The sequence below is a fragment of the Scardinius erythrophthalmus genome, assembly GCF_964197995.2.
Source record: "Scardinius erythrophthalmus genome assembly, chromosome: 2".
In the NCBI taxonomy this organism is placed as follows: Eukaryota; Metazoa; Chordata; class Actinopteri; order Cypriniformes; family Leuciscidae; genus Scardinius; species Scardinius erythrophthalmus.
Window position 1 is genome coordinate 67,410,146 of NC_138222.1, and position 72,089 is coordinate 67,482,234.

General features: G+C 39.2%; 2 protein-coding genes across 2 annotated transcripts; both read left to right on the forward strand.

Moving 5' to 3' along the window:
* Positions 1-9,098: 9,098 nt before the first annotated feature.
* LOC308705867 (macrophage mannose receptor 1-like) lies at positions 9,099-36,096 on the forward strand (the record flags this gene model as incomplete). The annotated part of the gene is made up of 13 exons (XM_081391148.1): positions 9,099-9,135; positions 9,216-9,578; positions 13,214-13,569; positions 25,555-25,640; positions 26,168-26,390; positions 27,058-27,101; positions 27,242-27,339; positions 29,383-29,600; positions 29,709-29,727; positions 30,271-30,309; positions 30,402-30,767; positions 35,045-35,392; positions 35,557-36,096. 13 exons carry the CDS (start codon positions 9,099-9,101, stop codon positions 35,904-35,906), a joined length of 2,547 nt encoding a protein of 848 aa, XP_081247274.1. The 3' UTR covers positions 35,907-36,096.
* Positions 36,097-48,786: 12,690 nt separating this feature from the next.
* On the forward strand, positions 48,787-58,346 carry LOC308705873 (C-type mannose receptor 2-like; the record flags this gene model as incomplete). The annotated part of the gene is made up of 4 exons (XM_081391157.1): positions 48,787-48,823; positions 48,916-49,272; positions 57,491-57,832; positions 57,997-58,346. 4 exons carry the CDS (start codon positions 48,787-48,789, stop codon positions 58,344-58,346), a joined length of 1,086 nt encoding a protein of 361 aa, XP_081247283.1.
* Between the last annotated feature and the right edge of the window lie 13,743 nt (positions 58,347-72,089).

A 72,089-nucleotide genomic window follows, 5' to 3' on the forward strand; every position in this document is an offset into this window, starting at 1 on the left:
TCACTGTCCTCTCAGCTGCTGCAACTCACACTCGCTTATCAATGCATATCTAAATTCGCGCTTACGGTATCTTTGTAGAACTTCAAAAAAGAGACAAAAAAGATGCTGCAGCCAATGAGCAGCCGGCGGGGGGTGCAGGACGACTCGACCTCCACGGACAGTTTTTAATGTTTTATCAGACAATAACTACTCAAGATTTTGCTTTAGTATAATTTTCGAGACAATTAGGGCCGGATTCAGGATTTGGGACAACAGCTTAGATTTCGGGACTGTCCTGAATTTTTCAGGATGTCTGGTCACCCTATTTAAAGGTTACGTCTTATTTGTGGTGTATGCTGTGGGTTTTCTTCTGTTTTCCTGACCCTCCTGCAGTCTTGAGGAGAGCTATTTCCTACTTATGTGGATTTTATTATGGACACAGTTTAACATTTGATGGTCTGTGTTGTAGCAATAAAATTTAGATTATTATTTTTTTTTTACAAAACTACATTTGTTGCCTAGAATCAAGTATTGTGATCTGTGGAGGGCTCCTCCTGCCTTAAATAAGGAGATGGCATAGTCAGCTTATATTTCCTACACTACACAAGCTTAATTGTTAGGCTATTTGCTAGTTTGACATGACAGAAGAAAACAGAAAGGTTTTGTGTAGGCTGTCAATGTTTTTATCTTTCATCAGCTTGAAAAAAAAAAAAATCGTTCTGAAAGTGATTCCAACGATATTATTCCTCTGTGCTACTATCGCTATAGTTGTGATGTAAGGTGTGTTGGACAGTGACTGCGGATGGATGTAACCGATCGGTGAGAGTTGCCGCGTGCATAGTGCAATTCACAATGCATCTCTATCAACAGACCATACGTTTCGCTTGCCCATACAGACTACTACGTAGCCAGCCATCACATTTAAACAGTCTTCAGAGTCCAGTAAAGAAATGTGAGCTTACCGGTAGCCCTTTTGATCTTTTCCTTTCCCCATGAGTTTTAATTCTGTGATTCTTTAGCGATTTCTTCTTTCTTCTGCTGTTCTTAGCAGCGTTGCAAACCTGAACAAACTCGTGCCGCTTCTATTGTCTGAAGGTTTCTGGCGTGTACTGCTAATTAGTCTAATTTCGCTCACCTGCTGAGGCGCGCTGCGGAGCTGCACGCTCCCTGTTACGCGCATGTAGAAGCAAGGCCGCTGTCACATGCACCCGCACGCAGACACACCTCCCGGCAGATCGCCGCAACAGTGACCAAGAAGCTGGTGAAAAGGTGGGATGATAATGCGGTTGAGTCTCTACATGGCTTGAGGAAGCCACTGAAGTGGTTACCCACTATATCACTGTAGCGTCTGGACCAATCGGACACACACAAATTATTCATTTATTTAATGAATAATCCAGCAAACTCGCTGTGAAACCTTCACCAAAAACTAACATCCCAAATGAGGCTAACACACTGGCAGGGCGGTGTCTTGTTACAGGGAACACAGAGAGTTTTTACGATCAGATAAGGTTTTAAGGGTGTTAAAGAATGTGGCCAAATGCAAGAGAAAGACCATGGAAAGACAAACAATCTGCTAAACAGACTCTCCTGCATTCATTTATTGATGAATTGACTAACATGAAATTAACATGCATTCCAGAACATTTTGAGAATGATTTACTGTTATGTGTTTTGTCTTTTAATAATTCTGTTGATACTATGATCTCTTTGACACTATGTAGTTATTACAGGACTGACGGTCAATGTAACCCACTTATACCATGTTTGGTCTCGATAAATTGGTACTCTGAAGATCGAAATGATTGTGTACATGATATGCCAATAGCTGTGCAACTTATTAGTATTACAAGAATCTTTCATAGTTGTGTCATCAAACACCAATTCAGCATGCCAGCCCGAGTGAGCACGCTTAAGACAAAGGCTTGTAAATCCTGGTGACAGAGGAAACTCCCGCCAGAAATTCTACCCTTCTCATTGGGTGAACCAGCCTGCATAGGGCTGTCCTGTGTCAAGCTTTAAAAAGGCCTTTCCACTAGATCAGCCCTCTTCTTGTGTTTGTGCTGCTGGCCTCCACTGTTCTCCTCGCGTTGGGGGCCCCTCCCCCACCACTGGGGCCCATGGCCCTGGATCCAGCAGGCCAGAGCACTGCCAGCCATGCTTTCACGCTCCCCAGAGGGAGATAGACTGCCTTTTCTTCAATCCAGAAAAACTGCAACTTTACCATCATTGAATTGGCAACGATCAACTCCTTGCCTTCCTGGCACTTCAGGAGGCCGCACCAGCCAGTGTGCACTCAGCAGGCCAGGACAGCAGGCTTCGACTCACCACAGCCATGTGCTCGAAGCCACCATGCAAGCTCCGACCCACAACAGCGTCAGAACCACAAGATGGCAACTTGCACCATGACTTTTGACCCTCACGGACCCACCAACGGACTCAGTTTTCAACCACTTCAAGAATTGTCCACGATTTGCAACTGACCATGCAAGTATTTAATGAGGTGCTATGAAATAAGCTGATGGTTCTTTTCATACTGAAATAGATCTTATTCCATAGTTCTATTTCCTGTTTCCGGTTCCACATCACTCACCCCTTTACCTATGCATGTATGTATGGATGTATGAATGTATTTATGTTTGTTTAGTGTTAGTTCTGTTTGTGATTTAGTTAATAAAACTTGTGCACAATTATGATTTTGATTTCTGATCCTCTGTTTGCATACAAAGTCCCTTTTTTGATCCTGTTACATACTCTAATTGCCGTACACGATAAGAAATAATAATTTTTCAGTGACCCTGAAAGATACATTTTTCCTGGAATAAATGAATAATCAAAGAGTTCATTGGAACTGATTAATTGATTGTAATATTAATTTGGCTTACCTCAAAGTTAATCTAATTAACTGACCTTGGATTATTATTAATATTTCCCCTTTGAGCTAATATTGTTACATCACCTTCTGTGAGGATATGATTGTCCCGCAAAAGGTATTCTCTAACAATAAACCCTGGATTACAAAAGCACTGAAAACCACTCTTAATGAAAAAAGAAAATAGCATTCAACTTAGGAAACAGAATTGAGTCCAAACTCATCTAAAATAGACTGAAAAAAAGAAAAAAATCAAATCTGGAGTTGCGGCAGGAGGAAGTGGAACTCATGCTGAAGAGGATGAAACCTAACAAAGCACCAGGACCTGATCAGATCTGTGGTTGGTTACTAAAGGCCTGTTGCAGCCAGCTGGCAGGTGTCTTCTGTTATCTGTTCAGTCGCTCTCTCTCAGAACATTCAATTCCATCAACCTGGAAATCCTCAGTCATCTGCCCAATAGCCAAAAAGAGCAATCCCACTTGCAACAATGATTACCGGCCTGTGGCATTAACATCTCTGGTAATGAAAGGCTTTGAAAGGCTTATTCCTTCCCAGCTTCAGGAGGAGGTCAGTTTGTACGTTGACCCCCTTCAGTTTGCATACAAACGGCACAGAGGTGTGGATGATGCCATATTAACACTGCTACATGGCACTTATTCCTATCTTGAAAAGCCCAGGTCATTCATTAGACTGGTATTTGTGGATTTCTCGAGTGCTTTTAATACAGTGCAACCTCACCTGATGGGACAAAAATTGCTCCAAATGGGCGTGAACCCGCACCTTATTCTATGGATCTTGTCTTTTCTGACAGATAGACACCAGAGGGTCCGAGTCAACGGTCACCTCAGTTCGTCTAGGATAGTATCCACCGGAGCTCCGCAAGGCTCTGTAATCTCACCGGTTCTGTATACACTATACACTAATGACTGTAGGAGCAATAACCCAGGTATAATATACATTAAATATTCTGACAACACTGTGATCATGGACACCACTAATTCACTACAAGAGTTACAGATTGAGATGGACATTTTTGCAGAGTGGTGCAAGCAGAGCTGTCTTGGCCTGGTTGTTGACTTCCGTAAGGATGTTTCCTTCATTCCCACTTTGTTAGTCAACAACCAGCCAATAGAAAGGGTTGAATCATATAGATACCTTGGGACAATACTTGATCACAAACTTACCTTCCAACTAAACAGTGAAAACATTTTCTCTAAGTGTCAGCAGCACCTCTTTTTTTTTTTTTGTGGTAAAAAAAAAAGAAGTCTACACAGACGCGCTACGCTAAAACACTACGTGAACCAACTCAAGGCCCAGAGAGAAGGAAATGAATAGTGGAATAAAGTCGTTATTTTTGTTGTTTTTTTGCGCACAAAAAGTATTCTCGTCGCTTTATAAACTTAAGATTGAGCCACTGTAGTCACTTGGACTATATTAACAATGTCTTTAATGCATTTTCTGGGCCAGCAAGTTATAATGTCTTAGAAGCCTATGGAGGAGTGATCCAGCTCTCAGATTTAATCAAAAATATCTTAATTTGAAGATGAACGAAGGTCTTACAGGGTTGGAACAACATGAGGGTGAGTAATTACTGACAGAATTTACATTTTTGGGTGAACTAACCCTTTAATGACATCTGGAGGTTAAAGCATCTTAATGAGACTCTGTTTTCCTGGGTCAAACCTAATAGATCCTCTAAGTCACGGATAGACTTTTGGCTTATTACTGAGGAGGAACATTCTGAGTTTGCCACTAATGTTTCCATTTCTGCCACACCATTGACAGATCATTTCTTATTGCCTTATTTCTTTAATTTTGACACCAACAATAAAACATACCTTTAGAAAAGATTACTGGAAGTTTAATGAGGAACGTTCAAAGGATAAAGATTATTGTAGTCAAATAAGAAATTTGATTATTGAGATTAAAGATGACCTCACCTTAACTTCTAATCGGAATAAATGGAAATATATATTTGTTCATGTCTGATATGGCCGATTTAACTAAATCCCATGGGGAGTCGAAAGTTAGATTTGTTAGCTGGAATGTCAAAGGCCTAAATAGCCCAATCAAAAGAGGCAGAATTTTTGCATACTTAAAAAAATTAAAATCTGAAATAATATATTTACAGGAAACCCACTTACGCATTGTCGATCATCTCAGAATTAGGAAACCATGGGTGGGGCAAGTTTTCCACTCTAACTTTAACTCTAAGGCAAGGGGAACTGCCATTTTGATACACAAAAGCATCCAATTTACTGCCTCTGCTTCTATTGTAGATCCTCAGGGAAGATATGTTATAGTCTCTGGGATATTATATAATGTTCCTGTCGTATTAGTTAATGTATATGCACCTAACTGGGATGATGTGAGTTTTATTAATAAATTATTAATAAAGTCTCTTTATTGCCAGACCTAAACTCCCATCTTATGATTTTTGGTGGTGACATAAACTGCGTAATGGATCTGTCCCTTGACCGCTCTAATCCCAAATCTTTATCCCGTTCTAAGATGGCCCAAGCCTTATCTACATTTATAGAGCAAGTAGGGGCGGTTGATCCTTGGCGATTTTAGTTTCCACACAGCAAAGAATATTCCTATTTTTCACATGTTCATCACTCCTATTCAAGAATTGATTACTTCTTTATTGATAAATCTCTCCTTCCTTCTGTTGGACAAATTGAATATCTACCTATTGTGGAATCAGACCATGCTCCTTTGCAATTAGACCTTATTTGCAATTTGAGGTATAACGAACGGCCTTTGTGGAGACTAAACACGGCCTTGTTATCAGATCCTGCGTTTTGTACATTTGTATCAACAGCTATAGACAATTTCCTATTACATAACAGGTCCGAATCTATTACAGCATCTACATTGTGGGAGACACTTAAAGTAGTTATTAGGGGAGAAATAATTTCATATATCTCAACTCTCAATAAAAAACGTAAACAAAAACTGGACGATCTAATTGATTCTATAAGAAGGGTAGATTACCTCAACTCTACATCTCCGTCACCTGAACTTTATAAAGAGAGGTTGAACCTTCAAGTTCAATACAATCTGTTATCAACAAATAAAACTGAATGGTATTTATCACGTTCTAAAGGTTATATTTATGAACATGGAGAAAAGGCAGGTCGACTTCTAGCCCACCAGTTAAAATCTAAAGCTGCCTCTCAACTTATACCTCAAATTTCGAACAGTAATAATGATTTAATAGTTAATCCAATTGAAATTAATAACACTTTTAAAAACTACTTCTCAAATTTGTATACTTCTGAAAGCCCTGAATCTAACTCTGAATTTTTTGAATTTTTAAACAATATAGATATACCCACCCTCAATTCTGTGCAGAAAACGTCTCGGTTACGTATGTAACCCTCGTTCCCTGAGTTCAGGGAAGGAGACGTGTCGTCAGGGGAGTTCCCTGGCGAATAGGGTTGTTCCGATTCCGATACTAGTATCGGAAATGCCGCCGATACCAATACAAATTCTGGCATCGGTATCGGCGAGTACATCTACCCATGTACCGATCCGATACCATTTTATTAAACAATACCTAGTTATGCACGCTAGCTTTGCTTTACGCTGCAAATCGGAGATCAATTCTTCTTCGCTGCTCTAAACAGTGGTTGCTTGTGGCAACACAGGAAGTTGTGCTGTTGCCACCACTGTTTAGAGCAGCGAAGAAGAAATGAAAATGCAAATGTTCAAATGCAGGCACGCGGCAAGCGCATAATGTAAGAGACGCTGGCGCCCAACATCAAATGGCAAACGTAATGAAAACGGAACAAAACTGCGCTACTTGTTATTTTGTGCTTCACGGACCATTAAACAGTTTGGAACAATGCAGCGCGAGCCGATCTTGATCAAGCTAACTGTTACACTGTTGCTACACAGCGCTAAGAGATCCAGTGAAGAAAGCATTTGAATTCGCCACTGAAGTAATAACATCGCTGCGAGATCTACGTTAGTGAGAAGCATTCACATTCTCCGTTATTAACGGATCAAACAGCGCTGACGTGGAAATCAGGAACATTGTGCTTTCAAGTAACGTTACGTTGGTTTTATTTTGACATTATGAATAAAATTGCTGCCCTCAAATGTTAATCTGAAATAAAATAAACCTTTGTTTATAACTTAACTACTACAATATTACATTTCATTTTTTTTATAAGAAACTGTTTTTGTTTTATATGTCAATTATAGCTCCATCATTGCTCAAAGTAAAAAATGATCATACTTTATGATGTTAATAAAAAAATAAAAAATGTAAATCAAGGAAATTTCTCGGGCATTTCTTTCTTTTTGCTGTATTGAAAACGTACCGAACCGTGACACCAGTGTATGGTATCGAACCGAACCGTGAATTTTGTGGACCGTTACACCCCTATTATTCATATATCATTTTTTAGATTCCTAGATTTATTTGTTGCACTTTTTTATACAGTTATATTGTAAAACTAAAATACCTTTTATAAAATAATTCTATCAATTCATACAGGGCTAGTATGAATTGCAGCTGTATACACACCCAGGTATCGGAATCGGTATCGGGGAGGAAAAAAGGGTATCGAAACATACATGAAGTGCAAGTAACAATAAGAGGAGAAGATGACATGACTCACCGTGTCTGTTGACTGATCCTACTCACCTAAGTTGTTTGATGAACTCGTAAAAGGCGCGTGAGAAATTTTTTTTTTTTAAAAAAATAAAGAGCGGACGGATGGCACGCTAACAGGCTAGCGAATTACTAGCATGTTGTGCTAGCAATAACGATTTAGATTGAAGCTAGCGATGTCAGGTTAATGTGTGATGTTGAGTAAGTTATATTTAGCAGTATAAACAACAAGGAATGATAGTAAATAATGATTCAAAACAGAAAGATATAGCTCAAAAATGGTCATGGCAAGTGGATTCACAAAATAAATGTTCACACCTGCTACACTTGCATGACGTTTTTTCTTGTATTTGGCCCAAGTGTTCAAGTGGGCATGAAGACCGCAAGTGTGTGTAGAACTTCTGATTACCTAATTTGACACACTTATGGTGTTGTAAAAATACAAGTGTTTACAGAGCTTTATTTTGATTCTCACATCTTTGCATTTTTAAATAAACCTCTAAGTGTCTGTACAGCAGTGCCTATGTAACACGATTTACTAGTAATGATGGTACTTTTAATTAAGTGATAAAAGCATTTGCAAATGTTGTAAAATTTACACATACTCATGTTTGCACCAGTAAAATGTGCTCACTTATAGCCTGTTGCGTGCACATACTCTCTAGTGGCCAAGTGTGGGTATTTGGACAGACCCCATGTTTGAGTTTCTCTGTTTTGGGCCACTTTTATCTGTTGCTGTTTGAACTGAACAGAGAAGGGTTGAGTTCAGTAGTGAAGACTGGTGATACTGGTTACTGAGAGCCTTTAAAAAACCCATGTTTGAGGCTCCAGTCAAAGAGAAAGAAACGTGTGAGATAAAGGAGTGAGTTTGACCAGTGATGGAGTTTGGGGCTTGAGGGTTTGAAGCATTAAAAAAGACATAATGAAGAGTAAGGGAAGACTAGTTGCTCCTGCTGCTGCTGTTGCGTTGGTTTGCGTCTGTAAGTTTTTTTCATTCTTTCCGTCCGCCAGTGACACACTAGAGTGAATCTGAGTAGACACAACACAGATAACACACCGCTACACACTTAGACAAATGGTGAAGTGCAAAGATCGCAAGAATGGAACGGCCATTTATGTCAAGATGAACAGGGATGAAACACGAGTTATGCAGTCCAGCAATATCATTAAAGCTGCTGTTTAGTTGTGAATGTTCAAATGTAAATTGTAAATGTTCATATCATTTTTGAAGGTCCATATTAATATAGATTAACACTGACACAGACGTCAATATGCAAATATAGAGAAACAGAGGAAGACAAACACAAATAAGGAGGAAGTAAAATATGAAAATTAGTTTACACAAATGATGTGATGAGCTGAATGAGGGATGAGAGCAGATATAATAATAGCGTAGTGTAAATCTGCAGACAGAAACATCAGACTCAGGACAGAAACACACGACCTCTAAAGTAAGAACATGTTCATTCTTCAAACACAATTACACTTTCAGATGTTAATATTGTCTGGATGATTATGTACAGTGAATTCATGCTGCTGTTGAGATACTAAATGAAATTGTCATATTTTACTTCAAAATGAATCTGGGAATGTTTGAGTTTTTCAATGTGTTTTTCCTCAGAAATGGACCAAACTCTATATTTGATTCTTCTTCTCATTGGTGAGTGTGTTTATGGTTTATAGTTTCATCAGGTTTGACCCTGTTATGAAAAGCATTAAATCGAACGCTCTCTTTCACAGCTCTCTGCTCCGTATCTGAATGTGTTCAGCGTCAGTATCACTTTATAAACGTGAACAAGACCTGGACTGAAGCTCAGAGATTCTGCAGAGAGAATTACACAGATCTGGCCACCGTTGACAACATGAACGACATGAACGAGCTGAAGAAGAGTGTGAATGGTGGAGTTGATCAGTATATCTGGATTGGGCTGCAGAGGACGAGTGTTAATAAATGGCAGTGGTCTTCAGGTGAACCTGCGCTCTATCTGAACTGGAGACCTGGACAACCTGATGGCAGAGAAGAGTGTGCTTTCATGAGAAATGGAGAATGGCATGATTGGCCATGTAGTAACAGCCTGACTTTCATCTGCAATTCATCTAACAGTAAGTGCAGCTCCATACAATCACAATAAACATTCATTTATAAAAGATACACCATAAACTGTACTGTCAAATCTAATTAGTTAGACTTACTTAAAAGCATACAAACTAATTGCCTTACAAAAAAAAAAAAAAAAAAAAAAAAGTAAAGTGAAATAGGAAAAGTATGTTGTACTGACAAAAGCTTAGTTAGAATAGTTCAGTTATACAAGAGTTCCAGTAACTAAAAAAGAACTGAGAGTACTTGATAATTTACTGGGCTACTGGACAACCTGAAGGCAGAGATTATTGTGGAATAATGTCAAATGAACAATTTCATGATGTGTCATGTAGTGATAATCATCATTTCGTCTGCAACAACAGTGAGTGCAGCTATTTAAAACTACCGTTCATTTATAGATGCACCATATACCAAATATGACGGCTCCTGAACATTTTCTACTAACACATATAGTCTTAACCTATAAATTAAAGGTAGAGTAGGCAATTTCGGAGAGGCCAGCAATATCAAGTTAGCTTTGAAAGCATGAGATCCCACTCTCCCTTCAGTCTCCAAACCCACGGCTCCTTTAAAACACAAGAACACACACAGCAGAGTCGGCTAAGCGTCACAAGCAAGGTTATAATCGTAAACGAAAACCTCCATCTCTCTGTCACTCAAGCGCACACACACACACACACACACACACACACACACACACACACACACACACACACACACACAGCCCCTCCCCTCCGTGCACACGCGTCTCCATGAAAACGAGTGTTCGTTGAAAGCAAGTTTGCGAAAGGTTGGTATTGTGAACACCTTTACACAATCACACATTAAAAAGTGGTATGAAAAATATTTTAAATTCTGAATACAATTTTGCCAGTGTGTTAATGTCGACCCGAGAAGTGATTGCACCTTCTTTAGAAAGTTAACTAGTCGCGAGTTTGAGGTAAAATGCAGTTAGGTTGTCGATGTCAAAACACTATAAGCTGTGAATCTGTCATTTTTTTACTCTTACAATGTTTGCTGCTTCAATCCAGATGAGTATTGAATTGGGTACATTTAGTTTAGGCAGTAGCGGTTTTTGGCACGGGCGAACCGGGCAATCGCCTGGGGCGGCATTTTTTGGGGGGGCGGCGCCGCCGGCACGAGCAGAAAAAAAATAAAATAAAATAAAATCCGCGCCGCGAAGCGGTTTTCTATTATCTATCATTTCACTGTGTGGGGATCCATATAGTTATCTAAGTCAGTCACACCTCGACTTTCTTCCAAATAACGCACATTTCATTCATAATATTATAAATACAGGCCTCTATATTTCCTGCACATTTTTGTTTTTCTGAATAGTCTGAATGGCTAATAAAAATAGGTAATACAAAACGATTACTTGGTCACCACCACCAAGGTGAATTGGTTTAGTCTTGACTTCTGGTCGTGACTCGTCGTGAGTGACAGTTGGTATGGGGGGGAACAGGGGAAATCTGTTGATTGTCGATGTGGAGTGCCAAATAAGAGATGGACAAGAAAGGTCAAAGCCATCAGGTGCCCAATTTAGAAACGAGCGAAAGATAAAGGTATGCAACTATGTTTTCTCTGTATCCATGTCATGAATGAAGGGGCAATATTAATTGGTGGGTATAACTCTTATTTATTAGTCTTTTTGCTATGATTCTTGCTATGCTTAACAATAATTCGGTTTTAACTCAAACACGAGATCTAATTTCACCATAATATTGTGCTTAACAAAACTGTTACAAGTTCAGTTATTACACTGCAAAAAATGCTTTTCTTACTTAGTATTTTTGTATTGTTTCCAGTCCAAATATCAAACATTTCTTAAATAAAGATGCATAACGTTATTTTACTAAAGTAGTAAAATGACATAAGATATTAAGTCTTGATTTCTGGGGAAATAAATAAAAATTTAGTTTTTGCTTAAAACAAGCAAAACATGATCTGCCAATGAAGGGGGTCTCGCCCAGGGTGTAATTCAATGTAGAACCGCCACGGAGTTTAGGGTGTGAAAATTTTACAGCTGTGGGATTTGTATAGGGTGTGAATTTTGTATAGATGTGTAGATTTTTGGTACGAGGTAAAGAAATTTCAATGTTAATTAATGATGTCAAGTACAACATATGCAGTTTTGTATTGCTATTCAACTGCAATGATTTGCCATAGAGCTGCTGCACATGCATCTAATGCTGCAGTCCAATTCATTGAGTAGCCTAGTTCATTTTGAGATGGTTCATCTTAATGTGTCATTATTTCTCAGATTGAGCTCCCTGACACTCTGACAGCAATGTCTTGTGTGGCTCAAAAATGGGTTGAATACATGCTGTTCATGTACGTCTTCTTTAGTCTGTTGGCTATTTAGGGTTTTTCCTGGCACACGTCACTTACACATTTTGCACTTACTGCAGAGTCTAGTGTAGACTGTTCACATATGTACTGGTGTTATTGTTGAATACATATTTCTAAAATTGTATGATGTTTTTGTTGAGTTATTATTACACAATACTTTGTTCTGACCTTTTTTAATCTTGCCCCTGACAAACAACCTACATTTAAAAAAAAAAAAGACTAAAACTAATAAAAAACTAAACTAAAACTAAGCATTTTGACACGTGACACTAATGTAGTTATTTTCATGTTTTGCCTTTGGATTTATTATAAAATAGCTATAATAACAAATCATTAATGCTAATAAAATAATGCATTAAATACTTTTAAATATTTTTAGATTTAATTAAAAAAAATCTAATTGGCAGATTTTTAAACATTGCTTTAACCCTCTGGAGTCTGAGCTGTTTTCTGGGCCCTGGAGGTGTTCTGACATGCCTTGACATTTGTGCTTTTTTCAGTTATTTATAAACATATTAATGGCAAAGGTGTAAATTCACTCTATATAGCACAAACAGGGCTACCAAAATATCTGATCAACATGCATGTATATGTTTGAATTTTTAAGAGAATAATGTTTATGCGTGGTTATTGGAAAAAATAAAAATGAAAGTTGCAGAAATAAGGCCACAAAACACATACTAAATGTGTGGCAATAAGACTTTTGACTAATGGATGTCGTCGCCTATAGTTTTTTCTTCAAAATTATGTGAAAATAGTCTTGCTTTATCGTTCACATAAAACCATACATTGATTTAAATTGATGTAAAACAGGTTTTGCTTGGAAAGCCAATATGCGAGGGGGGCGTGAACGAGGAGTGGTTTACACCTTAGAATACAATGTCCCACCCACTCTGCATAATAATTAGCCATTCATTCAGGTGTGAAACTGACTGAGCCACAATGCAAGGACAAAAGATATATTTAGAAGAAGTAGAGTAACTACTCATTCAGAGACTGGAATACTGGTGAACCTGATAATGTTGGAGGTGTTGAAAACTGTACAGTGATCAGACCAAATGCTCAGGGTCAATGGTTAGACTTCTCTTGCAACAAACAATTTCCTTTTGTGTGTCATGAAGGTGAGCAGATCCTCACAAACACACACAATCCATCCATCACCTCCAGATCTCTTAAAGTTCACGCTACATGTCTGACATGACAGATTCCTCCACAGTGTTTGTTCTGCATGTTGTTTTTGATCAGTCTCTCTCTAGTTTTTGCTTGTGGTTTGTTTTGTGTCCAGATAAACTGATTCTGATCAAAGAGACTCTGACGTGGCCTGAAGCTCTGAGATACTGCAGACAGAATTATACGGATCTGGTCTCGGTTCATTCAGTCGAGATGCAGCGTCATGTGATGAATGTGGTTAAACGTGCGTCTACTGAGGCGGTGTGGTTGGGTTTACGTCACTCCTGTACTGTGGGCCTCTGGTTCTGGGTGAGCAGAGAGACCGTGTGCTTTCATAACTGGGCTCCAGGAGAGGAGAACTGTGTGTCTGGAGTGAGATCTGGAGCAGTTCAGTCTGGAGGAGATCAGCGCTGGATCAGCCGTCCTGAACACGACAAACTCAACTTCATCTGCAGCAGGAGTGAAGGATATGTTTGTGTTCTTACATAACTGGCAAATGTTTTTTTTTAACTGGCAAAAGCCTTTTTGTATTGTTTTAATCATCAGATAATGTGCTTATTTCAGTACAATGAAATTAATTTCTGTAATTTAAAAGTATCATATGAGTCTTTTCTCTATCAATGTAATGTTCTTTGGGTATTTAAAATACTAATGTGCACTATATGTTTTAAAGACCCCATGACATCAACATGAGTTTTCATCTGTGGCTTTTAGAAACATTTACATATTTATTCTCTTCTGAAAAAACGGCTCATTATTTTTACAGACCGTTCAGTCAAATATACTTGCTGTTAAATAGAAAGTAAGGTCATGATTCGAGGATGTGGCTCAATGCATATTGGCTGTTTAAAATAAAATAAATGCAAAGCACAAGCCACGTCAGTTGATTTCATGGGATCTTGTTATTCTGGTGGTGTGGCTTCTTTCTTCTCCTCACTCCTGTGTTTTGCACTAGTCATATATTTACTAATTACTTATTTAAAATATGATTGTGAGCATCTATATGTGTCTCAAAATTAAATATTGTTTATTCTTAACGCTACAATATGTATTTTTTCGCCACTAGGGGTCGCTAACCTCTAACAGTAACAAAGGCGTAGGTTGATGACGCAGTGATAAGAGGAATCATGGAACTTGCCGTCATGCTGATGGATCTAATAATGTTTGTGGATGTGTGAATACATTCATGTTTTTTATTACATGGCTTGGTTTAATTCTAATGTAGAATGCATAGAATTATTTCTTATAGATATCAGACCGCTGCTAAGTATAACACACCGTTGCCATGAAAAACAGAGCGTTGCTATGGACGCAGGATTCTAACCGTAGAGACGGAACAGACTATTTTCTTTAGTGGAAGCAATACAATCGTTTTTAAATCAATAAACTCCTTTTTAAATCAATATTTTGTGTCAAATTATTGATTTATTTGGTAGGTAGCCATGTAATAAGTGGGATAATGTAGAGCGAGGCGGTTGTTATAGCGAATACAAGCCCTTCAGGATTCAAGCTCCGCGTCAGGATCCTGATCAGCCTGTCGGAGTTGTATTCGCTATAACAACCGCCTCGCTCTACATTATCCCTTACTTAACATGACTGTGGTATGACGTAGGGCGCGATTGCTAATGAGAGACAGACACACAAGTCCCGTGGATATTAAAGGAATGAGGATATTTCATTCAACCGAACTATCCACAAGTGCTGAATCACTACTCACACAGGACAGTTTATTTGACGAATTAAACTTGTGAGGTAACGCAGCGCTGTTTCACTTGGTCTAACGTTACACTATCACACTAAACTGCATTTGAGTGTGTTGAAAGTTATAATGTTATTTATTCTGTTAGTTTGTTGACTATATGAGACTTGCAGTAAGCTAGATCATAGGTCTCGTCAAGTCTTAAAGCTCTGTCAAGTCCAAGTTTGTCGAGAAACTCTCGCCATCTCGAAAACGACATGCCAATATTGATCATCGTTTTAGTTGTCCTTTTGTCCCAAAGTCTGCTTGCAATGGTCAATAGTGATTGAACGAAACAACAACAGCGTGAGCGTGCCGCTAAACATTAGCCATGGTTACTGTGGCAGTACGAGCAGAAACCAGGAATAACGCGGATATTACGTCATTGACAGGCGACAAGAAACGGGCACTGTTTAAAATTTTGAATTTCTTGGAAACATTTAGGATAATTGATACTCAATTGAAAGAAATATATAACACTATGCAAGTGGTTTTTGGATATTTTGATACAAAATTCTTACATATTGTACCTTTAAAGAAAAACTAATAGTTGAGTATAAAGTATCTTGTGTGCCATGTGAATAGTGTCGGGGTGTGGCGGCCTCAGCTCATTAGAGATAATGAAGGGACTGTACATCTCCATGGTTTCAAACGGATTACATAAACTGAGAATATTTATTTTTTATATGAATTACTTCATTTAAAAGAAGACAATTCAAGCTTTATAAAGACATATCTCTCGTGAAAGTGTGGCAAGCATTCACTGAGTTACAGTTCATTTTCTGAAGCGTGTCAGAATGGACTTCACTGACAGAAAGACGGCAGAACTCGCATCATGTTTTTTTTTAATTTTTGCGAAAAGCACAACAGTGTACACACAAAGTAGACACTTAACACAATCAAATGATGTATAACACTTATATCATTACTATGAACAGTCAAATCCTATACTGAATGGCGCTAAAAATAGGTCAGATATATGCGGTGCTTGCCTTGCATTATGATCTCTCTACAACTAACGTCCAGACACACTGAAAAAAAAAAAAGTAAAATGTACTTAATATTTATTTCGCATACTTTTGAAGTAAACTTTTAACTAAATACACTCATAACTAAGTTAACGAAGAAAATAAGTAACTTTACCTTTGCCAGTAAAAGTTGTTGAATAATTTGTACTAAGTGGAAGTTCAGTTTGTAATACTTTTTACTCAAATAATATAACACAGAATTACACCACACTTTTAAACTGTATGCTTTACTTAGTAACATCTATATAAATAATACATTAGATATAGTGCAGACACCATATCTACATAATAGAAGTAACGCTGTACTCACCCAAACACAGAGACCTCAATATTTGGTACACGATACACAATGAGGATAGTCAAGTCACCTTTATTTAAATAGTTGTTTCAAAGCAGCTTTACAGTGATAGCAGAAAGATAATGCAACAAAGTTTGTTTCTGCTGTTCAAGTTCATTGACGGTATCATTCGATGGATCGTTTTTGAGTAGAAAATGAACCCCAGATGTCACAAAAAAGCAAGTCACTAAACCTAAACTGTAGGATAAAACTGTATAAACAAAATCATTTTTTATCATATTATTGCACTTATTATTAACCAGTTAGGCTTTATTTCTGTCATACATCTATAGAAGCTCTTGTTGAGAATTAAATGTTGATGTTTTATTGAAAATGTTTGGTTTCATGTCACCATTATGGTGATCAGTGTTTGTGTAGTTGTGCTCTTGTCCCTTGACCTTTTTAATATTAGTTATTCTTTGACTGCTGCAACAAAATGTGAGCAGGTGATGGTGATGTAATCATCATTTAGTGACCTGATTCCATCATTTTATCTAATTATAATCTTTGATTAAGTAAGTGTGTTATTAATTTTATATTATTGATTGTAGCATCCCTTATATATGGAAGCTTATGTGTAGCAATATTCAATTTGAAATGTAATATGCAAAATGACAATGCAATATGTAAAATGGCAATGCATTTCTGTATTTAAATTTTAATTTTCCCATCATTTGTGCAACGTTTGGTGCAAAATGAAAATGAAAATTCAATTATATAATTTACATTTGCCATTTCATACACTAGTTTTAATATGTAAATTGAATACATTTTAACGCTTTATAAGTTGCAAAATTAAAATTAAAATGTATTACAGAAATGATTAGATATGTTTAACATGGTCAAGCAAAAACTGTGGCAAAATTGTAATTTAAATGTAATTTTTTCTTAATTGCATTTACACTCACAGTTAAGACGGGGCGGGCACGTGATCGGCTCAGAATGCATTTTCAAATTGCACATTCAATTTTGCTACATTCATTGCGGGACACTTAATGGAAATGCAATCGCAAGTGTCTTAACTGTGAGTGTAAATGCAATTAAGAAAAAATTACATTTAAATTACAATTTTGCCACAGTTTTTGCTTGAACATGTTAAACATATCTAATCATTTCTGTAATACATTTTAATTTTAATTTTGCAACTTATAAAGTTAAATTATGTATTCAATTTACATATTAAAACTAGTGTATGAAATGGCAAATGTAAATTTTATAATTGAATTTTCATTTTCATTTTGCACCAAACGTTGCACAAATGATGGGAAAATTAAAATTTAAATACAGAAATGCATTGCCATTTTACATATTGCATTGTCATTTTGCATATTACATTTCAAATTGAATATTGCTACACATAAGCTTCCATAGTTATACAGCAATATGAGCACACAGGCATCAAAAATCAGCATATGAATCTCAACATGTTGATGATCAACAAAAAGTTTCATGCTGCAATGCATGCTGGGTGCCACCATGTGTGACGTGCCTCTGAGCCCGTCCTCCTCTAGCCGGCTGTGTGTTGGGACTCATAATGTGAAACACCTGCAGAGAATTATAAAAGGTTTTGGTTCTCTGACTTCACTCTCTTCGGTTGCCCTTTCGTCTTCTGTTGGCCCTTTGTTATTTGTTTGATATCATTCATTTGCTTCATGTATTAGTTTAGTTTGGGGATTTATGTTTGCAGGCCTGTATGTATGAGGGAACATGTCTTTAATATGTTGTGCTGTAAATTACGTTGATTATTCTTTATTTACGTTGATGTTCCGAGCGGAATGTTTTCCATGGCTGTGTTTTTCTTATTTAGTTATGAGTTTTAAACTTTATTTTTATAAATAAATACTTTTTGATTCGCTTTTGTTCTTGTTGCCTCCTTCATTTGTCGTGGCTCTGAGCCGGTCGTGACTCCATGGTACAAAACTCCCAGCATGCACTGCAGCATTAATAAATGCAGCTGAATAGTCTTACTGTTTTATTTGTTTTTATTTTTGCTGTTGTTATGTGACTTTCTGTAGCCTGCTTTGTGATGTTCAGAGTGTATATTTTTGTGTTAGTTGGTTTGATTGTCACCATTGTTGAGATTCATGTGCTGATTTTTGATGTCTGTGAAGTAATTCTTTGTTTGTTGTAGTTTCACAGTGGTGGTAATGTAGAATTTAAGTGTGTTTGTTAGAGCCATAATATACATTGTGTTGTTAGATTATTACTCATTGTACTTGTATTTTTTACAAAGATTAAGAATGTTTATACTGTAATTATTTATGCTTTTGTTATGTCCTTGCTAACGGATGAGTGAATTAAGACGTCATACCCGTGTGGTGGGTAGTAGCAAGTGACGGAGCGATACAGTTTTTTGACCGCCATTCCATATTTTGTTGTTATATAAAGTTAAAAGGTTGTTCTTGCTTTGAAGTATAAAATAAACAAGAATGAAAAAGGAATATAACGACTTGGATGAGTGGGTCGCATCAGACTGGTTGCTTTGAACGAATGGTACATATTGTAGAAGGAGTGCCGTTTCAGTGTTAACAATATGACACATATGTGGCGAGCAGGACGAGGCGGAGGGCCGTGAGAGAGCGGCGCGAGGCCGGTGGTCTCGTATCTCTCACGGAGGAGCGGAAGCATAAAAGGAGGAGCGGCGACGGTGAAGGACGAGAGAGGCCAGGCCTGGATTTTATTTGATGTTTATGTTTCATTTGATGTGACAGCAGTCATCCATGAGAATGAGACCATGGAATGTGTCAATAACATGTACAATAACACACTGTTTCTGCTTCTGTGTCACGTCAGAGATGCAAATATTGTCCACCCTGAACGTCTAAATGTGGACCTAAACAAATGAGTGATGAGGATGTGTTTACATGCAAATGTGTTCATGTTCTATAAACAAAGAACAGCAGGAGTATGACACGAAACAAAATAAGAATTTTCTAAATAAGACTAATTCTTAAAAATGTAACAATGTTTTAATGAACACATTCCAGCCAATCACAATCAAGTATTTAGACGGAGGAAATAAAGACTAATTTATTCTGAAACAGCAGAAGAATAAGATGATATTATTTCAGTGGGATAATGAGTCTAATAATCTTTACTAACATTAGAGATGGACTTCAGGGGAATGAAAGCTTTCATGTCTTTATCTCGTCTCTGTTGTGAATGTGAGGGGTCTCAGCTTTCAGAAGAGGAAAAAAAAGAAGCCTACACTGTAAAAACTAAAGGAGCCTCAAATATCCTGTCGGATACTCAAGGAACTTCAAAATGTAATTTAAGTGCCTCAAAGCACTTTCTCCTATAGTAGGGTTACTGGAGGAGCATTGACAATCTTTGAGGTTCTTGCTGGAACTTATGGGAATTGTATTTAGTTCAGAGGTTCTGGAGTCACCTTTTCATTACCATGAGACCTCGAAGTGCTTTGGGGGAAAATAGAGGAACTTCAATGCGATAAAAGGGTTATTGGAAGATCTTTTAACATTTAAGTGGTTCCTGGAAGATCTGTTATGTTAAAGCCAGCATCAGGAGGATCCCAATGGTTCAGAGAGGTCAGAATAAGATTATTATTATTATCCTATTTTTATTATTATAGGCTACTTAAGTTTGATTCAGTATACATACCCAGGTGAAAAAGACAATGGGCCCTATTTTAACGGTCTGAAACGCAAGTATCAAGCGCAAAACGCAAGTAACTTTGTGGGCGGGTCTCGGGCGCTGTTGCTATTATACCTGCGGGATAAATGACTCTTGCGCCCGACGCAAATCTAAAATGGGTTGGTCTGAAGTAGCTTCATTACTCATAGGTGTGGTTTGGGCGTAACGTGAAATAAACGTGAAATAAACCAATCAGAGCGACATCTCACATTCCCTTTAAGAGCAGGCGCGCTTATTCTATAGCGGATTCCTATTATAACGGCGGATTTGCCAGGCGTGCGCCAGGAGCGGTTCACAGCCGAGGAGACCGACGTTCTCGTCAGGGCCGTTGGGGATGGAGAAACACACCCAAATTAACTTCGGTTAAACAGGCGTATGATAATTTGGGTAAATGTGTAAGCTAGATTTATGTGTGGCAGGGGAAAAGAGCTCGTTTATTGGTTTATTAGAGGGTGGGTAGGGGACCAATGAGGTGGGAGCACCTGTAGTATTTAAAGACCTTTATTTTGGCGTCTGTTGACGTGGCTTGCTGATTCCAGGCTTCTCCCCCCTGGCATTTCCTTTCCCGTTCCTGTTATCCTCAGTTTGATTGATAGCGTTACTGGTGGCATAGGCATTGTGAGGAATGGTGGCCGTATGCGATCTCAGTTAACATAGTGGGTGCGTGAGTGCTGGCTGGCTGGAGGATCGAGCTGCGGCGCATTGAATAACTATACACTGGGCGTTTGGACGGTGTTCATTTGTTCATCTAAAAATCGAAAAGAGATGTACGGCTCGTGCTAACAGTCAAAATTGCGGGTGTGTGAGTGCTGGCCGCGCCGCATTGTGAGTAACCATACACTGGGCGCTTGGGTGGTGTTCATCTAAAATTGAACGGGAACTTCCCCATCTGGAACCCTATCTAGTGGGAGGACGTTATAAAGAGATGCCGCTGTTGTTTTGCTTATTAGGTTTATTATTTTGATTTATTTTGTTTTCTTTGGTTGTGGACTTCCAGCTTACTCTTTTGTTTTGTTGTGTGGGATTTATTTGCAACATCCGTGTGCTGGCTATTATTATTAGTAATTTCGTTTTGCTGTTTTTCTTTGGGTTATTTTCCTCAACATTATTTTATATTCATCTATGGTTTTCTTTGTGTAATTTATTGTGACCGGTTTGAGCTGGATTGGGTAGGTGACCAATCAGGCACTACTCTCTGTGTAGCCCTGCCCGGTCAGGAGGCAGGAGCGTCCTTGATGTGCCATTTTTGTGTTTGTATGTTTTGCGTGTTTGTAGTATAATTGTCTCATTTAATTAGTAGCTAAATAACAGTCTTTTGTGTGTCTCCAGGAGCCAGTAGGATTCGGGTGGAACGGGGGAGGCCGGTTGCCTTGACCTAGAGGCGTGTACTTCACAGTGTATGATGTGTATTGGCACAATTGTCTTGCAGTGCTTTGCAGTCTGATTTTGGGGTGAATTTAAGTAGGGTTGGACGACCTCTTACGTGTGCCCGGCCTGCCTTGTTCCGGTGAAGCCTGGCCCTGGAGGAGTATTTCTCTGTGGTGTCAGCTTTTAAGGATGGTTGTGATGTTTTATTAAAATAAAGTATATTTTGTATCGTGACCCCTGTCTCACTGGGTTATATCTTTGCCCTCAGTGGGTACTACTTACCTGTGTGTCCTCTTTTTGGAGTATTTCCCTGGCCCTCCACCAGGGTGGCGTAGTCTGGTACGAATTTAAGTGTGATCCTAAACTCCTTGCTTATAACATCGCCACATATGCTTTTATAATAAACTATCTATCTATCTATCTATCTATCTATCTATCTATCTATCTATCGTAATAATGTATGATTTGCAAAAATGAAAACTGCTGCGTCTGTGTGTAGATGAGAGAATCAAAGTGTATGTGCGTTGTGCACACGCTACACTGATTATGGCCAAGCATGCGCCCTTACAATAGCATATGAATAACATGCGCAACGCGCCACTGACTTTTTGGTTAGTGGCGGAATTGTTTTCTAAACCTGTAAAATAGCACCAGGGAACGTTTGCGCCGGAACACGCCGCCTCTTTTCACTGAACCGCCCCCGGGAGCGCAAGTTCATTTGCTAGTCTACCGACGTGTGTCTGTGGAGGGAAAAGTCCGCTTTGCGCGGGTGCAAGATAGGGCCCATACTATTAAATGTATTAAAAATGTACTTGAGTGTGTTTTTAGAAGACCTACAATACAAATATACTTTAATGCATTTTTCATACATTTGTGAATTTCATGAAATTACACAGGCAATAAAGTCCATTGACCATTGTCAGCAGTGTAGCGATGTAATGTATGAAGCACAGCTCACACAGGAGTCACTTTCACACAGCTTTCTGTTGGTCAAATCTAGCGAATTCCAGTGACCAACTTGGTCCCATAGTGAAATTTTTTACCACAAACGAAATTGCTGATCGTGTGGATTCTTATTGAAATAAGGAATTCACCAGTGAACATTCACAGAACAACAGATAATTTTACTGCACCTTAATACTGTTTCCGGGTCGAAGCCTCTACTTCTACTTCCTCTATCTTGTTTCATGAGAATACTCAACAACCATTTATGAACACTGTTGATTCAAGTCACACATTTAAGCTTTTCAAAAGCCATAGTGTACATTACAGTCTCCAGTCTCACGGCATCCCAGACTTCAACATTTTATGATTCAAAATAGCTGATGTAACCGCACTGGCATTAGTAGTACATTTAACATTAGCTCAAATGATTTATAGGGAATTTTAATAATTAATCATGAATATGATTAATATTTTGCATAATACAGTTACATTAATTTATTCGAAGTTGAAAATAGATCGATTTGTATATCTGAATAATCAATCACAACTAATTATAATTCATCATTCATATACTAATAATCCTATTTCAGATCGATTATGAGATAACCCTTAATGGAAATGAATAATCATCAAACGGGAAAACTTTGTCCAGCAAAACGGCCGTAAGATTAACTTAACAATTTCCCAACAAAAATTATCTCTTTCTTATAATTTGAAGAAAGCTATTTTCTGGCCATAAAAACAACTCTCCTGTTCTTATAAGATTAGGTTACTTAAAGTAACAAATCAGCTTTGTAGCTTAAGATCGAAAACATCTCATTGACTTTATGAGCAGGCAGACAGAATCAATCAAGTATGAATTTTAATAATTGGACTATACATGGAACTAATGAATACAGAAATACTACAGTTTACACGAGTAAATATGTATGTACAGGACACGTAAACAAAATACAAGACTAAACGAATAACGAAAATGAGGGAGAGAATGAAAGAGAGTTCTGACATTGAGAGAGTTGAGAGAAAGTGAAACTAAACATATGCGATCAAAGAAAGATCACAGTTAGGCAAAATCACAGGCAGTAACCTTGAGAGACAACAAGAAATCAGATTCATCAAATCACAAATCAAAATACTTGCGTATGGTTCTCTGTGTATTTGCTGAAGAAGAAGAGCTCCTTAAGAGCTGGGCGTGTTTCCTCGTGTCTTTGGGGCGAGCCAGACTCGCGCGAAGTTTAAAGGTTCACCGAACGTGAAGTTGCCATAAGAGTTCATCTCCCTTTGTGGAGGGAGAACGAATATGAAAATAAAACTTAGTAAAGAAAATAAAACTGAGTTGATGATTCCCTAGCCATGGAGCCAGGAATTCTTTCAGTGCTCGTGCACGTCCTTGAGGATGAGGAGCGCGCGCCGCGGGAGATTCAAGTCTCTTTAAAGCTGAAGTTGTCGACTGAAGTCCGAAGACGAAACAAAACTAAAAGCCTGCAAGGAAAGGAAATTATAAACGGAGAAATGCTCCCTAGGGAGCCATGGATGGTCTCGCTGATGAGGAGGGTTCGTAAAAGTGCTCACGGAGATTTCCTGAGTTGGTCTTTTATGGAAAATATGGGTTGACGCCTCTGTTCGCACGAACAACCAATGAACGTCCAAAGATCTGAAGTGGGAAAAGGTTCTTTGTCTCTGGGGGGCGACACCCACTCGAGGGAGTTATGGTGTTGTCTTAATACTCTAGTAAGATGATTCATATAGTAATAATCATATCATTGCAATCTATTATCGAGATTCAACTCCGTTAAGTCTCAAGATTTAAAATGATATAAAACATGTCATATGAAAGATTATGGGAATACACAAAGTTACATACTTGTATGCATCTTACAAACATTTTAAAGTTTTGATTAATACACGATAACATTGCAGATACACAAATTTGATATGGGAAAATCAAATCCTTGTTTATACATTTCTTAAGTGGTTATACATAAATGTAGGATTAACACTTTATTCCTACTCCTCTCCTGGAATCTCAGTTTGCTTGACATTCCGTTAGGGCAATAAAAACCAAGTGGGGGGAAGGCAATTGCCAGACAATCTTGAATGCTGATTCCAGATTACGCATTAGAAAACTACACCTCTATTATAAAGCAAAACTAATCACACATGCATAATGGCATTGTACTTATATGAAAATTATATTTCTAAGTTCTAATACCAAAGGTGTGTGTGTGTGTGTAACATAGAAAGTTTCGTTATCTCTCTGTGGTCCAATTAGTGTCGTAAAAGTCCATTTGTCGCCGACTAGCTGGAGCCGAAGCATGATTTGCACTCACGAGTTCAAAGTGCACCAGCTTTTGTATTCAGGAAGAAATGTTTTTAGCAACACAGAGTATTTGAATTTGTTAATTCAAACCAACGACGAATGATTCGATAGCCAATGTTGTTACACTGAATAACTAACCATCAGAGATTTCGGTATAGAGATAAAGGTTAGGATCATAATTTTCAGGAATATTACAGCACAATGAGTGCATATTAGCACTGTTTGTTTGTTTGTGGCATCTGATTGAGCTTTTGTACTTGGAAACAGTGATGTCAGACTTACCATCGGACTGAAACACAAATGTTTTAAAGTTAAGTGAAGATGGACATTTTTAATTAGTCAAAATTAAACAATTTTTACATTGATTTATTTCGTGGAACATATGCGTTTCCATGCATTTTGCTGAAATGTCTTTTCTTGTTTATCTATTGTATATACATGGTTGATTATTCATGTTGCTTATGTATTATACTATTTTTTGTGTATTCATTGATAATCTATAGTTAGCTTTTTTCCCATGTGCATGGAAGTGTATGTATAAAAATGAATATAAAATATGTAATAAACAATTCTTATTTTGTATTTGGTTCAATTTGTTTATTATAATAGAAGTCAAAGGTAACCATAGTAACAACATGAAATTAAATATTTAAAAAAATGAAATTTGGTTCCTGGAGTCACCCAAAGTGGTTCCACACAGTGCCTAATATAAGAGTTCCTCAGGAAACCTGTGTGGTTCTTCAGAGAACCGCCCCTTTTTAAAGGGTCCTAGAGGATCTACAGACGGTTCCGCCGGTGTGGCAAAGTGAAGAACCCCGAAAGGTTCCTCCAGGCACCTTTTATTTTTACAGTGTATATATGAGCAAAAACTTTTCTATTTTTTTTTTTCCCAAAGAAAAAAGGAATTGTCTTCCCTTCCTCTTCATTTTGTCAAACTCTCTCACTAGTCAAACTCTCTCAATATTCAAACTCTCTCAATATTCAAACTCTCTCAATATTCAAGCTTTAAAGGCTCTCAGTAACCAGTATCACCAGTCTTCACTACTGAACTCAACCCTTCTCTGTTCAGTTCAAACAGCAACAGATAAAAGTGGCCCAAAACAGAGAAACTCAAACATGGGGTCTGTCCAAATACCCACACTTGGCCACTAGAGAGTATGTGCACGCAACAGGCTATAAGTGAGCACATTTTATTGGTGCAAACATGAGTATGTGTATTTTGTCATTTGTACAACATTTGCAAATGCTTTTATCATTTAGTTAAAAGCACCATCATTACTAGTAAATCGTGTTACATAGGCACTGTTGTACAGACACTTAGAGGTTTATTTAAAAATGCAAAGCTTTGAAAATAAAAATAAACACTTGCATTTTTACAACACCATAAGTGTGTCAAATTAGGTAACCAAAAGTTCTACACACACTTGGACACTTGGGCCAAATAGGAACAATCTATAGTAGACAAATGGTGAAGTGCAAAGATGTCACGGTTGGTAGATCCGCTGTCTCATTCTAGTCTGTGTGTTTACATGTGTGTTTACGTGTGTGTGTGGCTGTGTCTCAGTTCATTCATTGTTTCATGTGGGCGTTGTCACTGATCTCCCTATCATCCTGATCAGCGACAGCTGTTTGTAATTATCACAGCCTATTTAATGCCCTGTCTTTCGTCTCATGTTTGTCAGATCGTTGTTTGATGATTCCCCGTCTGCGTGCCTGCTCCTGTTTGTTCCTCGTGTTTTGCCTGCACTGCACTGTACTGGACTGGATTATTCACCGACGATCTCACCACGGATTCTTCACCGACGATCTCACCACGGATTCTTCACCAGCACTCTCACTGAGGATCGCCTGTCTCAGCCCCTGTGTCACGCTCTCCTGTTTGCTGTGTTCCTGGCGATCTCCTGTGTACTGTGTTCCTGACCATCGCATCGTCCCTATGACTGTGCAATAGATCTAGTGCCAGGTAAGTCTCCGTCTAAGGGCAAACTTTACTCTCTTTCGGTACCTGAGAGGGAGGCCATGGAGAAATATATTTCTGATTCTTTAGCAGCTGGATTCATCCGACCTTCCTCTTCTCCTGCGGGGGCGGGATTCTTTTTTGTGGGTAAGAAGGATGGTTCTCTGCGACCTTGTATTGATTACCGGGAGCTGAACAACATCACGGTAAAGAACACCTATCCCTTGCCGTTGATGTCTTCAGCTTTCGAGAGGTTGCAGGGAGCATCCATTTTCACAAAATTGGATTTACATAATGCCTATCATTTGGTTCGCATCAGGAAGGGGGATGAATGGAAAACCGCATTCAATACCCCCAGGGGGCACTTTGAATATTTGGTTATGCCTTTTGGGCTTTCCAACTCCCCAGCGGTTTTTCAGGCACTCGTCAATGACGTGTTGAGAGACATGGTTGATCAGTTCATATATGTCTACCTGGATGACATATTGATTTTTTCTTCGTCTCTCCAGGAACACGTTCAGCACGTCAGACGAGTGCTTCAGAGGCTGCTAGAGAATGGGCTTTTTGTCAAGGCGGAGAAATGCGAATTTCATGCACAGTCTGTCTCTTTTTTAGGATACATCGTCTCTTCTGAGGGAATGCGCATGGATCCTGACAAGGTTAAGGCTGTGATGGATTGACCAAGTCCAGATTCCCGTAAGGCCCTACAGCGGTTTCTGGGGTTCGCCAATTTCTATCGGCGTTTCATTCGCAATTTCAGCCAGCTAGCCGCACCTCTGACTGCCTTGACCTCCCCCAGAACGACGTTCAGGTGGTCGGACACAGCTGAGGCTGTGTTCTCCAACCTCAAGAGTCGCTTCGTTTCGGCTCTCATCCTTGTCGCCCCTGATTCCACACGTCAGTTCGTGGTGGAGGTCGACGCGTCAGAGGTGGGGGTAGGAGCAGTTCTATCCCAGCGCGTGTCCTCAGATGACAAGATGCATCCTTGCGCGTTTTTCTCTCATCGTTTATCACCTGCCGAACGTAACTATGACATTGGTAACAGAGAGTTGTTGGCCGTCAAGTTAGCGTTGGAGGAGTGGCGTCGTTGGTTAGAAGGGTCGGGGGTACCTTTTATCGTTTGGACCGATCACAAGAACCTTGAATATATTAGATCTGCCAAAAGACTCAACTCCAGACAGGCTCGGTGGGCACTTTTTTTCGGACGTTTTGACTTTACTCTCTCGTACCGCCCGGGTTCCAAGAACATCAAACCCGATTCATTATCTCGTATTTTTGATCCATCTGAACGCCCGGTTACTCCCGAGTGTATTTTACCCGAGAAAGTAGTTATCTCCACACTCGTATGGGAGGTCGAGTCGAGGGTCAAGACGGCCTTAGAAGGGGTAACGCCTCCGCCCGGTTGTCCACCGAATCGTTTGTTTGTGCCGGAGGGGTCACGGTCCGACGTTATTCGATGGGGTCATTGCTCCACCGTGGCTTGTCATCCAGGAGTAAGTCGCACTAGCTACTTAATAAAGCAACGATTCTGGTGGCGATTAATGGCTCGCGACATTCACGATTTTGTTTTGGCTTGCTCAGTTTGTGCCACTGCTAAGACGTCTAACCGACCCCCTGATGGGTTACTTCGACCGCTGTCTGTCCCTTCTAGACCCTGGTCCCATATAGCGCTAGATTTTGTCACCGCCCTCCCGCCCTCTAATGGCATGACGGTTGTTTTAACCGTAGTGGACCGGTTCTCGAAGGCGGCACATTTCATTCCCTTGCCCAAACTACCCTCAGCTAAGGAGACAGCGGTCACGGTCATTGATCACGTCTTTCGGTTACATGGCCTCCCGATGGACGTGGTTTCTGACAGAGGTTCCCAGTTTGTGTCCAAATTCTGGCGAGAGTTTTGTAGATTATTAGGGGCCACAGTCAGTCTGTCTTCGGGTTATCATCCCCAGAGCAATGGTCAATCTAAGCAAGCCAACCAAGAACTGGAGAGAATGTTGCGATGTTTGGTCTATAAGAATCCTTCGTCCTGGAGTCAACAACTCTCTATGGTTGAGTACGCACATAACTCGTTGCCAGTGTCATCCACGGGCCTCTCTCCGTTTAAGTGTAGCTTAGGATACCAGCCACCTATCTTTCCGAGTCTGGAACCCGAAGTCGCGGTCCCCTCCGCTCACGCCTACGTCCAGAGGTGTCACCGCACATGGACTAGAGCCCATGAGACTCTGCTCCAAGTGGGGGCGCGCACCAAGGCTAAAGCTGATCGCCACCGGTCTAGGCCACCCGTATACGTCGTTGGTCAAAAAGTGTGGCTTTCTACTAAGAACATTCCTCTCCGCTCCGTGTCTAATAAGCTTGCCCCCAAATTCATCGGCCCGTTCACTGTCACCAAGATTATTACTCCGGTGACAGTCCGCCTCAACCTTCCTCCAGCGTACAGGAGAATTCATCCCGCCTTTCATGTATCCAAAATAAAACCCGTGTTTCGTTCTCATCTTAATCCGCCTGCCCCGGTTCCTCCCCCGCCGCGACTCGTAGATGGGGAACCTACTTATTCGGTACATCGTATCCTGGACTCGAGACGGAGGGGACGCGGGTTCCAGTACTTGGTGGACTGGGAGGGTTACGGTCCGGAGGAGAGGAGTTGGGTACCTGCTCGAGACATCCTGGATCACTCCCTCATCGATGATTTCAATCGACAGGTAGGGTTGTCTGGGAACGCCAGGAGGCGTTCCTAGGGGGGAGGGTACTGTCACGGTTGGTAGATCCGCTGTCTCATTCTAGTCTGTGTGTTTACGTGTGTGTGTGGGTGTGTGGCTGTGTCTCAGTTCATTCATTGTTTCATGTGGGCGTTGTCACTGATCTCCCTATCATCCTGATCAGCGACAGCTGTTTGTAATTATCACAGCCTATTTAATGCCCTGTCTTTCATCTCATGTTTGTCAGATCGTTGTTTGATGATTCCCCGTCTGCGTGCCTGCTCCTGTTTGTTCCTCGTGTTTTGCCTGCACTGTACTGGACTGGATTATTCACCGACGATCTCACCACGGATTCTTCACCGACGATCTCACCACGGATTCTTCACCAGCACTCTCACTGAGGATCGCCTGTCTCAGCCCCTGTGTCACGCTCTCCTGTTTGCTGTGTTCCTGGCGATCTCCTGTGTACTGTGTTCCTGACCATCGCATCAAGAAGAATTCATTATCTGTCTTTAACCTTGAGTGTTTATTACGCAATAAACATATTGAGCACTCGCACTTGTTTCCTCTCAGTTTGTCGTTACAGAAGATGGCAAGTGTGGATGAAAGACGCTTTCAAGATGAACAGGGATGAAACACGAGTTATGCAGTCCAGCAATATCATTAAAGCTGCTGTTTAGTTGTGAATGTTCAAATATTAATTTAGAATGTTCAAATAATTGTTTGATTCCATAAGGTCCATATTATAGACTAATACTGACTGACACAGAAGCCAATATGCAAATAAAGGGAAAGACAAGGGTGGACAAATACACAAATAAGGAGGAAGTAAAATATGAAAATTAGTTTTAGATTAATACACAAATGATGTGATGAGCTGAATGAGGGATGAGAGCAGATATAATAATAGCGTAGTGTAAATCTGCAGACAGAAACATCAGACTCAGGACAGAAACACACGACCTCTAAAGTAAGAACATGTTCATTCTTCAAACACAATTACACTTTCAGATGTTAATATTGTCTCAATGATTATGTACAGTGAATTCATACTGCTGTTGAGATACTAAATGAAATTGTCATATTTTACTCCAAAATTAATCAGGGAATGTTTGATTATGTGTTTCTTCTTCAGAAATGGACCAAACTCTATATTTGATTCTTCTTCTCATTGGTGAGTGTGTTTGTTGTATTATTTATGGTTTATAGTTTCATCAGGTTTGACCCTGTTATGAAAAGCATTAAATCAAACGCTCTCTTTCACAGCTCTCTGCTCCGTATCTGAATGTGTTCAGCGTCAGTATCACTTTATAAACGTGAACAAGACCTGGACTGAAGCTCAGAGATTCTGCAGAGAGAATTACACAGATCTGGCCACCGTTGACAACATGAATGACATGAACGAGCTGAACAAGAGTGTGAATGATGGAGGTGATCAGAATATCTGGATTGGGCTGCAGAAGACGAGTGTTGATAAATGGCAGTGGTCTTCAGGTGAACCTGCGCTCTATCTGAACTGGAGACCTGGACAACCTAATGGCACAGATGAGTGTGCTTTTATTTCAAATGGAGAATGGTATGATTTTAAATGTAGTAACAGCCTGACTTTCATCTGCAGTTCATCTAACAACAGTAAGTGCAGCTCCATACAATCACAATAAACATTCATTTATAAAAGATACACCATATACTGTACTGTAAAATCTAGTTAGTTAGTCTTACTTAAAAGCATGCAAACAAATTGCCTCAAAAAATAAATAAATAAAATAAAATGAAATAGGAATAGTATGTTGTACTGACAAAAGCTTAGTTAGAATAGTTCAGTTATACAAGAGTTCCAGTAACTAAAAAAGAACTGAGAATACTTGATAATTTACTGGGCTACTGGACAACCTGAAGGCAGAGATGAGTGTGCTATGATGAGAAATGGACAATTTCATGATTTCAAAGCACATAACATTACAATAATAATGAACGAAAACAGCATACGGAGCTCTAGTTGTACCACTGAGTTCTAGTTGTCCTGATTGCTGTAGATTCATTTCGGCGTTGATAGTGTTGACATAGAAACACATCAATCCGAGTCCGTGAACAGCTCCGGGTTGCCATCTCATAATTACGGTTACTCATGGTGTGAACGCAGCATGAGCTCGTTGTTCTGGTTCAGGAGGAACTGTAAAAGACGACTGCTGTGTGTTTGTGGCGCTCAGTGACTGTGTGTTTCTGCAAAGCCTTACAGAACGCACTGATGATGTGTGACGTCTGCGCAGCAGGTGCATATGCAATGATTTATCAACATTAAAACACAAAGAATATCATTTTTTTCAGGTAGGCTAGTTTTTCATTTGCATATCTTAAAGGTACAATATGTAAGATTTTTGCATTAAAATATCCCAAAATCTCAAGGCCAGTGTTATATATTTTGTCAAATTGATTACTTACAATATCCCAAATGTTTCCAACTATTTTTAAATCATGAGAAAATTGTGATTTTAACCAAGGAAACGGGGCGTTAGAGCAGGGGTGAGCTGGGAGTCGCCAGTCAATGCCGTCATATCCACGTTACCCTCGGTTTCCGCTCGTACTGCGTGGAGTCCTGGACAAATGCGGAAGTTGTAGTTGTAGCGTCTATCAAGCAACAAACGTTAGCCTGTTTCGTGCAGTCGTTATGGAACACAATTATTCTTTACCGATTGCAGCTGTTTCTGTCGACAAAGACAAGTCCCGTAAACGTCAACGTACGGGTATTATTGCTTTAGGTTTGTGTTTAGTTTATTGACACTGTTTATCACATCTGGTGTTTATGGCCATGTAAATAAATATAGTGTGGCGAGCAGGACGAGGCCGAGGGCCGGGAGAGAGCGGCGCGAGGCCGGTGGCGAGATTACTGATGAGCAACGCACCGGTCTCGTATCTCTCACGGAGGAGCGGAAGCCTAAAGGAAGAGCGACGACGGTGAAGAGCGAGAGAGGACAGGCCTGAACTTGTGTTGTGTTTTGTTTTATTGTTTTATCTTTTACTTTCGTTTTGTATTTGTTTTATTTTTATCATTAAAATGTGTCATGAATGTTCGCCGGTTCCCGCCTCCTTCCCATAACATCTGAACTTCGTTACATATAGCATGTGTTATACATAAAGATTAATCAGTATTTTGGCAAATGATGTGGGTATGTTCGAATTTACTTTTACAACAATTGTTTAGAACATGTAAAACTGCGCAGCGTTATCACAACAATGAATTCGACAAATACAGTAACATCTATAACCAATTTAATTAAACTGTAACAAAATTCTAATTCAAGGAAGGAAGAGGACAGGATCGGCTTGCGGAGCTGTGGGCGTATTTATTTATAAATTAAAGAAAAACATCAACAAAAAGTCGCGCACACAGCGCTGTAGCAGCAAAGTCCAAAGTAACAGCGATCGTGTCCTCGCGCATCCCGCACTCGCGCTCTCAGCCCACCGATCTCCGCGTGTCTCTCTCCATGGATAAGGTTTCCCCGTCCCTTATGTGCGATCTCTCCACGCCAATCACTGAAACAAGACACAGGTGTTTGTCATTTGCACTTGACCCACTTACGCCGCACCTGTCTCCCGATCCTCTCTCCCGTCACAGACTTCGCTAGATCACGCCCCCCTTGCCATATAAAACTTACTTTTCTTGCGGTTAATTCATTTTAATGAAATAAAAGCATGTCATTAAACGCAACATTTATAAAAATAGAACTTTACCTCATCATGGACATGATTTTTCGATTCCCATCCCAGACAGCAACATAGTATCAGCCCAGATCCGGCCCAAATCTGGTTCATGTGGATTTCAACACTATGTTGCTGTCTGGGATCTGACTGATTTACATCCACGGTGGAGTTGAAAACGACAGTTCCCATCATTCCACGCTCCTTCACATCGTCATCAAGCTACACCGGTGTTGTTGTTTGGAATGTAGCAAAATGTAGAAAATCTTGCATATTGTACCTTTAAGTGCAAAAAAATATATAAATCCAGAGGTTTTGTAGACACATTTGCAAATGTTTATATATATATATATATATATAAAAAATGCTTAAAAAGAAGAATACACAAACTTTATGTATACTGATAAACTGTTTGCAGATATTCTCTTTGTCAAGTATTCTAGGTCAATTTGTTTTTAAGCCAGATTACAAAACTACCACAAACCCCTATTGTTACAAAAATGATAATCAAGGTAAATTAATTGACTCACTGTATTCAAATGAGTAAAACAGAGAAGTATTATTACTCACAACATCACTATGCCTCCTTTTCAGATATCTGAAAAATGCCACTACATTAAGCAGCCTTTCATGCTAAAATGCTGAACTGTTTTATCTTCAATCATGGAGGTCTGCGCAATCGGGCCGTTTTGTCTATGGTGCACACTGGGGATGTTTAGACCCCATTATTATTATTATTTTTTAAAGAAGGTCTTAAACACTTTATTATCTTTTACCTCTATAGTTGTAGACTGAATTTAGTTTAAAGAAGATCTAGCCTACATTTCTCTTTTTCATTAATGGAGATATGGAAAATATGCCATGCTTTAGTTTAGTGGATGATTTCTGTCCCCTAGTGGAAAACAAAGACCTTTAAAAGGAAAATGACATAATGAAATTACCACTATAACCAGTAGATGGCAGCAGAGGACTCGTTTGCTCTTTAAAAAACAAGCTCTTTAATTAACAAAAGTTTATGATACTTGCACGTTTTGTCCATCAAGATCACAGATGAACACAACTTTTATGAATTTTGAAGCATAAATGTAGTCGCCAGAAGTAAAATGCTAAAGTTTGGCTATAAATGAACTAAACAATGGTCCCACAAATTCAAGACTATCATCACTAAAGCTTCTGACAACTCTTACAGTTTTTATCTAAAATCATTTTCCCAGAACATTGAGTTGGAATATAGTTTATTAGAGCAGAATTATAAGCATAATGAGTGTAAAAGCGGATTGAGTTAATCTGTTCAGCGTGATGACGTTTAATCTCCGACAGCCTCTGTAGTCCCATTTAGCCACTTGTTAGCAACAGCCTTTTTCAAGACATGTACAAATCAGGAGTGGCGTAATATTGTTGTATTTTATGTCGTAGAATAAAACGTGAAAGTGTCTTGAGCTTGTGTTCACCACAGACCTTATTTCAGCCATTTAACCAAAATCCTATTCAAAAAACCCATTGACTTCGGGACGATGGAACCAGAAGTGCTAAAATGCTAAACTCTACAATTAAACTGATTTTTAAACATTGCTAAAGGACACATGTGGAAAAAAATGTATTACAAAAATCTTTAAAGCTGCTAAAATTACCCAGAACTTGTTTTCTTCTTCTGGTCTGTGTTGCTGTGGGTCTATTAGTCTGCATTTACACTACAGCACTAAATGCACAGGTTTATTTTGACAAATGTTTTGTCCCGTCCATTGCTACGGTTATCACTGTCAATCATAAAAATTTCAGGAGTGACTGAGGAACAATGTAACGGATTCATACCCGTAATTATATATTTTTTTTTGGCAATTTGGCGTGCAGTTTTCATACTCTACGCTTTACCTATCCTGTTTTATAAAGTCCCTTCCATTTCTGGCCTCGCCCTGTGTGTGTGTGTGTGTGTGTGTGTTTGTTTAAGTTTCCTCGGAAATACTTCCATATTAATTTTTTCATTACAAATTATATTATCAGCATAACAATTTGAGTAAATGTAACTGTAAAATATAATAACATCATTATTGTATGTAATTCATGTAATTTGTTAGTGAATATAGAACAGACTGTGGATAAATGTCACACTTTCAATGTTGAGTCAATTTCTGTGTAGAAAAAACATTTTCTGAAAAAAGTTCTGAAAAAAGGAACAAACTGATTTTTTTGGTGTTGTTTTTTTCTTAAAGCGCACACAGGACTCGTCTCTGTCGATCAGAAGAAGAACTGGGGAGACGCTCAGAGTTTCTGCAGACAGAAACACATTGACCTGGTCAGTGTGAGGAACCAGAATGAGAGTCAACAGGTTAAGGATTTCATTAGTGGTCTTTCATTATTAGGATCACAGATCTGGATCGGTCTGTTCAGAGACTCATGGCAGTGGTCAGATCAGAGGAACTCCTCATTCAGATACTGGAGGTCTGGTGAACCTAATAATCATGGAGGTGATGAAAACTGTACAGTGATCAGACCAAACGCTCAGGGTCAATGGTTAGACTTCTCTTGCGACAACCAATTTCCTTTTGTGTGTCATGAAGGTGAGCAGATCCTCACAAACACACACAATCCATCCATCACCTCCAGATCTCTTAAAGTTCACGCTACATGTCTGACATGACAGATTCCTCCACAGTGTTTGTTCTGCATGTTGTTTTTGATCAGTCTCTCTCTAGTTTTTGCTTGTGGTTTGTTTTGTGTCCAGATAAACTGATTCTGATCAAAGAGAATCTGACGTGGCCTGAAGCTCTGAGATACTGCAGACAGAATTATACGGATCTGGTCTCGGTTCATTCAGTCGAGATGCAGCGTCGTGTGATGAATGTGGTTAAACGTGCGTCTACTGAGGCGGTGTGGTTGGGTTTACGTCACTCCCATATTTTGGGCATCTGGTACTGGGTGAGCGGAGAGACCGTGTGCTTTCATAACTGGGCTCCAGGAGAGGAGAACTGTGTGTCTGGAGTGAGATCTGGAGCAGTTCAGTCTGGAGGAGATCAGCGCTGGATCAGCCGTCCTGAACACGACAAACTCAACTTCATCTGCAGCAGATCTTAGGACTGAAGGATATGTTTGTGTTCTTACATAACTGGCGAATGTTTTTTTTTTTAACTGGCAAACACTTTTAATATTGTTTTAATCATCAGATAATGTGCTTATATCAGTACATGAAATTAATGTATGCCATTTAAAAGTATCATATAAGTCTTTTCTCTATCAATGTAATGTTCTTTGGGTATTTAAAATACTAATGTGCACTATATGTTTTAAAGACCCCATGACATCAACATGAGTTTTTATTTGTGACTGTTCAGTCAAACATACTTGCTGTTAAATAGAAAGTAGAAGATCATGATTCGAGGATGTGGCTCAAAGTATATTGGCTGTTTAAAATAAAAGCAAAGCACAAGCCACGTCAGTTGATTTCATGGGATCTTGTTATTCTGGTGGTGTGGCTTCTTTCTTCTCCTCACTCCTGTGTTTTACACGAGTCATATATTTACTAATTACTTGTTTATGATTGTGAGCATCTATATGTGTCTCAATGAAATGAAATATGTTTTATTCTTAAAGAGAAAAATAAAGTTGAGTATAAAGTATCTCGCAACCTGTAATGTGTGTTCAACAACACCCACTCAAATAAAAATATTTACAAACAGCATTTTTGTGTTGTGACATTTATAAAACACAAATATACAATTTCAATTTAAAAAATGTTGAAAAATGTAAACATTCTTTCAACTTAATTTTTATTAACAACTCAACATTCTACACTGTAAAATCCTCAGTGTTAAATGGAAACTGAATGTCTGTATGGCGATAAACTTCTGCTACAGGTTCCACAGTCCCAACTGAAGTGAAAAGGCGATCGGTTCGATAGTCGGATCAAGGTTATAGAATAATACCGCTGTCCTTCCGCTCTGCCCCGACTCTGAGTGCTTTTAAAACAGCTTTGAAGAAGTACTTTTTTATCTTGGCTTTTGAGTCTGACCCAGGAGAGAACTACATTTTGGTCTTTTATGTAGTTATTGTTTACTGTGTTTTGTTTGGTTTTATGATTTTTTTTATTGTATTGTACAGCACTTTGGGCTGCACTCTTTATTTGGGCTGCATATTTATTCAAATCAACTGAGTCCTGTTCACTACACTTCCCAGAATCCTCCTTGTCTCCACACCTGAACTCTCTGTAGTTTGAATGATTTTCAAACCTGAACCAAACATATTTTTATTTGAAAATCAACAGTATTTCATTAGTCTTTAGTGTGTCAAAAAAAACAACAACATTAAAATCATGAACTCAAATGTCATTGTGCAAAAAACAAAAACAATGACTGTTGTAACAGTGTGTAAATCAGACCTTTCAGGCTATAGCCTAACGCTAATAAGCCTTATGCCAAAATGATTATTACAACTAAATTGTCGGTCATTAACTAAATAATTGTGTAGATGATTTGCTTTGTGTAACCCGACATCAGACATTAGTCCAAGTATTTTTTTGCACACAGTGCCGCGACCAATCAATCACTCTTTACAACTGGCTGCACATTCACTGTCCTCGCGGCTGCTCCAACTCGCGCTCGCTTATCAATGCATATCTAAATTCGTACCTACGGTATCTTTGTAGAACTTCAAAAAAGAGACAAAAAAGATGCTGCAGCCAATGAGCAGCCGGCGGGGGCTGCCGGACGATTCGACCTCCACGGACAGTTTTTAATGTTTTATCAGACAATAACTACTCAAGATTTTGCTTTAGTATAATTTTCGAGACAATTAGGGCCGGATTCAGGATTTGGGACAACAGCTTAGATTTCGGGACTGTCCTGAATTTTTCAGGATGTCTGGTCACCCTATTTAAAGGTTACGTCTTATTTGTGGTGTATGCTGTGGGTTTTCTTCTGTTTTCCTGACCCTCCTGCAGTCTTGAGGAGAGCTATTTCCTACTTATGTGGATTTTATTATGGACACAGTTTAACATTTGATGGTCTGTGTTGTAGCAATAAAATTTAGATTTTTTTTTTTTTTTTTTTTTTACAAAACTACATTTGTTGCCTAGAATCAAGTATTGTGATCTCTGGAGGGCTCCTCCTGCCTTAAATAAGGAGATGGCATAGTCAGCTTATATTTCCTACACTACACAAGCTTAATTGTTAGGCTATTTGCTAGTTTGACATGACAGAAGAAAACAGAAAGGTTTTGTGTAGGCTGTCAATGTTTTTATCTTTCATCAGCTTGAAAAAAAAAAATCGTTCTGAAAGTGATTCCAACGATATTATTCCTCTGTGCTACTATCGTTATAGTTGTGATGTAAGGTGTGTTGGACAGTGACTGCGGATGGATGTAACCGATCGGTGAGAGTTGCCGCGTGCATAGTGCAATTCACAATGCATCTCTATCAACAGACCATACATTTCGCTTGCCCATACAGACTACTACGTAGCCAGCCATCACATTTAAACAGTCTTCAGAGTCCAGTAAAGAAATGTGAGCTTACCGGTAGCCCTTTTGATCTTTTCCTTTCCCCATGAGTTTTAATTCTGTGATTCTTTAGCGATTTCTTCTTTCTTCTGCTGTTCTTAGCTGCGTTGCAAACCTGAACAAACTCGTGCCGCTTCTATTGTCTGAAGGTTTCTGGCGTGTACTGCTAATTAGTCTAATTTCGCTCACCTGCTGAGGCGCGCTGCGGAGCTGCACGCTCCCTGTTACGCGCATGTAGAAGCAAGGCCGCTGTCACATGCACCCGCACGCAGACACACCTCCCGGCAGATCGCCACAACAGTGACCAAGAAGCTGGTGAAAAGGTGGGATGATAATGCGGTTGAGTCTCTACATGGCTTGAGGAAGCCACTGAAGTGGTTACCCACTATATCACTGTAGCGTCTGGACCAATCTGACACACACAAATTATTCATTTATTTAATGAATAATCCAGCAAACTCGCTGTGAAACCTTCACCAAAAACTAACATCCCAAATGAGGCTAACACACTGGCAGGGCGGTGTCTTGTTACAGGGAACACAGAGAGTTTTTACAATCAGATAAGGTTTTAAGGGTGTTAAAGAATGTGGCCAAATGCAAGAGAAAGACCATGGAAAGACAAACAATCTGCTAAACAGACTCTCCTGCATTCATTTATTGATGAATTGACTAACATGAAATTAACATGCATTCCAGAACATTTTGAGAATGATTTACTGTTATGTGTTTTGTCTTTTAATAATTCTGTTGATACTATGATCTCTTTGACACTATGTAGTTATTACAGGACTGACGGTCAATGTAACCCACTTATACCATGTTTGGTCTCGATAAATTGGTACTCTGAAGATCGAAATGATTGTGTACATGATATGCCAATAGCTGTGCAACTTATTAGTATTACAAGAATCTTTCATAGTTGTGTCATCAAACACCAATTCAGCATGCCAGCCCGAGTGAGCACGCTTAAGACAAAGGCTTGTAAATCCTGGTGACAGAGGAAACTCCCGCCAGAAATTCTACCCTTCTCATTGGGTGAACCAGCCTGCATAGGGCTGTCCTGTGTCAAGCTTTAAAAAGGCCTTTCCACTAGATCAGCCCTCTTCTTGTGTTTGTGCTGCTGGCCTCCACTGTACTCCTCGCGTTGGGGGCCCCTCCCCCACCACTGGGGCCCATGGCCCTGGATCCAGCAGGCCAGAGCACTGCCAGCCATGCTTTCACGCTCCCCAGAGGGAGATAGACTGCCTTTTCTTCAATCCAGAAAAACTGCAACTTTACCATCATTGAATTGGCAACGATCAACTCCTGGCCTTCCTGGCACTTCAGGAGGCCGCACCAGCCAGCGTGCACTCAGCAGGCCAGGACAGCAGGCTTCGACTCACCACAGCCATGTGCTCGAAGCCACCATGCAAGCTCCGACCCACAACAGCGTCAGAACCACAAGATGGCAACTTGCACCATGACTTTTGACCCTCACGGACCCACCAACGGACTCAGTTTTCAACCACTTCAAGAATTGTCCACGATTTGCAACTGACCATGCAAGTATTTAATGAGGTGCTATGAAATAAGCTGATGGTTCTTTTCATACTGAAATAGATCTTATTCCATAGTTCTATTTCCTGTTTCCGGTTCCACATCACTCACCCCTTTACCTATGCATGTATGTATGGATGTATGAATGTATTTATGTTTGTTTAGTGTTAGTTATGTTTGTGATTTAGTTAATAAAACTTGTGCACAATTATGAATTTGATTTCTGATCCTCTGTTTGCATACAAAGTCCCTTTTTTGATCCTGTTACATGCTCTAATTGCCGTACACGATAAGAAATAATAATTTTTCAGTGACCCTGAAAGATACATTTTTCCTGGAATAAATGAATAATCAAAGAGTTCATTGGAACTGATTAATTGATTGTAATATTAATTTGGCTTACCTCAAAGTTAATCTAATTAACTGACCTTGGATTATTATTAATATTTCCCCTTTGAGCTAATATTGTTACATCACCTTCTGTGAGGATATGATTGTCCCGCAAAAGGTATTCTCTAACAATAAACCCTGGATTACAAAAGCACTGAAAACCACTCTTAATGAAAAAAGAAAATAGCATTCAACTTAGGAAACAGAATTGAGTCCAAACTCATCTAAAATAGACTGAAAAAAAGAAAAAAATCAGCAAAGAAAAGATATAAGGAGAGAGTTGAGAAACTCTTTCGGGAAGGCAAAGCTAGGGATGCCTGGCGAGGCGCTAAAACACTGGCTGGCCTCCCCATTAACAACTCAGCATTATCCGGGACAAGAGACTCATGGCAACATGGCAGAGGACCTTAACCAATTCTACTCCAGGTTTGACCCGTTTGATTATTCACAAGAGAGGAAGGAGCTAATAGCTGAGCTCACTCCTATGATGTCTGCCCAAGCAAATCTGCAGTTGCGGCAGGAGGAAACCTAACAAAGCACCAGGACCTGATCAGATCTGTGGTTGGTTACTAAAGGCCTGTTGCAGCCAGCTGGCAGGTGTCTTCTGTTATCTGTTCAGTCGCTCTCTCTCAGAACATTCAATTCCATCAACCTGGAAATCCTCAGTCATCTGCCCAATAGCCAAAAAGAGCAATCCCACTTGCAACAATGATTACCGGCCTGTGGCATTAACATCTCTGGTAATGAAAGGCTTTGAAAGGCTTATTCCTTCCCAGCTTCAGGAGGAGGTCAGTTTGTACGTTGACCCCCTTCAGTTTGCATACAAACGGCACAGAGGTGTGGATGATGCCATATTAACACTGCTACATGGCACTTATTCCTATCTTGAAAAGCCCAGGTCATTCATTAGACTGGTATTTGTGGATTTCTCGAGTGCTTTTAATACAGTGCAACCTCACCTGATGGGACAAAAATTGCTCCAAATGGGCGTGAACCCGCACCTTATTCTATGGATCCTGTCTTTTCTGACAGATAGACACCAGAGGGTCCGAGTCAACGGTCACCTCAGTTCGTCTAGGATAGTATCCACCGGAGCTCCGCAAGGCTCTGTAATCTCATCGGTTCTGTATACACTATACACTAATGACTGTAGGAGCAATAACCCAGGTATAATATACATTAAATATTCTGACAACACTGTGATCATGGACACCACTAATTCACTACAAGAGTTACAGACTGAGATGGACATTTTTGCAGAGTGGTGCAAGCAGAGCTGTCTTGGCCTGGTTGTTGACTTCCGTAAGGATGTTTCCTTCATTCCCACTTTGTTAGTCAACAACCAGCCAATAGAAAGGGTTGAATCATATAGATACCTTGGGACAATACTTGATCACAAACTTACCTTCCAACTAAACAGTGAAAACATTTTCTCTAAGTGTCAGCAGCACCTCTTTTTTTTTTTTTGTGGTAAAAAAAAAAGAAGTCTACACAGACGCGCTACGCTAAAACACTACGTGAACCAACTCAAGGCCCAGAGAGAAGGAAATGAATAGTGGAATAAAGTCGTTATTTTTGTTGTTTTTTTGCGCACAAAAAGTATTCTCGTCGCTTTATAAACTTAAGATTGAGCCACTGTAGTCACTTGGACTATATTAACAATGTCTTTAATGCATTTTCTGGGCCAGCAAGTTATAATGTCTTAGAAGCCTATGGAGGAGTGATCCAGCTCTCAGATTTAATCAAAAATATCTTAATTTGAAGATGAACGAAGGTCTTACAGGGTTGGAACAACATGAGGGTGAGTAATTACTGACAGAATTTACATTTTTGGGTGAACTAACCCTTTAATGACATCTGGAGGTTAAAGCATCTTAATGAGACTCTGTTTTCCTGGGTCAAACCTAATAGATCCTCTAAGTCACGGATAGACTTTTGGCTTATTACTGAGGAGGAACATTCTGAGTTTGCCACTAATGTTTCCATTTCTGCCACACCATTGACAGATCATTTCTTATTGCCTTATTTCTTTAATTTTGACACCAACAATAAAACATACCTTTAGAAAAGATTACTGGAAGTTTAATGAGGAACGTTCAAAGGATAAAGATTATTGTAGTCAAATAAGAAATTTGATTATTGAGATTAAAGATGACCTCACCTTAACTTCTAATCGGAATAAATGGAAATATATATTTGTTCATGTCTGATATGGCCGATTTAACTAAATCCCATGGGGGGTCGAAAGTTAGATTTGTTAGCTGGAATGTCAAAGGCCTAAATAGCCCAATCAAAAGAGGCAGAATTTTTGCATACTTAAAAAAATTAAAATCTGAAATAATATATTTACAGGAAACCCACTTACGCATTGTCGATCATCTCAGAATTAGGAAACCATGGGTGGGGCAAGTTTTCCACTCTAACTTTAACTCTAAGGCAAGGGGAACTGCCATTTTGATACACAAAAGCATCCAATTTACTGCCTCTGCTTCTATTGTAGATCCTCAGGGAAGATATGTTATAGTCTCTGGGATATTATATAATGTTCCTGTCGTATTAGTTAATGTATATGCACCTAACTGGGATGATGTGAGTTTTATTAATAAATTATTAATAAAGTCTCTTTATTGCCAGACCTAAACTCCCATCTTATGATTTTTGGTGGTGACATAAACTGCGTAATGGATCTGTCCCTTGACCGCTCTAATCCCAAATCTTTATCCCGTTCTAAGATGGCCCAAGCCTTATCTACATTTATAGAGCAAGTAGGGGCGGTTGATCCTTGGCGATTTTAGTTTCCACACAGCAAAGAATATTCCTATTTTTCACATGTTCATCACTCCTATTCAAGAATTGATTACTTCTTTATTGATAAATCTCTCCTTCCTTCTGTTGGACAAATTGAATATCTACCTATTGTGGAATCAGACCATGCTCCTTTGCAATTAGACCTTATTTGCAATTTGAGGTATAACGAACGGCCTTTGTGGAGACTAAACACGGCCTTGTTATCAGATCCTGTGTTTTGTACATTTGTATCAACAGCTATAGACAATTTCCTATTACATAACAGGTCCGAATCTATTACAGCATCTACATTGTGGGAGACACTTAAAGTAGTTATTAGGGGAGAAATAATTTCATATATCTCAACTCTCAATAAAAAACGTAAACAAAAACTGGACGATCTAATTGATTCTATAAGAAGGGTAGATTACCTCAACTCTACATCTCCGTCACCTGAACTTTATAAAGAGAGGTTGAACCTTCAAGTTCAATACAATCTGTTATCAACAAATAAAACTGAATGGTATTTATCACGTTCTAAAGGTTATATTTATGAACATGGAGAAAAGGCAGGTCGACTTCTAGCCCACCAGTTAAAATCTAAAGCTGCCTCTCAACTTATACCTCAAATTTCGAACAGTAATAATGATTTAATAGTTAATCCAATTGAAATTAATAACACTTTTAAAAACTACTTCTCAAATTTGTATACTTCTGAAAGCCCTGAATCTAACTCTGAATTTTTTGAATTTTTAAACAATATAGATATACCCACCCTCAATTCTGTGCAGAAAACGTCTCGGTTACGTATGTAACCCTCGTTCCCTGAGTTCAGGGAAGGAGACGTGTCGTCAGGGGAGTTCCCTGGCGAATAGAGTTGTTCCGATTCCGATACTAGTATCGGAAATGCCGCCGATACCAATACAAATTCTGGCATCGGTATCGGCGAGTACATCTACCCATGTACCGATCCGATACCATTTTATTAAACAATACCTAGTTATGCACGCTAGCTTTGCTTTACGCTGCAAATCGGAGATCAATTCTTCTTCGCTGCTCTAAACAGTGGTTGCTTGTGGCAACACAGGAAGTTGTGCTGTTGCCACCACTGTTTAGAGCAGCGAAGAAGAAATGAAAATGCAAATGTTCAAATGCAGGCGCGCGGCAAACGCATAATGTAAGAGACGCTGGCGCCCAACATCAAATGGCAAACGTAATGAAAACGGAACAAAACTTCGCTACTTGTTATTTTGTGCTTCACGGACCATTAAACAGTTTGGAACAATGCAGCGCGAGCCGATCTTGATCAAGCTAACTGTTACACTGTTGCTACACAGCGCTAAGAGATCCAGTGAAGAAAGCATTTGAATTCGCCACTGAAGTAATAACATCGCTGCGAGATCTACGTTAGTGAGAAGCATTCACATTCTCCGTTATTAACGGATCAAACAGCGCTGACGTGGAAATCAGGAACATTGTGCTTTCAAGTAACGTTACGTTGGTTTTATTTTGACATTATGAATAAAATTGCTGCCCTCAAATGTTAATCTGAAATAAAATAAACCTTTGTTTATAACTTAACTACTACAATATTACATTTCATTTTTTTATAAGGAGCTGTTTTTGTTTTATATGTCAATTATAGCTCCATCATTGCTCAAAGTAAAAAATGATCATACTTTATGATGTTAATAAAAAAAAAAAAAATGTAAATCAAGGAAATTTCTCTGGCATTTCTTTCTTTTTGCTGTATTGAAAACGTACCGAACCGTGACACCAGTGTATGGTATCGAACCGAACCGTGAATTTTGTGGACCGTTACACCCCTATTATTCATATATCATTTTTTAGATTCCTAGATTTATTTGTTGCACTTTTTTATACAGTTATATTGTAAAACTAAAATACCTTTTATAAAATAATTCTATCAATTCATACAGGGCTAGTATGAATTGCAGCTGTATACACACCCAGGTATCGGATTAGTACTCGGTATCGGCCGATACCCTGAGTCCAGGTATCGGTATCGGGGAGGAAAAAAGGGTATCGGAACATCTCTAGAAAGAACGAGACAATGGAATATATCTAGAACAATAACACACTGTTTCTGCTTCTGTTTCACGTCAGAGATGCAAATATTGAACGTCTAAATGTGGACCTAAACAAATGAGTGATGAGGATGTGTTTACATGCAAATGTGTTCATGTTCTATAGACTAAGAACAGCAGGAGTATGACACAAAACACAATAAGAATTTTCTAAATAAGACTAATTCTTAAAAATGTAACAATGTTTTAATGAACACATTCCAGCCAATCACAATCAAGTATTTAGACGGAGGAAATAAAGACGTTTATTCTGAAACAGCAGAAGATGATGATATAATTTCAGTGGGATAATGAGTCTAATAATCTTTACTAACATTAGAGATGGACTTCAGGGGAATGAAAGCATGATATGAGCACTTTCATGCCTTTATCTCGTCTCTGTAATGAATGTCTGCCGTGATCTCCTCCTCAACACCAGCGATCTCGGCTCTCAGAAGAGGAAAAAAAAGAAGCCTATAAATATGAGCAAAACAGTTTATACCTTTTTTCCACAGGAAAAAAACAAAACAATTGTCTTCCTTTACTCTTCATTATGTATTTTTTAATGCTTCAAACCATCAAGCCCCAAACTCATTCCTTCATCTCACACGTTTCTTTCTCTTTGACTGGAGCCTCAAACATGGGTTTTTAAAGGCTCTCAGTAACCAGTATCACCAGTCTTCACTACTGAACTCAACCCTTCTCTGTTCAGTTCAAACAGCAACAGATAAAAGTGGCCCAAAACAGAGAAACTCAAACATGGGGTCTGTCCAAATACCCACACTTGGCCACTAGAGAGTATGTGCACGCAACAGGCTATAAGTGAGCACATTTTACTGGTGCAAACATGAGTATGTGTATTTTGTAATTTGTACAACATTTGCAAATGCTTTTTATCACTTAAAGCTGCAGTAAAGAAGAGTCTCGGCTAGTAGGCTATGAATGTGAGGATGCTGGAGGTGGAGATTTATAGCCTTTTCTCACAGCACTTGATATAATTAAACTTATCAATTGACCCTTCGCTAAGCCACGCCCGAAAACCGCCACAGGCCAATCGTGGCTTAGCAACCGTAACTAGGCGCGGGAGGTCTGGCAAGCTTTCGAGCGAGGGAAACATGCCGAAGCGTTGTGCGTATGGATTGTGCAAATCTGATACCCGGTATCCTAAAAGTTTGGACGGGGTGGTGGATTTTGTTCCCTTCCCGAAACCTAAAACCCAAGGGGAGAAATGCCAGGCGTCATCTTCATTTATATAGCGCTTTTAACAATGTAGATTGTTCCAAAGCAGCTTTACATTGATAATAGGAAATTAAAAGTAAACTGTTTTGGCTTTATAGCAGCTCTAGAATAAAGTTATTGTCCAGCTCGTGGATCAAGCAGTGTGATTAAAGGCAAGACGGAGGCTCACTGACATAACTTAACGTTACTTAAAAATATATTTCAACATTTTGTTAATCGACGGCCAAACCGTTACCCCAATCCGATCGCGACTCTCCCGTTAGTTCTAGTAAAAGTAAAAGGTACTGTAGTTAGTAAAAGGAGGGAACATCACGGGGCTTGCCGGAGATCTCCAAGGAAAAGGTTGGTATGCAAACTTAATCAGTTCATAACAGTAAGTTAGTCCGACGTGTGAGCAGTAACGTTAGCCTGGCGTGCTAAAAATATAAGCGGGAGAATGTTATCATTGCAAAGTGGTCAGGCTAATGTCTTGTGTTTATTCCACAATACATATGGATAAGCTGTTTGTTTTATAAATATTAGAATATTTTCAAATTTCACTTACCCTGCTGGGCATGCATATAGCTGTTCCTCAAATTTGTGTGTTTCCCATTTGAATGGTCAGCATATGAGGCGGTTGCTGCTTGCGCTGGGACCTAACGTTATGCTTTAACTTCAATTTTGATGAAATTATTCTCTAATCGTTTGCATATTATGTCGTGGATATAGCCCTCGAATGCATACTGCAGTATTGCACTCTCATATTTTCACCTGTTTGCCAAAAATGACTAATTATCTCCTTAGGAATGTCTGAAACCAGTGCATACATACTGTAATAGACGTGCCAGGCGCAAAAGCTTGACAGGCGTAGCAACAGTAACTAAGGAGGGCGGGGCTTAGCGAAGGGTCAATTTGATGGCTGATCCAGAAAGATTCAAACGACAATCACCAGTGACAACTGGAGATTCACCCGTTGTAAAACGCGAAAGACTTTGGACTTGGGAGAAAAAAAGGGACTGCAACTGGCCCATGCGAAAACAAGGATACATATCGGAAGGGCATTAAATGTAGTCACGTAATGCTGATGTTGTTAACATTAACAATTTGAGAACAAAGTATAATTTGCACGGTTTGACGTGATATGATAAGCGATCGTTAGATTTAATCAGCGTGATTTACTGCAATGCTTTTTTCCCCTTAGTTGGTCAGAACAAAAGTGGATGTTACTTGTTTAGACGACATTTTCCAGTGAAAACATTTTCCAAAAAGTAGAATCTGTGATTCTGAATGACAGTCTCCACACCACCAGCGCAGTGACTGACAGCCGCACGTTCTCCTCAAAACACTGGATTCATCCGCTCTGTGCCGTGCCGAGGCACAACACGCGTAAAGTTGATAATTCCGTGAATAACTGCAATTGCAGATTTTGAACAGAGATGGCGACATAGAGGAAAAACTGCGGACTGCAGCTTTAATTAAAAGCACCATCATTACTAGTAAATCGTGTTACATAAGCACTGCTGTACAGACACTATAGAGGTTTATTTAAAAATGCAAAGCTTTGAGAATCAAAATAAAGCTCTGTAAACACTTGCATTTTTACAACACTGTAAGTGTGTCCCATCGGATTATCAGAAGTTCTACACACACTTGCGGTCTTCATGCCCACTTGAACACTCGGGCCAAATACAAGAAAAAAATGTCATGCAAGTGTAGCAGGTGTGAACATTTATTTTTGTGAATCCACTTGCCATGACCATTTTTGGGCTTTCCTCATTCTTTCCGTCCGCCAGTGACACACTTTGCTTCTTCTCAGTCTGCATGCGCATTCACAGCAGTGGGTCATAGATAACACACCGCTACACACTTAGACAAATGGTGAAGTGCAAAGATGGCAAGAATGGAACGACCATTTATGTCAAGATGAACAGGGATGAAACACGAGTTATGCAGTCCAGCAATATCATTAAAGCTGCTGTTTAGTTGTGAATGTTCAAATGTAAATTGTAAATGTTCATTTCATTTTTTGATTAAGGTTCATATTAATATAGACTAACACTGACAAAGACAATATGCAAATATAGAGAAACAGAGGAAGACAAACACAAATAAGGAGGACAAATACACATATAGAGGAAGTAAAATATGAAAATTTGTTTTAGAGAAATACACAAATGACGTGATGAGCTGAATGAGGGATGAGAGCAGATATAATAATAGCGTAGTGTAAATCTGCAGACAGAAACATCAGACTCAGGACAGAAACACACTACCTCTAAAGTAAGAACATGTTCATTCTTCAAACACAATTACACTTTCAGATGTTAATATTGTCTGGATGATTATGTACAGTGAATTCATGCTGCTGTTGAGATACTAAATGAAATATTTTACTTCAAAATGAATCCAGTTTTCAAGTTTTTCAATGTGTTTCTTCCTCAGAAATGGACCAAACTCTATATTTGATTCTTCTTCTCATTGGTGAGTGTGTTTGTTGTATTATTTATGGTTTATAGTTTCATCAGGTTTGACCCTGTTATGAAAAGCATTAAATCAAACGCTCTCTTTCACAGCTCTCTGCTCCGTATCTGAATGTGTTCAGCGTCAGTATCACTTTATAAACGTGAGGAAAAACTGGACTGAAGCTCAGAGATTCTGCAGAGAGAATTACACAGATCTGGCCACCGTTGACAACATGAACGACATGAACGAGCTGAACAAGAGTGTGAATGGTGGACGTGTCTGGATTGGGCTGAAGAGGAAGGATGTTGATAAATGGCAGTGGTCTTCAGGTGAACCTGCGCTCTATCTGAACTGGGGACCTGGACAACCTGATGGCAGAGATGAGTGTGCTATGATGAGAAATGGACAATGGCATGATGTGTCATGTAGTAACAGCCGGACTTTCATCTGCAATTCATCTAACAACAGTAAGTGCAGCTCCATACAATCACAATAAACATTTATTTATAAAAGGTACACCATAAACTGTACTGGAAAATCTAATTAGTTAGACTTTCTTCTGGGTCCTTTTAACCCGCAAATGACTTTTGCTCAAAAAATATTCTTGTAAATTTTTGTCCAAATGGTATGAAACTTTCTACGGCTCTCAACACTTTCTAGATCTACAAAAAAAAAAAAAAAAATATTGAAATAATATCTGTTATTATGTTAGCGTGAAAAAAATAGTGACACTAGTTGTCTTCGGGGTCCCTGGAGACCCTGCAATGTAAATATACAAAATTCATCATCAAAATCAGAAACAACGCAGAACACATAGACAGAAATAAAGTGGCACACTTCCAACAATGCAAAAAACATCCACAATGTGAAATTATCATGCTCGCACACACACACACACACACACACAGAGGAATACATTTGTGAGACTTTAAAAACTTGTCTCTAATAATTTGTCACATAAAATAGTCCAAAATGCAGAACCACCACAAAAATAAATTTGGTGACTCTGACACATCGACAATGTGAACACTCTCACACACACACACAGACACACAGAGAGAGAGAGAGAGAGAGAGAGAGAGAGATGGAGAGAGAAAGAGACAAAAGTTACTGCTTTATTTGCTCATTTGTTATGCTCATAAGTTCATTGCATTTTGATGTTCATGTCATGTATTTGTACTCAATATATAATCTAACTGTACATATCTGTTCTGTTACAGTTAGTAACTGAAGTGTAGATTACATTTGTACAATATGAAAAAAAGAAGATTGAAATAAATGATAAACTCTAAAAATTCAACTTATCTTTTTCAGGTTTGATTCTAATCATAATGTAACATTATTGAAAAAAATAATAATAATAATCAGTACAAAAAAATGCTAAACTTTGACAAAAAAGTCATTTTTATTGTTAGAATTGTGATTTCACAATATTTAGATATGAATCCAACTGGAAAAACTTGTGCAAAGATATCTTTCAGTTAGTCAAATAGCATATAGTGGAGCTCTATAGCCATCTAGTGGCTAAAATGATAATTTTTTACTTTTAAAACCACATTTTACAAAATATTGGCAAAATATTTACACTAATCCATGTAAAATTATCCATGTTATCCCCATGAAAGTTAGAAATATGGGTCTTTTATAAAGTGAATTTTACATAAAATGCTGTTTTTTGTAAAAAGCCTATTTAAATAAATATTTATTTATATAAATTTTAAATATATCATAAATCCTCCAAAAACTGCACAAATGTTGAGTAGAAATATTAATAAACAAGTAAAATTACATTTGTAAAAAAAAAAAAAAAAAAAAACTATTATTCTGTTACAAAATTAAATGTTATTGTCTGAAGATAACTAGTGTCGGCCCAAATGAAGATAATCAGAGAGTTAAAAGCATGCAAACCAATTGCCTTAAAAAAAAAAAAAAAAAAAAATAAAAAATATAAAAAAAATATAAAGTGAAAAAGGAATAGTATGCTGTACTGGTAAAAGCTTAGTTAGAATAGTTCAGTTACACGAGTTCCAGTAACTAAAAAAAAACTGAGAGTACTTGATAATTTACTGAGCTACTGGCCACCGGCTCAGGCACTGGAACTGGAACTGGCACCACCAACTCAGGAACAGGAACTGGCACCACCGGCTCAGGCACTGGAACTGGCACCACCGGCTCAGGCACTGGAACTGGCACCACCGGCTCAGGCACTGGAACTGGCACCACCGGCTCCGGCTCAGGAACAGACACCACCGGCTCCGGCTCAGGAACCACCGGCTCAGGAACCGACACCACCGGCTCCGGCTCAGGAACAGACACCACCGGCTCCGGCTCAGGAACAGACACCACCGGCTCCGGCTCAGGAACAGACACTACCGGCTCAAGTTCAGACACAGGCTCGACGTCGGCCATCTTGTCTGAAGACACAGGCTCGGCAGACGTGACGTGAACAGTCTCTGTGGCGGCCATCTTGTCCAAAGACACAGGCTCGGCAGGCGTGACGTGAACAGGCTCGGCGGCGGCCATCTTGTCCAAAGACACAGGCTCGGCAGACGTGACGTGAACATCAACCCAGAGTCGAAGGGGGGCCATGGTGCAGAGTGGTGTTGAACTCCCTCTTGCCCATCCACTCCTCTGCGACCTCCCCGGGTCCCACGAAAAATCACCAGTCGGGTTCCCTCAAATAATCTTCTCCTCTCCTGTTCAGTGGCTGGGGAAGAGAGGTTTGAATACATACCGCTGGATCAAGATGTGACAGAGTCCTTCTGTCACAATCCACACAGGGAAACAGAGAGATCCAATATGCAGTAGTATATTTTATTGGGCAAATCCAAAATCGTATCCAGTCCAGACAGAGGTCAATATCCAATAGAGCAATCTAACAAAAACAGGTACAAGACAACGACAAGAACAGAACTTGGAAGTGGTGTGATACAAACAAGGACTCCATGACACATACTAAAACAGACAGGGTATATATACACAGGGAAATAACAATGCTAATGGGGAACAGGCTGAGTGCAATGATCAGTGATAAGGGGCAGCTGAGTGCAATGAAAAGACAAGGATCATGGGGGATGTAGTTCAAGAGTGTGATGGACACCGTGGGGAAGGAGGACATCTAGTGGTGACCCAAGGAACATAAACCAGACACTGTGACAGCTATGATGAGAAATGGACAATTTCATGATTTGTCATGTAGTGATACTCGTCATTTCATCTGCAACAGTGAGTGCAGCTATTTACAATTACAACCATTCATTTATAGATGCACCATATATATATAACGGCTCCAGAACGTCTTCTACTAACACATGTAACGAGTTAGCTCAAAGGGGAAATATTAATAATAACTCATAACTTGTTATGATTAATTATTAATATTTGGGTCAATTAATTGGATTAACTTGATGTAGCTAAGTTAATATTACAATCATTTAATCAGTTCGTCCAACAAACTCTTAATTCTTAACTCTGAACTCTTGATTATTCAGTTATTCTAAGAAAAGCGTATCTTTCATGGTCACCGAAAAATAATTATTTCTTAGCATGTACAGCGCTTAAAGCATGTAACAAGATCAAGATCTAAACTAGACTTTGCTGCAAGCAGAGAATCAGAACCAAATACATATTGTGCACAAGTTTTATTAACTAAATCACAAACATACCTAAACTAAACAAACTTACATACATTCATACATATATACATGCATAGGTAAAATGGTGAGTGTTATGGAACCGGAAGCAGGAAATGGAACTATGGAAAAGATCTATTTAACTATGAAAAGAACCATCAGCATCATTTTCAGAGCACCTCATTAAATTGATACTTGCATAGTCTGTGCAGTGGACACAATTCTTGAAGTGGTTGAACATTGAAGTTGTTGAAGTTGCATGGTTAGTTCAACTCTGTTCTCATGGCTGGAGTGCAGATCGTGGCCTGCCGGCTCTGGGCCGGAGAGGACAAGCTGCATTGAATGAAGACATTGAACTCCTGAGGTTGTCCTTGATGCTGTTGTGGTTGAGAGAGTCCTCTCTCTCCTGGATGAGCACATGGCTGTGGTGAGTCGAGGCCTGCAGCCCGGGGGCCTGCTGAGGCCACGCTGGACAGCACGCCACCCTGAACGTACCGAGAAGCCAAGAGTTGATCGTTGCCCATTCAGTGATGGTAAGGTTGCAGTTTTCTTCTGAGTTGGATTGAAGAAAATACAGTCTGACTCCTTTGGGAGAGTGAAAGGATAGCAGGCGGTGGTCACAGCCTGGGGTGGGGGGTCCCCACAGACATCAACCCGAAGAAGCAGCAGTAGAGGCCAGAAAAGAAGAGAGAGAGAGGGTCACTGTGGATTTGTCTCTAATAAAGCCTGAGAAAGGCCCCACCTCTCCGGGTTTGCTTGACCAATGAGAAGGGTGGAATTTCCAAACGGGAAGATTCCTCTGTGGTTGATTTATGAATCTTTGTTTTAAGCGTACTTAAAGTTTTTCATCAGCAACCATTTGCAATGGCAGCTGGATTGGTTACTGATGAAGAAACTAAGAAAGATTCTTGTAATACTAATATGTTGCGCAGCTATCGGCATGTACACAATCATTTCAATCTTCAAAGTACCAATTTATAGAGACCAAACATGGTATAGGTGAGGTTACATTGACCGTTGGTTCTATCATAAAATACACAGTATCAAAAAAATAATAATAATCGTGGGTGAAAAGGTACAAATATTTTATCAGATGTGCTTTTCGTTTAGACGGCGACGGCGTTTTTGGGGCTTAAAAACGCAAACAAGTGAAACCACCCTCCAGAGTGGAAATCTTAAAAACGCTCCACCGTCGCGTTCCCGTCTAAAGGGTAAAAACCAGGGGGGCAATCATTCGGAAAAAAACTGAAGCTTCCCCGGGAGCCGCCATTGATTAGCGGACCATCACCTGCTGTTAGCATTTCATTGACTCCCATTCATTTTGGTGTCACTTTGACAGCGAATAACTTTACATCTGAGGCGTTTAAAGACTCCATTTGTCCATTATTTATTTCTAAAGAAACACGAAGATGCATAAAAGGCTCCATTACCTTGTATCTTACGTTATGGCCCTGTAGAAGCAGTTTTTGTAAAAATAGGCTAACGATTGCGCCATAACCACGCGACTCTCTGTCGCACAGTAGAGAATGACCGTATGGACAGGAGGAGAAGCTCGCGGGCAATCGGGGGGACGTGGAGGCAAAATGACAAAATAATTAATCAGAAAACTTAGCAAAAGTTGCTCCTGCTCCAAGCTCATGGACAGCTCCTACTCACGCTCTCCGTCTCTGCGAGTTTCGGAAGGGAATGATTCAGATTTCTCTCGGCACAGCTACTAGAAGACAGACGGGTTGCTCACGTCACATCTACGTGGTCAAGCTCAGTTTGAGTCTGCGCAGTCGCTCAGCCATCAGGAAGAAGAGCTTCTAATTGACTTCACTTTTCTCCATTGAATCCAATGGGGTCGCTGTGTCCATTTATTTTACTGTCTGTGGTAAAAACGCAAAAGTCTGCTAGACAGTGAAGGTTGTATGCAGGCGCGCGGACTTGGTGTTGTTGTGTGGCAGTACTTCACATTGCACGCAGATTTCCCGCCCATAACGCTCGTCTAGAATAAAAAGTGATAACGCAACGCCACTTTTGCGTTTTCTCTTCAGATCGTTTCCGTGTAAACATAGCCTTAAAGTCTGTTTCTGTCTTCCCCATTGTCTCTGGCTCGACCACGTGATAAAACCAACTTGGTAACTAAGACCTTCTTGCCCTTGTTGGGGGGATGGGACCACAGTTCCCAGAGTGAGTTTTAAATATTATTTGTTAAACTGTAACAAATACTTGTGTCTGATTTGTCTCAGTCGTTACACACACACAGTATTAACTTATAAACTAAAGGTGGGGTAGGTAATTTCAGAGAGGCTAGCAATATCAAGCTAGCTTTGAAAGCATGAGATACAGATCAGGTAGGCTAGTTTTTCATTTACATATCTTAAGTGTAGAAAAATATATAAATCCAGAGGTTTTGTAGACAAATGTGCAAATGTTGTTATAAAATGTGTATTATAAAAAAAAAATAATAAAAAAAAAGCTTAAAAAGAAGAATACGTGAACTTTATGTATACTGATAAACTGTTTGCAAATATTCTCTTTGTCAAGTATTCTAGGTCAATTTGATTTTAAGCCAGATTACAAAACTACCACAAACCCCTTATCTGTTCCAAAAATGATAATCAAGGTAAATTAATTGACTCACTGTATTCAAATGAGTAAAACATAGCAGTATTATTACATACATCATCACTATGCCTCCTTTTGAAAATGGCACTAAAGTAAGCAGCCTTTTCATGATAAAATCACGGAGGTCTGCGCAATCGGGCCATTTTGTCTATGGTGCACACTGGGGATGTTTGGACTATATATATATAACATTTTTTTAACACGGCCGCAGGCCATCTTTTAGTTCTGTCATATGGACGACTGTCCATTATATGTTACGGTCACGTGGGCCACAGCCACCTTTGGATCTGTCACATGGGCCACAGCCATATAATGCATATAGAGCCGAACACCACCACCAGAGATTAAATAGGAATTTACCTGAACCGTTACTGGAGAGCTTGCTGAGCTTCGAGGATAGTTTTTAATTCTGGTCTAATGTAGGACTCGAATGCCTGGTCTAATGTAGGGGCCCAGAGTTTTCTCTGCAGAGAGGGAAACGCCGACGTCACTAAAAACCTGCTTTAATATGTCGAGAGTAGAAGAATGGGAATAAGGAAAATCGATTAACAGAAAATCATTGAGTAAATGCAAAACGAAAGGAAGCTTGCAAACATTCAGCAGGATCCAACACAAAGCTTCCGAGAGACTATTGAAGATGTGGGGGCTACTCCTACACCCGAAGGTGAGCCTTACTGCAAAATAGAATTTTGAATCCCATTTGACTCCGAAGAGTGGCCAGTCAGCAGGGTGGATTGGCATGGTTTTGAATGCGTCAGTTATATCTGCTTCAGCCAGCCAAGCGCCTTGGCCAGCTAACTTAATTAACTGTATGGCGTTGTCAACTGAAGCGTAATGAAGAGAGAAGGGTGCTAGCGGAATGCATTCATTAATGCTTGCTATTTTTTCGGAATGAGGAGACGACATGTCGAAAATGAGACGTTTTTTGCCAGAGTATTTACGGGTAGCAATGCCGATAGAGTTGATCCTAAAAGGAGAAAAAGGAGGGGAAGCGAAAGGGCCGATGACGTAACCTTTATTGACTTCTTTCTCTAGCAGCGCTGAAACAACGTCAGGTTCGTTCATGGCTGATTGCAGGTTTTTTGCTAGAAAAGAGGTAGTAAGATGTGAAAGGATGCCCACCCTAAACCCTTGGGACAGACCGGTGATTAGATAGTCAACGAATGACGGATCGGGGTGAAAAGCTGGAAATAGCTGGAAAGGTTGAAGCAACAGCATCTGCGAACTCAGACATGAGCAAGTACCACCCTTTTATACTGGGCTATTAAGATATGATTGGATAGATAAGAAGGTAATAAGTGACGAGAACGATTGAGTCTTCCTGGCAGAACTTGCACTAGGCTTCATTTCTTTTCATGTTTTGCTTTTGGATTCATTATAAAATAGCTTTAATAACAAATTATTAATGCTAGTAAATAATGCATGAAATACTTAATAACTAAAAAAAAAAAATGTAATCCGATTTTCAAACATTGCTAAAGGACACATGTGGGAAAAAAAAAATGGATAAAAAAATTATCTTAAAAGCTTCTAAAATTACCCAGACAACACAGACTTGTTTTCTTCTTCTGGTCTATGTTGCTGTGGGTCTATTAGTCTGCATTTACACTACAGCACTAAATGCACAGGTTTATTTTGACAAATGTTTTGTCCCGTCCGTCGCTACGGTTATCACTGTCAATCACAGCAATTTCAGGAGTGACTGAGGAACAATGTAACGGATTCACTCATGTAATTATATATTTTTTTCTCTGCAATTTGGTGTGCAGTTTTCATACTCTATGCTTTGCCTATCCTGATATATAAAGTCCATTCCATTTCTGTCCTTGCTCCTGATGTGTGTGTGTGTGTGTGCGTGCGTGTGCTTGCGTGTGTGTTTTAAGTTTCCTCGGAAATACTTCCATATTAATTGCAATTTTTTCCTTACAAATTATATTATCAGCATGACAATTTGAGTAAATGTAACTGTAAAATATAATAATGTAATTATTGTATGTAATTCATGTATTGTTAGTGAATATAGAACAGATTGTGGATAAATGTCACACTTTCAATGTTGAGTCAATTTCTGTATAGAAAATATTTTTCTGAAAAAAAGTCCAGCTCATGTAATGATAGTCCATCAAAACAAAATCAAGCATCAAGATACACTGTAACTATATTAATTTATAAATTACTAGTCTACAGTACATGTATGTTAAATGTTTATATATATATATATATATATTTCATATCAAATATGAATTATGTTAAATAATAAGATGTGCAGTGTAACATCTTCCTCTGTTTCCTCTGTTTCTCTCTTCAGGCTCTTAATCAAGTGTTCCGAGAGGAAGTGCTTTAAAATCATAGTAATGTTCAGAAATGTTACTGAAAAACATAAAAATAAAGAAAAGAACAAACAGATTTTTTTTTTTTTTTTTTTTTCTTAAAGCGAACACAGGACTCGTCTTTGTCAATCAGAAGAAGAACTGGAGAGACGCTCAGAGGTTCTGCAGACAGAATCACATTGATCTGGTCAGTGTGAGGAACCAGAATGAGAGTCAACAGGTTAAGAAGTTCATCAATGATAATCACATATCTAATGATGTCTGGATCGGTCTGTTCAGAGTCAGAGACCCATGGCAGTGGTCAGATCAGAGTAACTCCTCATTCAGAGACTGGAATACTAATGAACCTGATATTATAGGAAAACATAAAAACTGTACAGTGATCGGACCGAACGCTCTGGGTAAATGGCATGCCGACTCTTGCAACAAACAATTTCCTTTTGTGTGTCATGAAGGTGAGCAGATCCTCACAAACACACACAATCCATCCATCACCTCCAGATCTCTTAAAGTTCACGCTACATGTCTGACATGACAGATTCCTCCACAGTGTTTGTTCTGCATGTTGTTTTTGATCAGTCTCTCTCTAGTTTTTGCTTGTGGTTTGTTTTGTGTCCAGATAAACTGATTCTGATCAAAGAGACTCTGACGTGGCCTGAAGCTCTGAGATACTGCAGACAGAATTATACGGATCTGGTCTCGGTTCATTCAGTCGAGATGCAGCGTCGTGTGATGAATGTGGTTAAACGTGCGTCTACTGAGGCGGTGTGGTTGGGTTTACGTCACTCCTGTATTTTGGGCATCTGGTACTGGGTGAGCGGAGAGACCGTGTGCTTTCATAACTGGGCTCCAGGAGAGGAGAACTGTGTGTCTGGAGTGAGATCTGGAGCAGTTCAGTCTGGAGGAGATCAGCGCTGGATCAGCCGTCCTGAACACGACAAACTCAACTTCATCTGCAGCAGATCTTAGGACTGAAGGATATGTCATTATCATCAGATAATGTGCTTATATCAGTACAAAAAAAATATATTTATGTAATTTAAAAGTATCATATGAGTCTTTTTAATATCAATGTAATGTTCTTTGGGTATTTAAAATACTAATGTGCACTATATGTTTTAAAGACCCCATGACATCAACATGAGTTTTCATCTGTGGCTTTTAGAAACATTTACATTTTAAATTCGCATTTATTCTCTTCAGAAAAAACGGCTCATTATTTTCAACACAGACTGTTCAGTCAAATATACTTGCTGTTAAATAGAAAGTAGAAGATCATGATTCGAGGATGTGGCTCAAAGTATATTGGCTGTTTAAAATAAAAGCAAAGCACAAGCCATGTCAGTTGATTTCATGGGATCTTGTTATTCTGGTGGTGTGGCTTCTTTCTTCTCCTCACTCCTGTGTTTTGCACTAGTCATATATTTACTAATTACTTGTTTAAAATATGATTGTGAGCATCTATATGTGTCTCAATAAAATGAAATATGGTTTATTCTTAAAGCTACAATAAGTATTTTTTTTCGCCACTAGGGGTCGCTAACCTCTAACAGTAACAAAGGCGTAGGTTGATGACGCAGTGATAAGAGGAATCATGGAACTTGTCGTCATGCTGATGGATCTAATAATGTTTGTGGATGTGTGAATACATTCATGTTTTTTAACATGACTGTGGTATGACGTAGGGCGCGATTGCTAATGAGAGACCGGCACACGAGTCCCGCGGATATTAAAGAACGAGGATATTTCATTCTACCGAACTACCCACAAGTGCTGAATCACTACTCACACAGGACAGTTTATTTGACAAATTAAACTTGTGAGGTAACGCAGCGCTGTTTCACTTGGTCTAATGTTACACTATCACACTAAACTGCATTTTGCATTTGAGTGTATTGAAAGTTATAATGTTATTCTATGTGTTAGTTTGTTGGCTATATGAGACGAAACGACATGCCGATATTGATCCTCGTTTTAGTTCTCCTTTTGTCCCAAAGTTTGCCCCATGGTCAATAATGTTTGAACAAAACAACAACAGCGTGAGCGTGGCGATAAACATTACGCAGTTGTCCACGTCTGTTGCCATGGTTACTATGGCAGTACTAGCAGAAACCAGGAATAACGCGGATATTACGTCATTGACAGGCGACAAGTAGTCTCGCGTAGCCAGACCTTCAGACTGACGGCTGAAGGTCTGGAATTCATAGCAGCTTTCTTTGGCCAAGGCCCGCCCATAAGGCCGTTTGACCGACATGTCAAACAACCAATTACAGTTTGTTTCGTTCAGCGTCACGTTTCGGGGCGTGGAAATGTCCCCACAACAACAGACCGGCGTGCAACAAGTCAGTCAGCATAGAAAATCAAAGAAGGAGAAGAAAACAAGCAGTAAGTCATTGATCTGTTCGCGCACGTATAACCGCATACTTTTGAGAATCCTACGTTTAGCTGATCTTGATAAATGCTCATTGTCACTCATGTAAACACAACAGTTTTTCTTCCGCAACCACACGTCTGCGCTTTGTTTCCCGGCGGACCGAAAATAAACGCGACACTCGTGCCCCCGGAAATCCGATAAAATTCAACCAATCAGATGACGACTTCGACATTCCTGAAGTGTTTCCAGTTAAGTGTACCATATGCATCAGACGTTTAGCCAACGTTCCGTGGGCGTGACGTCTGAGGCTGAGACTAGGCGACAAGTGACAAGAAACGGGCACTGTTTAAAATTGTGAATTTCTCTGAATTTACTAATTCTTGGAAACATTTAGGATAATGTAAGTACACAATTGAAATAAATAAATAACACTGTGCAAGTGGTTTTTGGATATTTTGATACAAAATTCTTACATATTGTACCTTTATCCTAAATAAAGGCAAGTAAATTTAATGTAATGTAAGTACACAATTAGTACACAACTAAGAGTTGAGTATAAAGTATCTTGTGTACCATGTGAATAGCGCCGGGGTGTGGCGGCCTCAGCTCATTAGAGATAATGAAGGGACAACGAAAAGACTGTACATCTCCATGGTTTCAAACGGATTACATAAACTGAGAATATTTATTTTTTATAGGAATTTAAATTCATTTAAAATAAGACAAGCTTTATAAAGACATGTCTCTCGTGAAAGTGTGGCAAGCATTCACTGAGTTACAGTTCATTTTCGGATGCGTTTCAGAATGGACTTCACTGACAGAAAGACGGCAGAACTCGCTTTTTTTTTTTGCGAAAAGCACAACAGTGTACACACAAAGTAGACACTTAACACAGTCAAATGATGTATAACACTTATATCATTACTATGAACAGTCAAATCCTATACTGAATGCCGCTAAAAATAGGTCAGATATATGCGGTGCTTGCCTTGCATTATGATCATTGTATATTAAACTTGAGCATTCACTTAAAGGGACATTCCACCTCTGGAAAGATGAATGTGTATTTAAATTGGGTCATTTATGTAGAAGAAATGTGAAATTATTTTTGAATTTGGAGCTTTCTAGACTGAGAAAAGCCAGAAAATGTATTTTTGGCTCATGTGGATCAAAGACAACAACTCCCAGAATGCACTTGCTTCGCTGCTCACTTGCGAACTCGCTTCTAGTGTATGAAAAGTATCTGTACACATGATGGACATGTACTGACAAGCATATTATTTAAGCGTATTCTCTTTGTTATGATGTTGATAGCAACTGTTCAAGTGTCAAGTAAGTTTCATTCATAATGTTTCGTCTTAAATCTGATATACAATTTCATACAGTTTTGTCCCACCTGTAGTATAAGAAGCTGAAGAATAACAAATTGTAAGAATCTATTTCAAATATGCTTCCATACATAACATCACGGTAAAGAATATTGTATTTAGCTTTTAAGGTTAAGATAATGATTCTGCTCAGCAAAGTTGCAATTCCTGTTTCCTCCTCATTGTCTTTAATGGCCCTTGGAGTCCCAGTTTCACTCAGACTGATGGGATTAGCACACAAATGATTCGTCTATGCAATTTGAATGATAGTGTTATGCTGATTGTCTCCACCTTCAAAAGTCCCTCCTCCTAAAATGCCTATAAGATACAATGCATACTGTATTAGATTTAGACTTTGGTGACTGCAGCTTCCGACAGCTCGTGTTCTCAATAAAGAATCCTGCTCCTGAACCAAGTCTCCTGGTCTTCGATTCTGAGTTTCCAACAAAGCCTAAGCAAGCTTAATTTGTATTTGCTAGTTTGACATGACAGAAGAAAACGGAAAAGTTTTGTGTAGGTTGTCAATGTTTTTATCATTCATCAGCTTGAAACAGAATCGTTCTAAAAGTGATTCCAACGATTGTTCTTCTGTGCTGTTATGGCGCTTTTCTATTACCAGTACCAGCTCGACTCGACTCGGCTTGCCTCGGCTCGCTTTTCGCTCCGTTTTCCATTGCAGATAGTACCTCCACAATAGTACCTGGTCGTCATAGCGACGCCGCAGGAAACTGCCGTGACTTAATCTTTTACGCGAGACGCGCGAGACACACCCACTACCCACACACACAGGACAATGGAGGAAATCGAGTGTATGCTGTTTTTGGATGTTTTTATTTTTGTTTTTGCTGTTTTTTTATTCAGGATACTTCGTCTGGCGCGTGCAATGATGACGCAGTGAATAGTGACGATTCTCTCTGACCAATCAGCAATCTGTCGTGTTTTCACGTCACATTTTAGTATCGCCTCAGCTCGTCTCAGCCCGCTTAGAACCTCGCCGGAGGTGGTACGAAAAAAAGTACCTGGAAGCAGGTACAGGTACAACTTTTACACAGTGGAAAACCAAACAGAGCCGAGTCGAGTCGAGTCGAGGCGAGCTGGTACTGTGTAGTGGAAAAGCGCCATTATAGACCTTATGCGCCAGAGAAACAAGTGCGCAGCATCTTTAGAATATTGTCTTTGAGCTTCCGTTTTAGCGGTAGCTCTGTATATTTCTATGGCATCGCTGTGGAAGAGTAATTAGCTGGTGAAGTGGATTTACTTTTTGTAGAGTTAACGAAAGTTATCATGAGCATTGTGATGTTTAAAGCAGATGTCTTAACAAAACTCAGTAGACCAGGAAGATTTTAAAAAGAACAGTTCATTCATAAATTCTGAAGATCGCTGTGGAAATACAAACCGGAAGACAAAAGACAACAAGCACAGCGCTGAAAAGGTGCAGGGCTATACAAGGTCTATAGTTGTGATGTAAGGTGTGTTGGACATCGGCTGCGGCGAGAGTTCGCGTTCAGGAGCTGAAAACTGAGACGTGAAGTCGGACACTTTCTGCTTCTCGTAGTGACGCTAGCGTTGTGTTTGCATACTTTACCACAGCTGAAGTGAAATAAATGCTATATTTGTCAAATACACAGACGCTTCATATACTTTTCTATTTAATACGTTATGCAGCCTACACTGTAGTACTGCTTAATACAGCGTCTGTTTATACAAGAATAAAGTTCAACATAAGCTTATATTTAAATACCAATGTAGTGGGGTCTACGTTTTTTTAATCAGTATTATTTTGATAAACATGACACAATATAACATCGACTAGATGAAAAGAGATTTTACTGTTATAAAAACAGATTTGTGAGCATTAGTGGAACTGAAGGTGTGAGAATAAACACGAAACACAAGCGAGTCGCTCTGGAGTCCTCCTGCTCTGAATCACTCTCGATGTACTTTGATGGCATACGTCACAGTCACGTGGCGTCGGCGCTGTCTCATATTAAGTGACACCTGATATTAATAAGCAGAATCACTGAAGGAAAGAGACTCGCGGGTTCGGGTCTCAGTACCAGCAGGAAATGTAGGTGGTGGGAGTGAATGAACATTACCCATGTAGCGAGTGACATAAATCAAATGATTCAAAATTAAGTGTCTGTATTAAATAGCAGACTCTGATAACAAACATAATTGAAATTATTAACACTTTGGGCGATATATGTGTAAATGGACCAGGGGCGTAGCACAAGATCCCGTGCCCTATGCATACGCAGTCCTGATGGGCCCCCATGTTCCTCAACCCTTATAGCTTATACATGACATTGGAGTTTCCCCCCCAGTAAATGCCATTGAAGGTAGCCTAATATTAATGTGCTTAAGTCATCATTTCAGACTTTCTTAACATAATCTGGTCTACAGTCACTTTACTTAAATGATTGAAAGTGAAATGCTCTGAAAGTGTATGTTCTGCTCTTTCAATGGGTTGTCTCAGTTCATTTTTAGCATTAACGATCGCAGAGATATTCAAGCAGTTTAGCACTATAGATTTCGCGTTCTAGTTTGTGCTCACCTTTCTTTGAAAAGAAATCAGTTACCAATTGTTTCCCCTCATTTTGTTTTCTTTCTTTCTTCGGTCTTTCCTTTCTTTTTTGGTGGCCTGATTTGGCTTTCTTTCAGAAAGACATTTCTACAGCAGAAGTTTGCGCTCCACCAGATGCTCAACTAACTAACTTAAACGAAATGCGTGCAGATGGACTAAACCATTTGGCGCATTAGCAAGGGGTGGGACTGTGAGACCTTAGATAGTCTTTACTTTTTTCTATTCAAAATGTAGTCAGTCAATCAACGGAGTTATTCAGCCAATACACTTAGTTTACATTTCATCTGACATTCATTCTGAAATTTAATTATGAAATGAAAATATCCAAGTAAAATCAAATATATTCCAGACTTTTCAAGGGCCCTCTCTCCCCTGGTAATCAGTACTGGTTTTACCCCCACAGTCCGACGCCCCTGAAATGGACCAATTGCCCACCAGAAAATCACAGGAACTGCAACTGGAGGTAGTGGATATTCACTGAAGAACACAGGAGTGTGTTGTGATTCATGTGCTGATTTTTGATCTCTGTGAAGTACAACTATTTTTTTATATGAACAATGAGTTTAAAAATCCTTCATACATAGCTGATTGTTGTAGTTTCACAGTGGTGGTAATGTAGAATTCAAGTGTGTTAACAATATAACACATGTTTGATAACTGATTAAACACCGGATTAGATCAGTTAATCATGGGCCGTACCATGATGGTAGTTGAACAAACTCAGGGTTACAGGATTAGTTTGGAGTTGACAAAACCAATCCAATCAGGTTTGTTGGTACCGTGACTATCGCGATGAACACCGCTAAAAGCTGAGTCACTTTCATGGTGCCTAAAATCCAGGGTTGGTGCAAACTAAACTGAAACACCTTGTTAACTTAAACCGGCTTCATGGTTTAGGCCACAGGCCACTACTGTTACGTCAGAAACGAGGACACAATATGCAAGTAAAAAGCTCTTTATTTATAGATGATGATGATGATGATGATGATGATGATGTATAATCCGGGTAATGCAGGCGGTGGCGCAGGGACTTTGATGGTCAGACACGGAGTGCTGGATGAAGTGCAGCGTGCTCTGATGAGTGATGACGTGATCCAGACATGAAACGTAATCCAACAAGACGCGAAACCGGAACACAGGAACTCAAGACGGGACACGAGGCACGGGAACAGGATCAGACAACACAGTGGGCCCTATTTTAACGATCTGAAACGCAAGTGTCAAAGCGCAAAGCGCAAGTAACTTTGTGGGCGGGTCTTGGCGCTGTTGCTATTTTCCCGGCGGGATAAATGACTCTTGCGCCAGGCGCAAATCTAAAATGGGTTGGTCTGAAGTAGCTTCATTATTCATAGGTGTGGTTTGGGCGTAACGTGAAATAAACCAATCAGAGTGTCATCTCACATTCCCTTTAAGAGCAGGCGCGCTTTGTTCTATAGCGGATTCCTATTATAACGGCGGATTTGCCAGGCGCGCGCCAGGAGCGGTTCACAGCCGAGGAGAGCAACGCTCTCGTCAGGGATGTTGGGGATGGAGAAACCCACCCAAATTAACTTCGGTTAAAAAGGCGTATGATAATTTGGGTAAATGTGTAAGCTAGATTTATGCTTTTATAATAAATTGTCTATCTATCTATCTATCTATCTATCTATCTATCTATCTATCTATCTATCTATCTATCTATCTATCTATCTATCGTAATAATGTATGATTTGATTGTGGGCGGGTCTTGGCGCTGTTGCTATTTTCCCGGCGGGATAAATGACTCTTGCGCCAGGCGCAAATCTAAAATGGGTTGGTCTGAAGTAGCTTCATTATTCATAGGTGTGGTTTGGGCGTAACGTGAAATAAACCAATCAGAGTGTCATCTCACATTCCCTTTAAGAGCAGGCGCGCTTTGTTCTATAGCGGATTCCTATTATAACGGCGGATTTGCCAGGCGCGCGCCAGGAGCGGTTCACAGCCGAGGAGAGCAACGCTCTCGTCAGGGATGTTGGGGATGGAGAAACCCACCCAAATTAACTTCGGTTAAAAAGGCGTATGATAATTTGGGTAAATGTGTAAGCTAGATTTATGCTTTTATAATAAATTGTCTATCTATCTATCTATCTATCTATCTATCTATCTATCTATCTATCTATCTATCTATCTATCTATCTATCTATCTATCTATCTATCTATCTATCGTAATAATGTATGATTTGCAAAAATGAAAACTGCTGCTTCTGTGTAGATTAGAGAATCAAAGTGTATGCGCGTTTTGCACACGCTACACTGATTATGGCCAAGCATGCGCCCTTAAAATAGCATATGAATAACATGCGCAACGCGCCACTGACTTTAAACTATTTTTTCCTGGTTAGTGGCGCAATTGTTTTCTAAATCTGCAAATAGCATGAAGGAACGTTTGCGCCGGAACACGCCTCCTTTTTTGCGCTGAACCGCCCAGGGAGCGCAAGTTCATTCCCTAGTTTAGCGACGTGCTTCTGTGGAGGGAAAAGCGCGCTTTGCGCGGGTGCAAAATAGGAATGATACATGCGTCGGTGTACAAAGTCAATTGCGCTGGGTGCAAGATAGGGCCCAGAGACTTCATGCAACAATCTGACAAAGGAGATGAGAAAGTGGTGAGCATTTATAGGAGATGAGATGAGTGGCAGCTGGTGATGATGAGTGATTGCAGCTGGATACTGATCAACTGTAACGATCCGGACACACCCACTCACACACTCACACACATGTAAACAACAAAGCACGAGACTAGAGAGAGACATTGGATCTATGAACCGTGACAACTACATGTTATCAATAAATAATAATAATCTACTACATAATCATTTGTCACTGCTTTTTTTTTCTATAACAAATGTGCTTTATAACAGCCAGAGAAAAACTAATGTTAGAGTTAAGTGTAACTTAATAAAACTAACAGATGAATAAGACTGAATGAAACAATGTAATATGTCTAGAACAATAACACACTGTTTCTGCTTCTGTTTCACGTCAGAGATGTAAAGATTGTCCACCCTGAAAGTCTAAATGTGGACCTAAACAAATGAGTGATGAGGATGTGTTAACATGCAAATGTGTTCATGCTCTATAAACAAAGAACAGCAGGAGTATGACACGAAACACAATAAGAATTTTCTAAATAAGACTAATTCTTAAAAATGTAACAATGTTTTAATGAACACATTCCAGCCAATCACAATCAAGTATTTAGACGGAGGAAATAAAGACGTTTATTCTGAAACAGCAGAAGAAGAAGATGATGATATTATTTCAGTGGGATAATGAGTCTAATAATCTTTACTAACATTAGAGATGGACTTCAGGGGAATGAAAGCATGATATATGAGCATTTTAATGTCTTTATCTCATCTCTCTTGTGAACGGGTCTCGGCTCTCAGAAGAGGAAAAAGAAGCCTATATATGAGCAAAACAGTGTATACCTTTTTTCCACAGAAAAACAAAAACAAAACAATTGTCAGTCAAGTCACCTTTATTTATATAGAGCTTTTTACAATACAGATTTTATCAAAGCAGCGAGATAACAAGTTATCTCTTGAGTTATCAAGTGATAACATGAAAATAATACAACAAAGTTTGTTTCTAGAAGAAAATTGCGTCATTGTCCACCTTAAGTAAGGCAGATCAATAATATTGTTGAATATTAAATGTCCCCAACTAAGCAAGCCATAAGCCAAGGCAACAGTGGCAAGGAACCAAAACTCCATCAGTGACAGAATGGAGAAAAAAACCTTGGGAGAACCCAGGCTCAGTCGCTCAGTTCTCCTCTGGCCAACGAGCAAATTATGATCCAGGCAGCGTTACAGGTCTGAGGTCAGATTGGTCGTGTTGATGAGGCTTTCACAGGGCTGATGAGGCTGGCACTTCAGGGATGCGTCATGGATGGGTCCAGGTGCAGGTCCACCATCTGATCTGGATACGGCCGGGATCCGGCAGACTGCAGTAAACAGGGAGAGACTGGTTGACACTTCAGGACTGCGAGGTAAACCCTGGGTAAACAGAGAGACTAATATTAGCGTAGACGCCATCCTTATTATGATGTAACAAGTACATCAGGATTTATGGGGAGTGTTCCCGGGTCCGGCTGACCTGATCTATGCAGCCTAACATTGAATTATAGAAGTCTATAATGTGTTAAGTGTATGCTAGGTCAAAGAGATGTGTTTTTAGTCTAGCTTTGAACTGACAGTGTGTGTCTGCTTCCCAGACAATGTTTGGAAGATTGTTCCAAAGTTTTGGTGCTAAAGGGGAAAAGGATCTGGAAATTTGATTTGGATCTGGATCAGGAAAATAAAATGCAGTCGATTTTGATATTCTAGGTATTATCAACTGGCGGGAATTTTGAGATCGCAATAGACGTGAAGGACTATAATGCATTAAGAGCTCGCTCAAGTACTGCGGAGCTAAACCATTAAGTGCTTTGTAAGTGATCAGCAATATTTTAAAATGTATACGATGTTTAATAGGGAGCCAGTGCAGTTTTGACAGAACCGGGCTAATATGGTCATACTTCCTGGTTCTGGTAAAAACTCGAGCAGCTGTGACCAGCTGTAGTTTGTTTATTAAGTGTGCAGGGCAACCACCCAGTAGAGCATTACAATAATCTAGACTTGATGTCGTGAACGCATGGACTAATTGTTCTGCATTTTTCATTGACAGCATATGGCGTAATTTAGATATATTTTTAAGATGAAATAATGCGGTTTTACAGATGCTAGACACGTGAAATGAAAGATTGGCATCAAAGAGCACACCCAGGTTCCTAACCGACGACGAAGACTTAACAGAGCAGCCATCAAGTGTTAGACAGTATTCTAGGTTATTACTTGAGAAAGTTTTTTGTCCAGTAATTAGAATCTCTGTTTTTTCAGAATTAAGTAGTAGGAAGTTGCTAGTCATCCAGATTTATATCAGCTATGCATTCCGTTAATTTTGTGAATTGGTAAGTTTCGTCAGTGCGTGAAGAAATATAGAGTCGAGTATCATCAGCATAACAGTGAAAACTAATGCCATGCTTCCTAATGATATCTCCTAATGGTAGCATGTACAGAGTGAACAGCAGCGGTCCTAGTACTGAGCCTTGTGGTACGCCATACTGAACTTGTGATCGATGAGACATCTCTCCATTTACTGCTACAAACTGATAATGGACAGACAAGTATGATTTAAACCATGCTAGTGCAATTCCACTAATGCCAACATAATTTTCGAGTCTATTTAAAAGAATGTTATGTCCAATGGTGTCAAATGCAGCACTAAGATCGAGTAACACTAATAGAGAAATACAACCACGATCGGATGATAAGAGCAAATCATTTGTGACTCTAACGAGAGCTGTCTCAGTACTATGGTACGGTCTAAATCCTGATTGAAAATCATCGCAGATATCATTTCTTTCTAAAAAAGAACATAGTTGTGAGGATACTGCCTTTTCTAATATCTTTGACAGATAAGGTAGATTCGAGATCGGCCTGTAATTGACTAATTCTGTAGGATCAAGTTGTGTTTTTTTAACAAGCGGTTTAATCATAGCCAGCTTAAAAGTTTTTGGTACGTATCCTAATGACAAAGATGAATTAATGATATTAAGAAGAGGATCTATGACCTCTGGAAGCATCTCGTTCAGTAGCTTAGTCGGTATAGGGTCTAACATACATGTTGTCGATTTAGATGAATTAACGAGTTTAGTAAATTCTTCCTCTCCTATAGCAACGAATGAATGAATCAAATTTTTCCTCAAGGACACTACAATGCACTGCCTGATGCGATACTGTAGTAGACGGTTGCATAGTTATAATTTTCTCCCTGATATTATCAATCTTTTAAGTGAAGAAGTTCATAAAATCATTACTGCTGTGCTGCCTGGAATTTTTTTTCTTTAGGTTAGTTACTGTTACTGTACGTTAGTTTAGCCACTGTTTCAAATAAATACCTAGGATTTTGTTAATTTTCTTCTAATAGGGTTGAAAAATAAGCAGGTCTAGCAGCTTTTAAAGCCTCTCTGTACGCAATTGAGCTCTCTTTCCATGAAATGCGAAATACCTCTAGTTTTGTTTTCTTCCAGTTGCGCTCCATTTTTCTGGCTGCTCTCTTAAGGGCCTGAGTGTGCTCGTTGTACCACGGCGTTGGACTAATTTCTTTAATCTTCTTTAAGCGCAACGGAGCAACTGTGTCTAAAGTGCTGGAAAAGAGAAAGTTAAAAGTTTCTGTCGCAATATTGAGTTATTCTAAGCTATCTGGGATGCTGAGATGATGAAACTGATCAAGAAGATTATTAATAAAGCAATCTTTAGTGGCAGAAGTGATAGGTCTAACATATTTGTAACACGGAGTCGGCTTTGCAGCCTTGGCTAAATGAAGTTTACAGAAGACTAGACAATGGTCTGAGATGTCATCGCTCTGCTGCAGAATTTCAACGGCATCAACATCTATTCTGTGTGATAATATAGATCTAGAGTATGATTACGACAATAAGTAGGTCCTGACACTTGTTGTCTAACTCCAATAGAGTTCAGAATGTCTTTAAATGCCAATCCCAATGCATCTTTTTAGTTATCTACATGTATATTAAAATCACCAACAATTGGGACTTTATCTGCAGCCAGTACTTACTCTGATAGAAAATCAGCAAATTCTTTGATAAAGTCTGTATGGTGCCCTGGTGCAGAGTGCGAATTACCCCACCATAATTGGGGGGTACTGCCCCTTCACTTCTTCTATGACCATCATGGTCCACTACCATATCAATCCCCACCGTGATCGCCAAGTGCAACATGTGTTGTGCAACACACATACAAGGTCTAAACATGCGACAAACTGATAATCAGTAGGCTACAGAATATCTCATTGTTATTATATATCCAAAAGAGAACTGTTTTGATCAACTCCCAAAAGTTAGAAGTTAAGTGCACTGAAATACCATTCTAATTATTAGTAAAAGTAATACCTTTACAAGAAGCCTATTGCCTATTTCAGGGTTTTTCCTGGCTCAAAATGAGGCGGAGGTGGTAAAATCATAATAATGTATTTTAATAATAAGATAATTAAATGTGGTTTTTTTTGTAGATCATCATATAGCCTAATGTGTTTCCCACATTTTTTTGTTGGTGGAGCTTGGTATCTCTAGGGGGGTCCGGGGTCCGGGGTCCGGGGTCCGGGGTCCGGGGCCCCCCCCCCGGAAGAAAATTTTGTACATTTTAAAGATAAATTCATTAATCTGGTGCACTTTGAGTCACACGAATCCACTATTAAAAATAAATAATCCACCCGCAAACCGCCCATATTCTTTGATTTAGATATCTGCATCTGATCATCACATTACAATTATTCAAATTCTCAGTGTTAAGCATGATAATATGGTAACAAATATCACACTGAAGTAGGCTGATTTAAAATGAACATTTATTTAAAATAAAAGTTTTTCTTTTGGCAAAATTACATAATTCCTTAATAGCCTAAACAGAGGCTTTACTCCCTTCAAGCTTAAATTGTCAATGTTTCATTACATCACTGTTTGAAAACACTCAGAATAATTTTTTGTACCTTTATAAAGGACATTTTCCCCTAATTTTATTAGATGTATGCTCCATCTTTCATTTCAAATTCTTAAATTTGATAAATATATTCAATTAAAATAATTAGACACTAGGCTATTACCAATAAAATTAATTTACATTGAAAAATTATAACTGTATTAAATTAGATTATTTTAAATATTTTTGAATATACAAATAAGGAATGTTGAAAAGAATGATACTTTATGAAACTAGCTTTTTGTCATTCAACGTTGACACTTGCTTGAGAAGTTGAAGTCGTTCTCTATCTCCGTTGCTTCTAGCCACGGTGGTTAAAATGGTACGGTCCACAATAGGGGTGTCTGAAATCGCTTTACATTAAAATGTTCCTACAGTGAAAATAGGAGTTGACTTGTATTGTATCTGTAATTATATTTTTTCACAATATCAGAAAAATTATCTGACCCCCCCAAAACTGTAATTTCTGTCCCCTGTAATTCGAACTATGCCCTGGTGGCCTGTATACAGTAGCTAGCACAAATCTCAAACGTGATTTATCATTTACACTATATATTGTTACATTAAGAACCAACACTTCAAAAGAATTATATTTGAAACTAGACTTCTTAGTAATTCTGAAAATATTACTATAAATTACAGCAACACCTCCCCTTTGCCTTTCAGATGAGGTTCATGTTTATAACAGTAATCTTGCGGGTGGACTCATTTAAAGTAATGTAATTGTCTGGTTTTAGCCAGGTTTCTGTCAAACACAACACATCTAGGTTATAGTCTGTACTCATATCATTAACAATAAGTGCTTTGGAAGTAAGGAATCTGTGGCGAGCA